At 41.4% G+C, this 72,089-nt stretch overlaps 2 protein-coding genes across 3 annotated transcripts in view; one reads left to right on the plus strand and one right to left on the minus strand.

The window, feature by feature from the left end:
* Positions 1-2,192: 2,192 nt before the first annotated feature.
* Positions 2,193-41,620, plus strand: SAXO1 (stabilizer of axonemal microtubules 1; the record flags this gene model as incomplete). Its single annotated transcript, XM_045841049.1, has 3 exons — positions 2,193-2,413; positions 13,077-13,279; positions 40,617-41,620. Coding segments are annotated over 3 exons (1,428 nt in total), but the record flags the coding sequence as incomplete, so codon positions are not given.
* Positions 41,621-61,737: 20,117 nt separating this feature from the next.
* The window catches only part of ADAMTSL1 (ADAMTS like 1), a 924,426-nt gene continuing 914,074 nt past the window's right edge, over positions 61,738-72,089 (minus strand). For both annotated transcript variants that reach the window (XM_045840784.1, XM_045840785.1), the window contains 3 exons: positions 66,741-66,850; positions 65,751-65,971; positions 61,738-64,233 (listed from right to left, as the gene is read on the minus strand). In XM_045840784.1, the coding sequence (XP_045696740.1) occupies positions 64,127-64,233; positions 65,751-65,971; positions 66,741-66,850 (438 nt within the window). In that variant the 3' untranslated portion in view covers positions 61,738-64,126. The remainder of the gene's footprint in view (positions 64,234-65,750; positions 65,972-66,740; positions 66,851-72,089) is intronic.

The raw sequence follows: 72,089 nt of genomic DNA on the forward strand, positions 1-72,089 counted from the left end.
GGCTCTATTTACCAGCACTGGGACCTTGGATTGTGCAGTCTATTTTGCTCCCCAATTTCCCATGGTTTATCTGTGTGGAAATATGGGACCGCCTGGTCAGCCTTGCATGCAGTGTCTCACTTCACAGTTGCTGCCTCGCTGGGTCTGCCTGTTGCCACCCTGTGCCCAGGGTCTGCCAGCTGCTGCTTGCGCACCCAGGGCCCACCTGCTGCATTCTTGTGTGTCTGGGATGCCTTATATGCCCGGTGTTACCGCTTTATATGCCTCGATCCCTCTCCACCCCGCTGCCTGACTCTGCCCTTCCTACCGGTCTGGATGAATGTGTCTATTTTAACTCCTTGGTTGTCCGGCTTCCATACAATTCAATTTTCTGTCAGTTCTGGTTGTTATTTTGTTTCTAAATTGTTGTTGTCCTTATTTTGATTGTGCAAGGAGGCACAGTGTGTCTACTTATGCCTCCATCTTGGCCGGAAGTCTGAGTTTGTGTTTAAATTTTTTGTTGTCCTTCTTTTGGTTGTGTGAGGAGGCAAAGTGTATCTACCTATACCTTCATCTTGGCCAAAAGTCAACAATGTGCATTTTGAAAAAGAAAAACTAAAATTTTACTGAGTACATTTAATCCTGTGAAATTAAGATATTCATAGTATAGGGACAATATTTGTGGAGGATTTCCTTGTAATTTGGAAAACCTAAAATATTCATCATGAATCAATAACACAATTATATAATAACAAATAAAAAGTAAATGTGACAAGTTTATAACATCTTACAGATTTTCAAAACAGAAATCTACAAATGAGAAGAAAATAGAGATATCTATAAAGGTACTTGTTTATATACAGTTGCATTCATATGAGCAATACAGGTATAGATCACCCTTTAGAACAATACAGGGTTGGAGAGTTGAAGAGAGGTACCTAGAAACAACACTGAGGCAGCAGCATTTATGTAGAGGCTTAAATTTATTAACCAGAGCAGGGTACTAAATACCTTTAGAGAATGATGAATTCTCTGTATATTTGTTTCTCTCCTTCTCTATATACTACCCCAGAATTCTGTGTATTTTAGTTTCTATAATTAAAATCACTTTAGTGTAAAGTTTTACAATAATTCCATGCCATTCCTTGATATAACTAGATTGGAAATCACTAATGGAGTTTTGATGAATTGCTGGTGTCTGATGACTAGAAGCGACCCAGTTGGTTTGTAAGAATTGTATGTGGACACAAATAATTGATGCTCTCCTTAGTTTTTGAGAGCTCCAATAGCTGTCCTTTGTCCAGCAATTAGTAGAGTGATAAGGTTCATTTATTACTAGCATATAAAATGAAAAGCTCACTGTAAATTATAACTGAAATTTATTTATTTATTATCACCTGAATAATGAAGCACAGAGCTTAACATTCATTTACATACTCAGTCATTTATTCAATAAATGTTTACTGAATGCCTACTGTGTGCAAGGCAGGATATAAGGTACTAGGGATAATAGCAGTGAACAAGACAGAGAAGGTCCTGACCTTGATAGATGAGGCAGCCAATAAACAAATTCATCAACACACACTCAATTACCAATAACAATAGTGCTGAGAAAGGCATATAGGTGGTGAGAGAAACAGTGAGGGGGTGGGGGTAGTGGGATATATTTTGGGTATAAAATGATCAGCAGAAGTCTTTTTAAGGAGGCAACAATTGAGGTGAGACCTGAAAGAATACAGGAGCCACATTTTCAATGTGAAAATGGTTTCCCACAGTCACTGGCATTTAGTATACGACTTGTGTGCAGGATAATATTCTGAACTGACCCAGAAACCAATGAGGGAAAATGGTAGCCTCATCCTAGAGCACAGCCATGGAGAACCTGGTTCAGTCAGGTGCTGGGTGATTGGGAAGTCTCAGGGGAGGGCTTGGGGCAGCTGGGTTGGTACTCAGAGGGTTCAGGGGCCACAACCAGTTAACTATTATGGTAGGGAAGTATTTAGACAACCAGTATGCATGTGTAACAGCTGAACACCAGCCATGTTTGTGTGTAATTTTATGATCCAAGGAATTTTGACAACCAACTGCTGTTACAGATCATTTAAAAAATTCTGGCAATATTACTTAGTTCAATAGAGAAAAGGAAGAGTTAAATTTCTGTTTTCAATGACTGCTGTCATGCCTTTATAGTCTGGGATACCAAGTGGATATAACTCCTCAAGAAGGTAACTGACCTAACTTCATGTTTTTATAGGCGGCATCATTGTCCACATCTCCCTACCAAGATTTTTGATAAAACCGAGAAACCATGTCTTCTCTCCGAATACACAGAGAACTACCCTCTCTATCACTCGTACCTGCCCAGAGAGTCCTTCAAGCCCAAGCTGGCGTACCAGAAAGGGTCCATACCAATGGAAGGCCTGACCACATCGAGGTGAGGGCAGAGGTGTGAATATATGTATTAACATAGAACACGAATGGAGTAATGTATGATACTAATGTACAACATTAATGTAATAATGTTTGACAATGCATTAATGTACACTACCAACATATGCTATTAATGACTTAATGTTAATTTCCTATATTTCTGAAAGAAAATCCTGCATGTATTGGGTTGGCCAGAAGGTCTGTATGTTTTTTCTATAAAATAAAAAAACACATTTTTCATTTTCACCAATAACTGTATTGATTTGGATATACTGAGTATGTCAGCTATCTCCCACATGGTATAATGTTGATTGCTCTCAATTAATGTCTCAATTTGATCACTATCAACTTCAATTGGTTTATCTGACCATGGAGCATCATCCAGTGAGAAATCTCCAGCATGAAACTTCACAAACCACTTTTGACATATTCAATCATTCACAGCACCTTCTCCATTCATGATACAAATCTTTTTTTTTAGTTTCAGTTGTGTTTTTACCTTTCTTGAAATAATAAAACATAATATGCTGAAAATGTTGCATATCTTCTCCAATCTTCAATATTAAAATAGCTGCACAAGTATTCACTGATTTTGGTAATTTTTTAAAAATGCATATTGATACAACAGCTGTCATAATACAATCTAACAAAATTGTTTTGGATGAAGTTAAAGACAACTAAGTGTTCCTAGAGCCATCTTACAGAAAAAACCAAACAAACTTTTTGGCGAACCCAATATTAGCCTGTTCAATTTTTTCCCAATCTCTTCTAAAGAAGAAGGATTCTTGTGTGGGGGGAGGGGTTAGGGTGGGGTGGAGAAAAAGTGGAGGGAAAGACTAAATTGATTTATATGAAAAGAATTGGAGTTTAAGCAAAGTAATAAAGGGATAGAAACTGGGGGGCTGCTATTGAAAAAGGAGTTTTGGGCTTTGGCAGTTAAACTCCAGGTCAGCTTGGGTGGTGATAGCGATGTTGGTAGTGGTGAAAGAGAACTTAATGATAGAGCAAGAGTGGGCTTTTTGAAGTTATGCTATCAATTTTGAATTGTGGTCCCCTTGAATGTTCTTCAAGAGTATGAAAAAATAATATTTCTTTTAAAATTACTCATGTTTTATAAACTCTGATTCTTTAGATCCAGTCTGTGCAGAGATTGAACCACTGGGCTCAGTGTATTTGGGTCTCAGAGGTTATCTGTAATGAGGGAGTGGGACAAAGTGATCAATCTCAGGGTTGTTCTGTGAGTTGCAAGGATCTAACAGAACCTGCCATTGACAAACTCAGTTACCTCCAGATGGTAACTTGCAACTGGTGAGTCAGTGGAGTACAATCATCTCTGAGTGCAGCTGTGCAGCCTTTCAGATTGTACAGCTTAGTCCCAAGATGAGACCTGAAAGATGGATGCATTCTTTGCCTGTGCCATTCCTCATTGTCTCAGGATTGCTGTGGGGTGGAGGTGAAATGGTACCAGCACAGTGCCCGCAAATTATAGGTGATCAAAACCTGGTAAATTTCCTCCCTGTGCCTGATAACTTTGTGTTTTTGTAGGGAAGGTCCCAGATGTCCCAGGCTAAGCAGAATAGCTCTGATTCATTCTTCACCCAATTACCCCCAGGGCAGGCCTGGAACCGTCCTCTGTTGAGATTATGGGTCGGAGGCATAGAGTTTCTACAAAAAGCTGCTATCTTTTAGATTCAAAGGAAGAAGTCCATGTCTCAGTTGTGGGGCAGAAAAGACTGACCAGGGGAGGTACAGGGGCAGAAATGAAGTCAAAGGATTCCTGAGCTTGGTGGGGACCACTGGGTGGGAGGGAGTGGAGTGCCGTCTCTGATGCTTGACTTGAATCAGGTCACTTTTAGGCCAAGCAGTTCTCTTAAATGATTTGGATTAAGCACAAAGTTTCCAGGTCCTTTTTGAAAAAAAATTGTCATGTATGCAACCCATTTTTAAACCTCTGACTTATTAAACAATATGAATCTTGAATTTTGGGCTTTATTTTACCAAGAAAAAAAAGCGTTCTTAGTTTCTAAGAGTCTGAAGACCACAAGAAGAGATGTGGACCCTTCCAGAGCATTGCTTTCTCTCTGTTTTTAAAGAAACTTTGGTCAATACTAATGAAAAGTCCTTAGCATATGCATGAGATATTTGATTATTGGTAGTAAAAGATAATATCTATGCTGAAGACTGGCTTGCAAACACCATGGTCAGCCTCTAGATACTGACTGGTCTTCTCATCTATTTCTCTCCAATTCGCAGGAAATGAAGAGCACCTTGTGAATGTAAAGTATAGCACAGCTCCAGAGGTGGTCATATTAGGGATCTACTTCATGTCCTGGAGATAGAGAGAAGGGTGTTTGAGGGTGGGTATTGAGGAATACTTTCTGTTTGGTGCCCACAGGTTTAGGAGAATGAGGGTAAACCCTCTCTGTGGGACAGGAGCCCCCAGGTGGAGCCTTCACAGACCCTTCTGCCTCCCGAAGGTGTTGTGCAAAACAAAAACTTCCCCTCTCACCTGTCCTAAATTATCCTTGCCTCAGGTCACTTATAACAATAAACATATCACCCAGAAATTCCCTCTGTCCTTGCCAGAGCCAGAGTAATAATAATCATTCCTGTCAAGACATGGCCAAAATGGAGGAATGCAGAAGCTGAAAGAATTTCCAAAACAAAAATTGTTACTGATCATAGGGGCCTTAAAAAGAAAAGGGGTAGGATCAAGGTTACCCATGGGAAAGAAAAAAAAGCAGAAATACTTCTCTCCTGTTCTATATTTTCTTCCCGAGAAATAGAACTGAAGAAGCAATAAACAGAGGGCATTTCCACTCTCCTCTGTATTTCCCATCCAAGTACTACCTGGGCCCAACCCTGCTTAGCTTCCGAGATCTGACGAGATCGGGCGTATTCAGGGTGGTATGGCTGTAGACTCCTCTGTATCTCAATTCAATCATTTCTCAGCCCTGGTGCCCTGTTCCATACTGGGCACCAGTGTTCATAGGTCAGGAACAAAACTATGTCCCTATCAAGATGCTTTTCTTTTTGAGTTCCAGTGAGTTTTTATTGAGATAAATTAGCAGAAATGAAGATTCTATAGAATCATCTTTTCCGAATCTTATAAACTCAGAGATTCTGATTCACATATGTGTACGTACAACAGAATTATGTCCTATCAAGAAATGTAGAGACGCTGTTCTCTGAGTACTCCACCAGAGGCTTCTTGGGGAAAGAATGGGTCAGCCCTGTGTGTGAACACTCTGTGTCTGCATGGGTTGTCACTCCCCTACCTTTAGGACCCTTATTACAAGAATGTCCCATGTACTTCCCTAACTGAAGGCTGACCTGGCTTGGTTTCTGAGATTGGACATTGGGCTGCCACCTGCTGCATGATAAAGTCATGTGGCCCAGGGCTTGGCTGGATTATGTGATTAAGCCCAGACACAAAAAACACCTGGTTTCTGGAAAGGTTATCATGCCAGCATGAGGCATGATTACAGCTGCACACAACTCTTACTGACTGTAAATCTTGGGGATTTACAGCAGGTGCCATAAGGAGAATGCTTGTGATTTTCAGCCCTCCTTAGTATGAAGCTCTTTTGCAGCTCTTGGTAATTCTTTCACATAGGGTCTGCTTTTGGTTCAGATAGACCTGAGATCAGTTTATGAATAAGAGGTTTGTACTTCAAGCCTCATTTCCCCTTAGGAATGTCATTCTGCAAAACACTTGGGCCCCATTTTGTGACATTATTTATGTAAGCTAAACCAGATGCTTTAAGATGGGCAAAGTGGATAGCCTCATGGAAAAAGAGGTGAGTCTTCAAGATGGTGCTAGACCCTTATTCTAAAGGACGTGAGACCATGGCTAGGGTAAATTGGAGATGTGCATGTGGGTGGGAAGGCTGAATCAGGTTCAGACTTGATGGGTTTGGCTGAAGGGCAAAGGGGTGGCAAGTTGGCAGCACAGATTTATTCATTTATTGAGAATACTTTTGGGTAAACTGAGGAGAGTAAGGGAGGCAAGAGTTGAAAGAGAAAGGGCATTTAGTAATCTTTTCAAAAGCCAGGAAACAGGCAAGAAAATAGGTAGTGGACTTGAATCTTTCCCTACCCATTGAATTTTACACATTTTCTTTTCAAATACTTGGCTTTCTAGTCAGAGCTATACCCCAGGGGACACACTTACTCTCCTCTGTGTACTGGACCTGAGAATTAATGAAGACATGCAGAAATAGGTCTCAGCACTAGACTTGCCTGAGCAATTTCATTGCCTTTGATGCTGTGTGTCTTTGATTAAAGTTGGGGGCAATTTGCCCATTATTTCTTCAAGTATTTATTTTTTTTCTGTCTCTGTTCATTTCTTTCCCCCAACCTTTTTTCTCTTTGTTCTTCAGAATGGATAGTTTCTATTCATCTATTTTCAAGTGCACTGAATCTTTCCTCCACCTCCATTTTAATATTAAGCCTATCCAGTGAATGTTTTATTTCAGATATTGTATATTTTAGTTTTAGAACATACATTTGGTTCTTTTTATTTCATTACTGTTTGTCTCTGTAGTTGCCTTTTGATTCATTATGACCTTATTTTTCTCTTTGTAATCGAGTGTAGTCAAACGGCTGCTTTAATTCTAACATCTGAGCCTGATTGGGATTGGTCTTCATGATTATCTTTTTCTTTCTTTAGAGTGGGTTACATTTGTATGTATGCCAAGAAATTTTGAATTGATCCTGTATATTGTTAATGTTCTATAATGAAGACTAAATTTTTCTACATTTCTCTGAAGAGTTTTTTTTTTTAAGATTGTTTATTTATTTATTTTTAGAGAGGGGAAGGGAGGGAGAAAAAGAAACATCGATATGAGAGAGAAACATCTATCAGCTACCTCTCATACACACCCCAACCGGGGACTGAACCCACAACCCAGGCATGTGCTCTGACTGGGAATCCAACCGGCAACTTTTCTGTTTGTGGGATAATGCCCAACCAACTGAGCCACACTAGTCAGGGGCTGAAGAGTTCTTTTCTTTTTCTTTTTTTTTCCCCTCCCATCCTTCCTTCCTTTCTAAAGAGCAGATAGGAGGTAACTTGATTGGACTGAAAATGCAAACTCTGTGTTTTGGGTAGCAGCTCAAATCTCAGTTCAGTTTTTTACCTTTAGCATTGCTTCAAGGCTGACATGCATGTGAGATCAGCCAGAGACTGGGGTCCAATAGATAAACTTTCAGATTTCCTGTTTCTGATTCTTTCCTTTCCAGGATTCCTTCTTCACTTTGTGGTACCTGTGGTTACCTCAAAATTTGGTTCTTCAGTTCTTCAGTCAAGAAAGGTGTAAGGTGTAATCACATTTTGTCTGCCTTGCCTAGCACAGTCTGGAGACCTTGAAATGAAGTGGAAACTTACACAGAGGCCATTCCTTTCTTTCACTCATTGGTTCTGCTCCAGAATCTGCCTATCTTGGTTACTCTTTAGTTCTTACAGATAGTTGTTTTTATATTTTATCCAGAGTTTATAGGAAGCAATGACAGTTGTTAGCCTCAGGTCTAGTGGGGGTTGAGGACATGAGAGGTACTATGTAACCTGGATCCTAGGGGCAGGTACTTTGGATTCCTGTCTTTCATAGTGAAAATGAGAAGGGTTCAGTCTGTTCTTATTAGGATCAGAGACATGGATCAAGCCCTTTGAATACATTTCTTACCCCAAGGCACCCCACTAGCCCTAATCCTAATATCAGTAATTACTGAAACAATCAGTCTATTTATTCAGCCAGTAGCTTTGGCTGTACGACTAACCACTAATATTACCACTGGTCTCAGCCTGGGGTCTTTCTCAGTGTGCTGGGATGGGCTCCCCAACCTGCCTGCAATGACATAATGGTTTCCTTAGCAGGTGTCTCAAACTAATTTTCACTGGGGCCACATCAGCCTTAAGGTTGCCTTCAAAGGGCCAAATGCAATTTTAGGACTGTATAAATGTAACTACTCCTTAACAGTTAAGTGAGAGCTCAGTGCTGATGCCAGGTAGAAATCAGGTGCCTGGCCAGATAAAACAAGGTGGAGGGCCGGATTCAGCCCACAGGCCTTGTGTTTGCCACCTATGCCTTAGAGGGTGCCTTTTAACCTTGGGGAATTTGAGAACTATGTGTGGTAGTAATCAAATCAAATCAATTGACAAAGAGCAAAACCCCATAGAGGTGATTGAGAAGATAAATCATGAGGAGTATCTCAAGGGAGAGATATTTTAAAAATATCAAGGGAAAGAGTATTTAAAAAATGAACGAGAGGATGGATAGAATTAGGGTGCAGGAAGATAAAGGCCTGTGGAGCAGGGAGTGGATTCAGAAACAAGGTGGTGCTTTGCAGACCTCATCTAGAGCAAGGAAGGGATAGAATCAGAGTTGATGGGTGGAACAGGAGTGGGAGGTAAGGAAGGCCAGTCTGTACCTGTAGACACCCATTTCTAGAAGAGAAAAGGGGAAGAGAGAGGGCTGGACACTAGTAAGGTTTGTGTTATATTTTAGTTTTTCCTTGAAAGTTCAGAAAGGATGGAGCATGCTTATTTATTTATTTTTATTGTTGTTCAAGTACAGTTGTCTCCATTTTCCCCCCACCATTCCCCCTACCCTTCCCCCCACATCCCATCCTCAATTCTACCCCCCTTTGGCATTGTCCATGTATCCTTTATACAGGTTTCTTGAAAACCCTTCCCCTTCCCCACCTCCCATTATCCCCTCCCACCTCCCCTCTGGTTACTGTCAGTTTGTTCTTAATTTCAATTTCTCTGGTTATATTTTGCTTGCTTGTTTGTTTTGTTGATTAGCATGTTTAAATATGGACAGAAAGAAGCCAGCAAGAGGAAACAGTTAAATCACAGACCAGGTGATGGTCCATTCCACGAGGTTTCCAAGAAAGGAGGAAAGGATTTAGGGTAGGGGTGGAGAGACTGGCTTTGGGTGAGAGGAGGGACACTTCTTCAAATGGATTCCATTTAATGTGATAGATTGCTTGGACACACTAACAAATTCTGAAGTTTTCATAGATCAACATTAATAACAGGTTGGGTTTTTTTTAAAGAAGTATTTTATGGCCCTTTTATTGCTACGAAAATCTTCTTTTCCCTACTTCCAGGCTCCTGGAAGCTAGTTGGCTGTGTTATTTCTTCTTTCCTTTTGTCAAATTTTTGTCAAATACCTTTCTTTAGCTTTGCCTAATGATTGGGAGTCAAGTTGTTACAACTTTCCCAGCAGGGCCCCTTTAACCTTTACTTAACTTAGAGTTTAGCTCCTGGCCTTCCATACTATATAACTTTTATAGCTCTGCATCTAAAAGAAACTTAACATCTTTGACCAATTTTTTCCCCTTGGTTCATAGCCACAATGGGCACAGGGACTAGGAAATGTAACATAGAAAGAGAGGGGACTGCCCTTAAAAAAAAAGCTACTAAATTGGAGCAATTTCTGAGAAGGATAAAACAGACTTTTATGTGAACCTAAAGGCTGTAAGATTATGTGAGATTGGGGACGTGCAGTTGTGTTGTGGTTAATGACAGGTTTCAGTGAATGTTCCCAATGTAAAAATGTAATGAGGAAACATAAATTCTTATTAAATTCACTCTTAAGCTGCAGTCAATATTTTTTGGGTAGGGTATACATGAATTAAGTTTAAAACTTTCCTCTCTTCAGAAATAGTTCATTTTCCCTCTCAGGATTGTTTTTCTTAGTTATAGCTGATTAGTATATTCAATCACAGATGCACTTTCACAAGGAACTTACATTTTGTATAGGAGAAGGAGATTCAATGAACAATTTCTTTCCCTAAACATAGTGAGCAAGGATATTGCCACATCAGCTTTTGTCTTTGAGTAATCAACTTCAGGATAGTCTATGAACTGGTGAGTTTGGCTGTGGGCATTTTTCTGTTTGTTTCCTGTAGAAACAGCAGGAGGCAGGGGTGTAAAGCACCCTGAAAAATCTCAGAGTTTGGAACACTTGAAGAGTTTGGAAATACTGAAATTCTCACAGTATCTCTGAGGAGAAGTCGGATCCTGCACTAGGAGTAACAGCAAGGAGGATGTCATGACCTGTGTGTAGGGTCCCAGCACATGGCAGGCCCGGAACTGGAGAGCACTCCTGACTGTTTTGGGGTTGGGGGGTTAAGAAGGGCACAGCTTGGGTGTTGGGCCTGGTTTCTTACCACTCGCCCTTGGTATCTGCTGATCTTCATCTTTGGAAGAGGGCTGAACCCTTGGATAGCTATGAATGAACTTGAGTCTATGTGGAGAGGTGTAGTCTCAGCTGCCTCTAAACCCCTCTCCACCCCTTTTGGGAATGAGAAGAACTCACCTGCCCTTGGGAGCGCTCCCCTGAGAATACAGACTTCCTGATAAAAGCCACTTTGCAGTTAACCAGTTTTCAGACAAGGTTTTCTAGATATTTCCAATTCTCTCCGCTACCTAGGACCTTCACTTTTAGTATGCTGCTGCAGTTGATTTAGTGCTAAGCAGATGCTGGCATGAGATATACTAAGAAGGGTGCAAGTGTGGAGCCCACCCTTGGGTTCTTGTGTAGCCTGCTCCTTCCATAGCCCCAGTCGATACACAGTCAGCTCCTCTTGCTGTTTGCCAACATGGGGCCCTTGGGAAGGGAATCCAGGCTGAAGACCTGTAACTGCTGCCAAATATGTTTTTAAATCTACCCAGAGGGTGTTACTGGGAGTTCAACTGGAGCATCTCCTATTTCCTCCTTAGAGCCCTAGAGAAACTAATTCTCCTGCTTCCTAACTCCCTCCCCTGATCCCACGAAGCATTTTCAGGCACTGGTTTGGGTTTATTGACAACCAAGTATATAATTCATGCAAGACAGATTACAGTGGAGCGTGTTACCTTTGCTAGTCAAGCGTGGCTCAGTAATGCTGCTCCAGATTTTGGCCGGGAAGTAGGTTTTATTGGTGTTTGGGCTTGATGTTTTCCTGTCCGGAAGCCTCCCCCTCCCTTAGCGAGGCTGTTTTGGCAAGCACCGTCAGGGAAAATCTACCTTCCCCTTGTCCAGTTTAATAAATGGGTTCCAGGCAAAACCAAACTGTTGTGTAAAGGAGAAGCCCTGGGGGAAGTGTTTGCTTAAGAGAGTTTGCATCAAGAATTGGGAATTTCCCTGGTGGGGACTGTCAGCTCAAATTGAGCCCTGGTGTCACCAAGGTGGTTCCCCGTGGTGGTGCAGTTGTTTTCTTGGCCTCTCTGACTGTGAGATGCTTAGGGAAGAGAGTGCTTCCTGTTTAGTGAAGGCCATCGTGCTTTTTCTGTCCCATTTTTTCATACTCTCTGAAATAATGGGGACACTAGTGCCAGAGAGCAGAGAAATAAATGTCTCATGTCTCTACTTACTGTACTGTTCTGCCCTGCTGGGTTTTCTGTGAGGTCGGGTAAAGGAAGGAGATAAATATTAGCAGGAGGAGCTATAGGAGCACAGAGAAGGAAGGGGTAGTACCTGAAAAATAGTAGTTAGCCTTACAGTGAAGGGGTTGATGGGGAAGAAAGTCAGGAAGAGCAGGCACAGAAGAGAGGCTTTCTCAGTGGTCCAGGGTGGTTGGACAGGGATGTGGTAGGGGCGCAGGGGAAGTGGGAGATGCAGTTGAGGAGTAAGGCAGGGGCAGGTCCAGCAAAGCTTATAAACCATGCTACAAAATTGGGCCTTATCTGGAAGAGTTTTAAGCTGGGGAGCAACATGATCTGATTTTCATTTTAGAGGGCTTATTCTGGCCACACTAGGGAGATTGCAGTAGAAGTGCCAGGAATGAAGTAGGAAGCCCAGGTAGTAGGCTGTCACATGATCCAGGTGTGAAGGAGTCAGGGTCTGAACCATGCAGGGGAACTCCACTGGTGAGTGATGGTCTGGAACTGTGAGAGGGTGGATCCAGGATGGTGTCTGGGTGCCTGACTTAGGTGAGAAGGGAATAGTGGTGTCTTTCTCGAAAGTGAGAAACAGAGGAGGAAAAGTAGTTAGGGGGATAGAGTAGAAGACAACAATTTTTTAAATTGTTGTTCAATTACAGTTGTCTTCATTTTTCCCCCATTTCTGTCCCCTACCCTACCCACCCCCACCTTCCACCTTCAATCTCACCCACCACTGCCGTTGTCTTTGTCCATGGGTCCTTTATACATATTCCTTGATTTGACTCTTCCCCTTCTTTCCCGTTATCACCCTCCCTCCTCCCCTCTGTTTGTTCTTATTTTCATGCCTCTGGTTCTATTTTGCTCACTTGCTTGTTTTGTTGATTAGGTTCCACTTATAGGTAAGATCATATGGTATTTGTCTTTCACCACCTGACTTATTTCACTTAGCATAATACTCTTCATTCATGCTGTTGCGAAGGCTGGGAGTTCTTTCATTCTGCTGTGTAGTATTCCATTGTGTAAATGCACCACAGTTTTTTGATCCACTTACTTACTGATGGGCACTTAGGCTGTTTCCAGCACTTAGCTATTGTGAATAACACTGCTATGGACATTGGGGTGCATAGGTTCTTTTGAATTGGTGTTTCATGATTCTTAGGATATAATCCCAGCAATGGAATTGCCAGGTCAAAAGATAACTTCTTAGCAAACATTTGTAAAATTGGGTTGAATGGAAACCATGAACCTCATTCTGAGCCAGTGGCCCCAATGGCAGTGCTTATTTTTGTTACAGGAGAGATTTTGGGCCTCACAAAGTGTTACCAGTGAAGATCCACCAGCCTGACCACTTTGTCCCAAGTAAAGAGAATATGGATCTGCTCACGACGTATAAACAAGACTACAACACCTATCCTCTCTGTCGAGTGGACCCCATCAAACCTCGGGACAGTAAATATCCATGCGGTGACAAGATGGAGTGTTTGCCTACTTATAAAGGTAGGGGAATGCTTGAGGGGCAGCTTGGGGGAGGATAGGCTGAGCTGGCGTGCAGGCCAGGACATGTGTTTCCCATGTACACCTCCTTAGAACAGGGGCCGGGCAACCTGCTTCTTGTGGGTCAAATTGGGCCTGCAGCCATTTTGTACAGCTGGAGAACTAAGAATGGATGATTAAAAAAAAATCAAAGGACTATTTCAGGACATGTGAAAATTATGCAAAATTTGGTGTTCAGTGTTCATTAGTATTGGGTTGGCCAAAAAGTCTGTATGGTTTTTTCTGTAAAATAACAGACACATTTTTCATTTTCACTGATAACTTTATTGATTTGGATATTTTGAGTATTTTGGCTATCTCTCACATAGTATAACAATGATTGATTGTTCTCAATGTCTCAATTCATTCAACTTCAAATGGTCTACCCGACTATGGAGCATCATCCAGAGAGAAATTTTCAGCACAAAACTTTGCAAACCACTTTTGACAGGTTTGATCAATCACAGCACCTTCTCTATACACATCACAAATCCTTTTTTGCATTTCAGTTGCCTTTTTACCTTTCTCGAAATATTAAAGCACAATATGCTGAAAATGTGTATTTTTTCCATCTTCAATATTAAAATGGCTGTACAAAAATTTCCTAATTTTGATAAGTTTTTTTTTTTAAAGAAGCACACTGATATGACAGCTGTCACAATACAGTCTAACACAATTGTTTCAAATGGAGTTAAGGACAACAAAGTACTACTAGAGCCATTGTGTGGAAAAAACTGGACAAACTTTTGGGCCGACCCAATACATGTTGTTGGAACAGAGCCACACTTGTTCATTTACATTGTCTGTGGCTATCTTTGTTTTGTATGGCTTATAAGTCTTAAGACATTTAATATCTTCCCTTTTATAGAAAATATCTGCCAGTGCATACTTTAGCTTGCTCTTGAAATCCTACATTGGGGAAGCATTTCTACTGAATAGCTGATTTACTAATCAATTTAAAAAATTGTGGAAACAGAGATAGAAAAATGTACAAATCATAATTATATATAATTACACATAATTATACATAATTATACTCCCCTCTCCTCTGGGAACCAATTATACAGACCAATGAATTTTTTAAAACTAACAAGTATTTATTTTTGTTTTCTTTGTTATAATTTATTTTTAATTTTGTTTAATTTTATTTTTCAATTACAGTTAACATTCAGTGTTATTTTGTATTAGTTTCAGGTATGCCATATTGGTTAAACAATCATATACTTTACAAAGTGTTCCTGCTGGTGTTTCTAGTTCCCATCTGGCACCATACATAATTATTACAATATTACTGACAATATTTCCTATGCTGTTCTTTACATCCCCATGACTGTTTTGTAGCTACCAATTTGTACTTCTTAGTTCCTTCACCTTTTTCACCCATTCTTCCAACTCCCCTCCCCTCTGGCAATCTTAAGTCTGTTCTCTGTGTCTATGAGTCTGTTTCAGTTTTGTTTGTTTATTTATTTTGTTTTTTAGATTGCACATATAAGTGAAATCATATGGTATTTATATTTTCTCTGAATTATTTCACTTAGTACAATACTCTCTTGGTCCATCCATTCTGTCATAAATAGTAAGATTATTTCTTTTTTATGGCCAAGTAATATTCTTTTGTATATATGTTCCACAACATTTTTATCTACTTGTCCATTGATGTACACTTGGGTTGCTTTCATAGCTTGGCTATTGTAAATAATGCTGCAATGAACATAGGGGTGCTTATGTTCTTTTGAATTAGTGTTTTGGGTTTCTTTGGATATAAACCCTAATATGGAACCCCTGGGTCTTAAGGCAGTTCCATTTTTAATTGTTTGAGAACCCTCCACACTGTTTTCTAGTGGCTGCACATTCTGTATTCCCACCAACAGTACAAAATGATTCCCTTTCCTCCATATCCTTGACAACACTGGTTTGTTGATTTATTGATGATAGCCATTCTGATAGGCATGAAATGATATCTCATTGTGGTTTAAATTTGCATTTCTCTAACAATTAGTGATGTTGAGCACCTTTTCATATGTCTGTCTCTTGGCCAACTGCATGTCCTCTTTGGAGAAGTGTCTATTCAGGTCCTCTGCCCACTTTTTAATTGGATTGTTTTTTTGTTGTTGTTGTTGAGTTTTGTGAGTTCTTGATAGAGTTTGAACATTAACTCTTATTGAATGTATCACTGAAAAATATCTTCTCCCATTCTGTAGGTTGTTCTTTCTGTTTTTTTTTTTATGGGTTTCTTTGCCGCATACAGACAAATTAATTTTTGACTGAACACATCAATGTAAGCAGCACCCAGATCAAGAAATAACACTGATACTCCCTTCCAGTCATCCTCTCTGCCCAGGATATAACCATTATGCTGACTTGTAACACCATAAATAGTTTTGACAGTTTTGAATTTATATAAATGGGATTGATTCATTCTTTATTAAAAATCAACTACATACATCCCAGGCATGGCATTAGGAACTATGAAGGAAGTGTTGTGACCTCCTGTGACTTTTTTGTCTACTAGGAGATGCAGGATATGGAGTCATATGTGTGGTGCAAGCAATGCAGCAGTCACTCAATGGAGCAAAGCCACAGGCTGAGACCCTGGGAATGGAGGACAGGTTTATCAGTAACTTTCCTGCTTATGGTACACCTAGTTTCCCTAGGAATACATTCTGAACCATTCATATAACATGTCTGTGGATCTCTAAATGGCTGTGATAATAGTTGCTTTTATGTCATCAAGCTAAACACTTAGGCAGAGGGAGCTGGGGAGGCTCGGGGGATATAGAACCTTCCTGAAGCCCTCCCCTGAATATAGAGTTCTAAATCTGTATTCAGGAAAACTTCACATGTGGCTGAGCTTCTCTGCTTCTCCTAGGAACTGGGACTCAGTGCCTTTTCAGCATTCTGGTCTCTATTCTTCTACCTTCTTATCATTGCTATTATCCTCTTCCATTCTTCCATAGCTACCTTCTGCCAAGCTATATTCTAGATATTGTCATACCTCCAAATGGTTACACCTTTGTGCACCCCAACATCCAGTTCTTCCTCTTGCTTTCTTGTCTACTCCTGTCCTGACAGCCCTTGGCCTCAGTAGGACCCCCAGTCCACTGCTTCGACCTTTCTTCTTAACACCATCTCCTCCTGTGTCTGTTCTCCAAGTGGCCTATTCCATGTTATATTATTGTGGCCTGTCTTTTTATACCCTCTCTTCTCTCCTTTTGTTAATTCTTTCCAGAAAAGCCCTAATCTAGCCTTCACTGTGTCTACAGCTAGGCATACACCTGAGCCTATCTCCTGTCTTATCAGCTGTTGTTCATTTTCTACAGAAAGGAACCAGGAGGACGTCTTTTAAAAATGGCAATCTGATCTGACCTCTTCTATACTTAAAATGCCTTGAATAACTATTATGGTTCTTAGGATAAAGTCCTAAACCGTTACCAATTTCTTGGATGCCTTGCAGATTCTGGTGCCTCCTGCCAGTGCCCCTCTGCTCTGCCACAGGACCTTCTTTCAGTTCCTTTCCTCCATTTCTTTTCTGTCTCAGAGCATGTTGCACATGCTATCTCCTCTGTATAAAGCCCTCTTCTCTTGCCCAGTCTAGCATTTGTCCTTCAGTGAGCAGCAGAATGTCATACCCTTCACGGCCTTTCCAGACCTCCCCCCACCACCATGCCAGACTAGACACATCCTGTTATATGCTCTGGAGTGTCATGTAATTCATTGCATAATTTATTCTTTCTTTCTTTCTTTTGCTTAACATTTATCTCCTTGGCTGGATTATAAGCTTCAAGAGGTCAAGGATATATCTTTCCCTACCAATTACACCCAACAAGGCAGGAACTGTAGTAGATGCTTTACAAAGGAGTCAGTAGTACCAGGTACATGGTTGTGGCACTGTTGCCTCCAAAAGCTCATTCTCCCTTTTCATCCAGTGTTTATGGGAAGGCAAAACATGGGGCACCACAGACACTGAGCAGGCAGGAGGGAGACACAAAGCTGGCATGAACAGGTATTTCCAGCTACAAACCCTCCTTTCCTCCCCTCCTTTCCTAGGGCCCTCTTGCAATTATAGATAGGCATGGTTAGAGTTTCTTTAGAGCAACTGCATGCCCAGCTTTGTTCTCCTCCCCAACTTTCCCTAGGTGCAAGGAGGGTGTCTGGGAGTGAGAAAGGCTCCTTGCTTATCTTAGGGGCTAGTAAGGATGCCGTGGTCCATTGTTGTTATTTGAAGACAGTCCTCCCTCTTTCTTCCAGCAAAATACTCAAAATAAACACACAGAAGGAAAAAAATGTATATACTTTAATCTATTCCACCTCCAGCCCATCCATATTCCTCACCTTTTCCAAACAGTTACATCTGAAAGTCAGATCATAGTATTCCACTGCTGAAATGGAATTGTGGCTGGCTTTTCTCTGCTGATAAAGTTAAAGTTGAGAAAACTCTATTTTCTTCTCCATTTTTCTTAAAATTCTGGCATCTGTTCACCTGCTTACATGGAATTAATGAACAAATACTAGTCAAGTATTGACAGAACCAGGCATGCTTAGGTAAAGGGAGAGAGTTTGTTCTGGCTACAAATACATTTGGGTTGGATTTCATAGTTCTCCTCTGAAATTCAGATTTAAAAACAAGTCAGTATGTAGCCAAGGAAACATATATGTAGCTAGATTTGATCCATAGGTACCATTTTTCAACCTATGTGTCTTAATAGTTTTTTTTGAAATAATATATATTTGCCATATTCTATTAATTTAAATGGTTTCTTTGTTCCATTCCTCTCCTATGATATAGAATGGCTTCCAAAACTGGGCCATGAATGGCCAAATAAGTAGTCCCAGCCTTTTGCACCGAGGATGATATTACAAAGGCTCTTTACTGAGGAAATGCATGAATGAGTGGTTCTGGACCATTGTTTACAAGGACTCCAGGTGACACAGTTTTGCATTGGACAAACACAAGTCCTCATCAGCCTGTTACTCTGAGGGTCCCCTGGCCAAGAGCCAGAGTGAAGCTTGGGGAAGACCCGTTATGTTTACTTTGTCCTTACATAAGTCCTGTGCAACCTCTTGTACCTATTAAAGGACCACACCTTGCCTTATCTCTTGGAGTATCACCTTTCAATTACTTGCCCCTTGTGGAAATTTGCTGCTTTAGTAAGATTTTTTCATAGCAACCTTATGACCATACGTTGATTCTCCTTCCAAAAGGGTCAGTGAATACAACCAAAGACCAAGTTCATGAAATATGTGTATTTCAGTGGGTGCCATCTATATTATATCTATGTGCTCCACTTACTATGGTTCTACAGGAAAAATATGCAAACTTTTCCCTTTCCACTCCTGTAGCCAGCACCTTTACTAGGGTCCAGAAAACCACCAGTAAAATATGCTGCTGCAGCATTTGGTTGTAATTTTGACATTTTCAAAACACTGTGCAATTGGAAAGATTGAGAGTGTAATTACTTGATGCTCAGCTTTAGGTTTAGCTAAGTTTTTTAAAAAGACACATTATTGAATGGAATCCCTTTTAAAGAGGTTCTTGCCAATTACCCACATGACGCCCTGGCCCTGCAGGGCTTTACTGATGGTTTTCATGCTTATGAATAGTTTGTCATGTGGAATTCTGAGGTTTTCAGGGTCTTGTGGAGGTTTTTTTTTTAATATATGCTGGGTGGAGGAAGCAAGAAGTTTAGATAATAATGTGGTTTTAACTGTATTGTTGGTTACCAGAAATCACATGAGGCAACTTTCAGCTTAGGAATCTGTTTTCTTATCACTTCATCCATCACAGAAGAGGGTCAGGAAAGTCCTATCCTTTCCACCCCCACAAACCTTGAGGCAGTGTGTAGGCTTCTACAGGTAGATAATCCCATTTCAGGGAGGCCTGAAGTCTGACGGGGAAACATGTGGTTTATATTTAGCAAGATGGTTCCCTCTGAGGCCCCCTAATGCTTTCAAGATGCTGATAGAGCCATTAATGGCTCTTGGAGAAAGATTAGATTTTCAATTAAAATGAAGCCAATTTAAAATAAATAGTTGGTAGTATTATTAGTCTAAAATAAACTTAAGAGTGTGCCTGGCAGGGGAGGGGGGCAAGGAACAGGGATGTCAGGACTTCCAGAGTAGTGAAGTGAGAGCTTGGCAAATTCTCTGCCCCAAATGCAACAATACAACTGGATAAAACAGTGAAAGTCAACCATTTTAGGGCTCAGGAAATCAAAGGCATACAGAAAATTGAGAAGCACTATTCAAGAAATACTACCAAATCAGGGTTATGAACAGTGGGAGTTTGTGGTATCTTATCCTGGGGCTTCCATCATGCCCCTCCCTTGCCTATTCCATCTGGCCAGGTGAGGCTGTGGAAACCAGCAGCTCTGCTGCCTGTGGGTGCTGACTTGATCTGGGTTAAAGTGAATATTCAGGGGCTTCAATAAAATCAATGGCAATCTCAATGGTAAAATATCAGGAAAGACAACTTCTGCAGCTAGTCTGAGGTTGCAGACCAGCCAGAAATTTAAGCTTATGCATATTCCTGCTGGTCTGGAAGACAGCACATGTGGACCAGGTGCAGTGTACAGTCTGAGGAGAGATCAAACACAGGACCTAGTTATCTACTCATCTTCCCTGGTTGAATATGGTACTTAGTGCAGGTGCAAAGGCAACATGAGAAAGCCCAGGAAAAAATAAAAGCCAGGACAGATTTGTAAAGTGCCTGATCTATGACTGTGTTCCCCAATCCATGCACAGATCCATTGGCAAAAGGTGAAAGCCTTATAGGTTTAAGGTGCTTAAGCATAACTTCTGATCAATTAAACTGTGCTGATACAGGGTAACTCTCAGGAATTTAGGATTAATAATAAAAATTAAAAGAAAGAAACCATACTGAGCAAAAATATCAGTCATCACACACTGTATGAGAGATAAAACTCTATAGAATTAGTGCAGGAAAGTCACTAAATTCACAGCAAAAACAACTACCAGTGGGGGACCAGAATCCAGAGTTGCTGAAGCTAATTATCTAAAATGTGAGTTTTTAACAAAAAGTTATAAGGCATGAAAAAAATAGGGAAGCATAATCTGTGAATAGGCAAAAAGGCAGCTGACAGAAACTATCTCTGAAAGGACCAAGGTGTTAAACCTAGCAGACAAACATTTCAAAGTAATTATTACAAATATGTTCAAAGGAAAATAGGAAGCCATCTTTAAAGAAATAAAGGAAAATGAGGCAGTTGCCCATCAAATAGAGAATACTACTGAAGGGAAATCATTAAAAAATCAAAAACCCTAGAGTTAAAAGGACAACAACCTAAACAAGAAGTTCATTAGAGGGGCTTAACACTAGATTTAAGCTGGCAGAAGAAAGAATCAGTGAAAATGGAGATTGATCAATAGATATTATTATCCAATCTGAACAGAAAAACATTAAAATGAGTAGCAACTCAGAGACTTGTGGGATACCATCACTGTACCAATGTACTCAGAAATCCCAGGAGGAATAAGGGGTAGAAAAAGATTTAATTGCTGAAATTTCTCAAATTTCATGAAAAATATTAATCTATACATCCAAGAGGCACAATAGAAATAGAATGAATACAAAGAGGTCTACATATAATCACTTAATAGTTTAGCTGTTGAAAGCCAAAGATTTAGAATGAAGCAAAAGAGAAACAACTCATTATATACAAGGAAACAACAATAACAACTAAGTTCTCATCAGAAACGATGAAGAACCTAAGGCAGTGGGATGACATTCAAAGTAATGAGAGAAAAAAAAACTGTCAACCAAGAATTCTATAACTAATAAAACATTATGCTTCAATAATTATGGGGAATAAAAACATTCCCAGATAGCCCTGGCTGGTGTAGCTCAGTGGATTGAGCATGGGCTGTGAACCAAAGGGTTGCTGGTTCGATTCCTAGTCAAGGCACCTGCCTGGGTTGTAGGCCTGGTCCCTAGTGGAGGACACGTGAGAGGCAACCACACATTGATGTTTCTCTCCCTCTCTTTCTTCTTCCCTTCCCTTGTCTCTAAAAATAAATAAAATCTTAAAAAAAATTCCCAGATAAAGATTGCAAGTATTTCTAGCTAGCTGATTTGCCTTACAAGAAATAGTAAAGGAAGTCTTTCAGGCTGAAAGAAAATAATATAGAATGGTAACACAAATCCACAGAAAGATATAAAGAGCACTGATAAAGGTACTAATGTAGGAAAATGTATATTTTCCCTTTAATTAACTTATAAGATAATTAAGGAACCAATAATTATAAAACTGGGGTTTATATAAAGAATGCAAGGTTGGTTTAACATCAGAAAGTCAATGTGATGTGCCACATTAATAAGGTAAAAGACAAAACTGCATGACTGATAGACACAGAGAAAGCGTTTGACAAGATCTGTACGCATAAAAGCTCTTAACAAACTAGGAATAGGAAGAAGTTTTCTTAGCCTGATAAGAGTCACCCCCCAAAAAATCTCCCTATAGCTGATATCATACTTACTGTGGGAGGACTAAATGCATTTCCTCTGAGATTGGGAGTAAGAGTAGTATGTCCACTGTTACTACTTCTATTCAGTATTATACTGGAAGTTCCAGCTAGTGCAATGATGTAAGAAAAACAAACATATGTATCTAGATTAGAAAGGAAGAAGTAAAATTGACTTGGTTCTCAGACAACATACTGTTTTTTCCCATGTATAATGAACTCTCATGTATAATGTACACTCATGTTTTGTGGGCATTATACATGGGATTATTATACCCACTATTATACTCATAGTATGTAATCATTATGCCCATGTATAATGTGTATCCTTATTTTTCCCTAAAAAATTTGGCCAAAAAAGTGCACATTATATATTGCAAAATATGGTAATCCTGTATGCAAATAAAACTAAGGAATCCACAAAAATACTTCTAGAGCTATAATACATGAATTATGCAAAGTGTCAATATTGAAATGTGTAAAAAACATTGTATTTCTATATGCTACCATTGACAATCAAAATGAAGTTAAGAAAACAGATCTCTTCACAGTAACTTCAAAATGAGCAAAATACTTGGGATAGTATTATTTTTTTAAAAGTATAAGACTTTTATACTGAAAACTACAAAACAGTGCTGAGAGAAATTAGTATCTAAGCAAATGGTAAGACAGTTCATGTTCATGGATTGGAAGTCAATACAGTTGAGAGTTTCTTCAAATTTTTCTATAGATTCAGTGGTATTCTTATTAAAATCTCATCAGCTTTTTTTTGCATAAATTGGCAAGGTGACCCTACATTTTGTATATTAAATTCAAATAAACCAGAATAGATACAAATTTGTCTTTTTGACACATGGTGCTGGGACAATTGGCTATCCACATGTAAAAAAAATAAACTTAGACTTTTACTCCACACCATACTAAAAATTAACTCAAAAAGGATGCGACCTAAATTTAAGAGCTAAAACTATAAACCTTTGTGATGGAAAGGAAAAACATTGGACTTTAGAAAAATTCAAAATCTTGAGGCACTTCAAAAGACACCAGCAAGAAAATGAGAAGATAAATGATAGACTGAGGGGTGGGGGGAAGCACATATCTGGTACAGGTGTTGTATCCAGAATATGCAAATAACTATTATAACTCAATAACAACAGGCTGACAGTGACCAGAGGGGAAGGAATTTCAGGAGAAAAGGGGAAGGGTTTACAGGAACAAATATAAAGGACACATGGACAAAAACTAGAGGGGGTGGAAATGGGAGGGAGGTGGGGAGGAATGGGTGGGTGGGGTGGGATGGGAGTAAAAGACAGAAAACTGTACTTGAACAATGATTAAAATACAATTTAAAAAATACAATCAATTTAATTAAAAAATGGGCAAATGATTTGAATATTTTACCAAAAAAAAAAAAAAGAAATGTGAATGGCTAATAAGCACATGCAGAGATATTATTAGTCATTAGGAAAGTGTAAATTAAGCTACAATGAGATAGACCATTACTCACTAGAAGGTCTTTAATTAAAAAAACTGATAATAAGTGTTGGTGAGGATGTTGAGAAATAAGTACCTTCATACGTTGCTGGTGGGAATGTAAAATGCCATATCCACTTTGGAAGTTATGGTATCTTAAAGTTAAACATAGCTTTACCATATAATCTAGCAATTCTACTTCTCAGTCTTTATCCAAGAGAAATGAAGACATATATCCACACAAAGACTTGTCCACAAATGGAAAATTTCATGGCAGCCAAAAATGGAAATAACCCAAATGTCCATCAGTTGATAAATGGATAAACAAAATTTGTTATATCCATATAATGTAGTACTGTTGTACAATAGGGTTGAACCTCAAATATGTTATGGTAAGTGAAAGAAGCCAAATGCAAAATACTACATATTGTTCAATTGTATTTACATAAAATATCCAGAAAAGGCACATTTATGGGGACCAAGAGAAAATTAATGGTTGGCTGGAAATGGGAATGTAGAATGACTGCAGATGAGCTACACTGATATTTTTGGGGTGATGGAAATGTTCTATAACTGGATTGTGGTTATGGCTGTACAACTCTGTAAAAGTTAATAAATTGTATATTTGTTTATATTATAAATATAATATCTCAAAAACTGTTAAAAAAGTATGTCTATGGATTCACTGGTGTTAGCTATATGCACTCAAGGGAAGCTGCTTTTCTTCTAACCCTTTAGGAGATGTAGTAAGCTAGAGAATTCCCTGTGGATTCTGAGGGTCTATGAGAATTCCATATTGGCTACTTTATTCTTTCTTTTAAAATTTATTCTGATATTTTTATCCTTCATCTTGTTTATGTGGTATATTACATTAATTGATTTACAAACATAGAATCAACCTTACACCCCAGGAATAAATTCCACTTGATCATAGTGTATGATGTTTTTAATGCATTGTTGAATTCAATTTGCTATTATTTGGTGAGGACTTTTGCGTGTATGTTCATCAGTAATATTGGCATTTTTTTTCTGTAATGTCTTTGGTTTTGGTATCATGGTAATGCTGACCTCATAAAATGAGTTAGGTAGTGTATCCTTCTCTTCAATTATCTGAAATAGCTTGAGAAGAGTATGTATCTTCTTTTCATACTTAGTAAAATTCACCTGTGAAGTCATCTGGTCCAAGGAGGTTTTTGTTGGGAGGTTTTTGACTACTACTTCAGTTTTGTTAGTAATTATCAGCCTGTTCAGATTTTGTTTCTCCCTGATTCTGGGTTGAAAGGTTATATATTTCTGGGAGTTTATCCATTTCTTCCAGGTTGTCTAATTGCCATAAAATTGTTTGTAGTATTTTCTTATAATCCTTTGTATTTTTATGGTGTCAGTTGTCACTTTTCCTCTTTCATTTCAGATTTTATTTATTTGGTCCCTCTTTTGTTTTTTTTTGAATCTAGTTAAGGGTTTATCAATTTATTTTTTACTTATTCAAAGAATGAGCTTTTGATTGCACTGCTCTCATCATCTGTTGTTTTTATAGACTCTATTTCATTTATTTCCACTCTGATCTTTATTATTTACTTCGGGCTTGGTTTGTTTTTCATTGTCTAGTTCTTTATGTATAAGGTTAGAGTGTTTATTTGAGATTTTTCTTGTTTCTTGAGGTAGGCTTGTATTGTTATGAATTTTCCTCCTAGAAATGCTTTGTATTTTCATTTTCATTTTCATTTGTCTCAGGGTATCTTTTGATTTCTCCCTTGATTTCATTGTAAACCCAGCATGTTATTTAGCCTCTACATGTTTGTATGATTTTTCAGTTATCTTCTTTTTTAATTTTTTAAATTTTTAAAATTTAATTAAAAATTTTTTTAAATTAATTTTTTTAAATTTGTTGCAGTACAATTTTCTATCTTTTACTCCCATCCCAACCCATCCACCCAGCCCACCCCTCCTCCCTCCCATTTCTACCCACCCCTAGTTTTTATCCATGTGTCCTTTATACTTGTTCCTGTAAACCCTTCCCCTTTTCCCCTGAAATTCCTCTGAAATTCCCTCTCCTCTCCCCTCTGAACACTGTCAGACTGTTCTCTGTTTCAGTGTCTTTGGTTAAATTTTGCTTGTTTGTTTTGTTGTTTTGGTTTCTGTTAAAGGTGAGATCATATGGTCTTTCACCACCTGGCTTATTTCACTTAGCATAATACTTTCCAGTTCCATCCATGCTGTTGCAAAGGGTAGGAGCTCCTTCTTTCTTTCTGCTGCATAGAATTCCATTGTGTAAATGTACCATAGTTTTTTGATCCATTCATTTACTGATGGGCACCTAGGTTGCTTCCAACACTTGGCTATTAAAAATTGTGCTGCTATGAACATTGGGGTGCATAGATTCTTTTGGACTGGTGTTTCAGGGTTCTTAGGATATAATCCTAGGAGTGGAATTGCTGGGTCAAAAGGCAGATCCATTTTTAGTTTTCTGAGAAAATTCCATACTGTTTTCCATAGTGGTTGTACCAGTCTGCAATCCCACCAATAGTGCACTAGGGTTCCCTTTTTTCCACAACCTCTCCAACACTTGTTGTTTGTTGCTTTGTTTATGATGGCCATCCTGACCAGTGTGAAGTGGTATCTCATTGTGGTTTTAATTTGCATCTCTCTGATAACTAGCAATATTGAGCATCTTTTCATGTGTCTCTGGATCCTCTGTATGTCCTCCTTGGAGAAGTGTCTGCTCAAGTCCTTTGCCCATTTTTTAATTGGGTTGCTTGTCTTCTTAGAGTGGAGTCATGTATGTTCTTTATATATTTTGGAGACGAAACCCTTGTCTGAGGTACCATTGGCAAATATGTTTTCCCATACAGTTGGTTCTCTTTTTATTTTAATACTGTTTTCTTTCCCTGTGCAGAAGCTTTTTATTTTGATGAGATCCCATTTGTTTATTCTTTCCTTTATGTCCCTTGCTCTGGGGGATGTATCAGTGAAAATGTTGCTCCATGAAATATCTGAGATTTTCCTGCCTATGTTTCCTCTAGGACTTTAATGGTGACATGGCTTATATTTAAGTCTTTTATCCCACTTGAATTTATTTTTGTGTATGGTGTAAGTTGGTGCTCGAGTTTCATTGTTTTGCATGTAGCTGTCCAGTTCTCCCAACACCATTTGTTGAAGAGACTGTTTTTATTCCATTTTATGTTGCTGCCCACTTTGTCAAATATTAATTGGCCGTAGAGACTTGGGCTTATTTCTGGGCTCTCTGTTCTGTTTTATTGGTCCATGTGCCTGTTTTTATGCCAGTACCAGGCTGTTTTGATTACAGTGGCCTTGTAATACAGTTTAGTATCAGGCATTGTGATCCCTCCTACTTTACTCTTCTTTCTCAAAATTGCAGCAGCTATTTGGGGTCATTTATGGTTCCATATAAATTTTTGAAATGTTTTTCTATGTCTGTGAAATATGCCATTGGTACTTTAATAGATATTGCATTGAATGTGTAAATTGCTTTGGGTAGTATGGACATTTTGATGATGTTAATTCTTCCAATCCATGAACACCATATATGTTTGCATTTGTTTGTGTCTTCCTTAATTTCTTTGTTCAGTGTTGTGTAGTTTTCTGTATACAGGTCTTTTACTTCCTTGGTTACATTTATTCCTAGGTATTTTATTCTTGTTGCTATATCAAATGGGATATTTTTCTTGATCTCTGCTTCTGCTGTTTCATTATTGCTATACAAAAATGCCTTTGATTTCTGGATATTGACTTTGTATCCCGCTGTTTTGCCAGATTCGTTTATTAGGTCAGGCAGTTTTTTTGGCAGAGTCTATAGGATTTTCTATGTACACTATCATGTTGTCTGCAAACAGTGACAGTTTTGTTTCCTCCTTTCTCATTTGGATGCCGTTTATTTCCTTTTCTTGTCTGATCTCTGTGGCTAAAACTTCCAATACTATATTGAATAAAAGTAGTGAAAGGGGACAACTTTGTCTTGTTCTTGATCTTAGTGGAAAAGATTTTAGTTTTTTCCCATTGAGTATGATGTTGGCTGTAGGTCTCTCATATATGGCCTTTATTATGTTGAGGAATGCTCCCTCTATTCCCACTTTGCCAAGTGTTTTTATCATGAATGGGTGCTGTACCTTATCAAATGTTTTTTCTGCATCTATTGCTATGATCATGTGATTTTTGTCTTTGCTTTGGTTTATGTGATGTATTATGTTTATTGATTTGCAAATGTTGTACCATCCTTGCATCCCTGGGATGAATCCCACTTGGTCATGGTGTATGATCTTTTTAATGTATTGTTGGATGGGGTTTACCAATATTTTGTTGAGGATTTTAGTGTCTATGTTCATCAGCGATATTGGCCTGAAGTTTTCTTTCTTTGTTGTGTTTTTGTCTGGTTTTGGGATTAGGATGATGCTGGCTTTATAAAAAGAGTTTGGGAATCTTCCATCATTCTGGATTTTTTGGAATAATTTGTGGAGCATAGAGGTTAACTCTTCCTTAAATGCTTTGTAGAATTCTCCTGTGAAACCATCCAGACCTGGGCTTTTGTGTGTTGGGAGTTTTTTGATTACTGCTTCAATTTCATCTGCTGTTATTGGTCTGTTCAGGCTTTCTGCTTTTTTATTGAGTTTTGGAAGATTATATTTTTCTAGAAATTTGTCCATATCACCTAGGTTTTCAAATTTCTTGGCATACAGTTCTTCATAGTAATTTCTTACAATCCTTTGTATTCCTGTGGTGTCAGTTGTAATCTCTCCTCTTTCATTTCTGATTGTGTTTATTTGGATCCTTTCTCTTTTTTTCTTGATGAGACTACTTAAAGGCTTGTTGATTTTGTTTATCTTTTCAAAGAACCAGCTCCTGGATTCATTGATCCTTAGAATTGTGCTTTTAGCCTCTATGCCATTTAATTCTGCTCTGATCTTGGTTATTTCCTTCCTTCTGCTTGCTCTGGGCTGTCTTTGTTGTTGTTCCTCAAGTTCTTGTAGACGTAGGGTTAGGTTTTTTGTTTGAAATGTTTCCATCTTTTTTAGGTAGGCCTGTATTGCTATGAACTTCCCTCTCAGGACTGCCTTGGCTGTGTCCCATAAGTTTTAGGTTGTTGTGAGTTCATATTCGTTTGTTTACAGAAACTTTTTGATTTCCTTTATTTCATTCTTGACCCATTTATTATTTAATAGCATGCTATTCAATGTCCATGATTTTGAGTGTTTCAGGTTTCTTCCCTTGGGCTTGGTTTCTAGTTTCAGTCCTTTGTGGTCAGAAAAAATGCTTGGTATAAATTCAATTTTCTTGAATTTGTTGAGGCTTGCTTTGTGGCCTATTGTGTGGTCTATCTTTGAAAATGTTCCATGTGCGCTTGAAAAGAATGTGTATTTTGCTTCTTTGGGATGAAGGGCTATATATATATCAGTTAAGTCCATTTCATCTAGGGCATTGCTCAATGCCACAATATCTTTGTTAATATTTTGTTTGGAAGATCTGTCCATTTTTGACCGTGGGGTGTTAAAATCCCCTACTATAATTGTATTGCTGTCAATATCTTTCTTGAAGTCCTCTAAAATTTTCTTTATGTGTTTGGGTGCTCCTATTTTGGGAGTATATATATTTACAATGTTTAAGTCTTCTTGGTGGATTCTTCCCTTGAGTATTATGGAGTGACCTTCTGGGTTTCTCTTTATGGCTTATGGCTTTTTTTTTAAGTCTATTTTGTCTGATATGAGTATTGCCATCTCAGCTTTTTTTCCCCCTGTCCATTTGCTTGGAAAATTTGTTTCCAGCCCTTCACTTTTAGTTTGTGTATATCTTTTGTCCTGAGGTGGGTCTCTTGTAGGCAACATATGTGTGGGTCATGCTTTCTTATCCATTCAGCTATTCTATGTCTTTTGATTGGAGCATTTAATCCATTTACATTTAAGGTTATTATTGATAGGTACTTATTCATTGCCATTTTCGTACCTGTGTTCCTCTCTCTCTCTCTCTCTCTCTTTCTGTCCCTCTCTTCCTTCTTTTCCTTAAAGCAGGCCCTTTAGCATCTCTTGCAGAGCTGGTTTGGTGGAGAGCTGGCCCTTTAGCATCTCTTGCAGAGCTGGTTTTAGACTTCTTTTGTCTGGGAAGCTTCTTATTTGGCCTTCTATCTTGATTGAGAGCCTTGCTGGTTAAAGTAGCCTTGGTTGCAGGCCTCTGATTCTCATTACTTGGAATATTTCTTGCCATTCTCTTCTGGCTTGGAGCATTTCCATTGAGAAGTCAGCTGCTAACCTTATTGGGGCTCTCTTGTATGTTACTTCCTGTTTTTTTTCCTTTGCTGTTTTTAAGATTCTCTCTTTGTCTTGGTATTTTGCCATTTTAATTATGATGTGCCTTGGGGTGGGTCTCTTTGGGTTCCTCTTGATTGGCACTCTCTGTGTTTCCTGGATTTGTGTGACTTTTTTCTCTCATCAATTAGGGAAGTTTTCCATCATTACTTTTTCAAATAGGTTTTCTATTTCTTGCTCTTCTCCTTCTGGTATCCGTATTATATGGATATTATTACATTTCATATTGTCTTGCATTTCTCTTAATCCCTCTTCATTCTTTCTGAGCCTCTTTTCTTTTTCTTGCTCCTTCTGGTTTTTTTTTTCTACTTTATTCTCTAGCTTGCTGATCCGATCTTCTGCTTCATCGATCCTGCTTTTCATTCCATCTGCTGTGTTCTTCAATTCAGAAATTGTATTCTTCATTTCCTCTTGGCCCTTGTTGATAGTTTCTATTTCCTTTTTCATTATGATATAGTTTGCAGTGAGCTCATTGTAGCTTCCCTGTAGTTTCTTGTAGCTCATTGTGAGCTCATTGAGCTTCCTAACAATCATTGCTTTGAACTCAATATCTGATAGTTGAGTTGCCTCTATTTCATTTAGCATTCTTTCTGAGGCTTCCTCCTTTCCTTTCATTTGGGGATTGTTTCTTTGTCTTCCCCTTGTTTGTGAGACTCTTCTTGTTAGCCTCAGCTTCTTAAATTGATCTGTTCTAGCTCCCTTGGTTTGTGGTGTGAACTTCTGTGGTAGAATACCAGTGAATTTCAGTGGTGCAGTTTCCTTGGTCTCCCGAACTGGTCTTGGGCTGTCATTTAAGTTGGCTGTGTTTGTCTTTGGGTTTTGATTGTTGTTGGGTTTTTGTTTGGTGGTTGCTTCCCACCAGCTGGTTAACTGAGGGTCACTCTGTCCACCACCTCTTGTGTTTTGTTGTGCTGGTGAGGGCAGGTTTTGTTGAAGCTGGTTCTTCCGTATGTATAAGGTTTTGAGGGTTCTCTCTTTCTCTTGTTCAGTTGTTGGTACTGGGTACTGTCTGTACTGTTTAGTTGTATTTCCAGATAGGTCCTGGATTGAGGTTTGTGTGGTTTCTACTCCCTCCTTCACCTTCTTCTGTTGTTATCTGTTAGTGGTTCCTTTGTTGTTGGGTTTCCTCTTCCAGTGGGTATCCTGGTGTTCACCGCTTCCACCTACTCTTTTTTGTGATCAGTTGGAGGCAGAAGGCAAAATGGTTTAAGACAGTAAGAGAGTATTCTATGATATTTACAGTATTAGCCAGAAGAGAAGAGATAGGAGATCCTTTGGCTATGTATAGTGTTAACTGTGATCTTCCACTGAGCTAGCTGATTTTTAGAAAGGATAGAAAGAACATAAGACTCTTGTTGTGGAAGGAAGGATTGTGAGTTGGATCTAGAAAGCAGTGAAGTTGTGGGAGGTCAGATTCTGAGGTAAGGTGAGAGTAAAGGATAGTAAATAGGTGTAGTGTGTGAGAGAATAGAGTTAACCACTACAGTAATAGAGTTCAGGAAACTTTGACGTGGGCTAAGATCTGGGAGGGGTGTTGTGAAGTATTTACAATTGCATGGAACAGCAATTATGTACAATAATATTAGAGCAACAATCATATGACAGAATCTATGAGATCTAGATAACAAGAATAGGGAGCAGAGAACTTTGAGCAGTGTGCTAATGGGACACAGGTGAGGTGAAGGACATGCCATTAGCAATACACTATGTAAGAGATATCAGTGGAAACCTGTCAGGTGATACAATATAATCAGCCTAGCAAAGCAGATTATACAGAAAAAAGAGGAATACAAAAATACTATTAAAAAAGATGTAAGAATAATGGAAAAATAATAATAATACAATTATGCAATAACTTGCAGGTTCTCTGTAATAGCAGAGTGAAATTTGTCTCACTGTCACAGCTGTTGTGATGCCCCTTCTTTGGGTTCAACTCTGGTCTTTTCACAGATCCAGGTTTTTGTCTCACTTGTAGGTATTTAAAAAAAATTAAAAAGGCAGACGAAGGAAGGTAGAAGGAATAAAATTGGAGGAAAGAAAGGAAGAAGGAATAAAACAAGAAACAGCAGGGTGAAAGTAGGAGGGAGAGGAAAAAGAAATGAAAGAGAATAAAAATAATAAAAATTTTAAAATTAAGAATTGTTAAAAAAATAGAATAAAATTAAAAAGTCTCTTCGTTTTAAAGTGGCCTAACCAGTTTTTCTGGTCTTGCTGGCTGCGGCAGGCTGAGGGGTCACTGGTATGGCTTTTCTTCTTCCTTCGGGATCTGCACTCGGTCAGCAGCGTGCACTGTCTGGGGAGCTATCGTGGCTCCCGTGCCCTGTGCCCTGGGTGTGGGAATCAGGTCTTTCCCCAGGGTTACTTGGGGTGCAGTGATGCACTCCTGCATGCGCACACACTCCCTTGGCCAGACTGCCTCACGCTTCCCAGTGCTTTGGGGGTGCGCAGGGTCCTCCACACAACCACAACCTTGTGTGCAAACTCGGGATCGCTGCCTGGCTGGGTGGCAGGGAGGCTGGGGATTGCTGTAGGAGAATTCTCCAAACAGTGTCTGTCTTTTCACTCCTTCCTCTTGAGAAATTCCTCCTATTCAAGCCTGCCACTCCATACAGCGGCCTGGCTTCTCCCCAGCCCAACTCTCCAGCCAGACTGGTGACCATGGGGGTCAGGGCCCATTGTGCAACCCAACCCCACCAGTGTCCACAGACTCTGAGGGTGCTCACAGCCCTTGTGTGTTTGCTAGCAACTGGGTTCCTCCCAGTGCCACTCAGACCCTTTTTGGCTGGGGAGGGAGAAGTTGTCCTGGCTCTCTCCCAAGGACTCTGGCAAACCCGGCAGCGGGTGCTGGGCCTGGGGCTGCAGCCCCCTGACCCTGCACTAGTCCCTGGGACCCTACCGTGTTGCAGCACTCCTCTCACCAACTGGTTTTTCAGTTCTGCCATAATCCTTGGTCCCCTATTTTCACATATGCTGAAGTATGTTGGTTGCTTGCTCCTCCACTCCATAGATCGGCCAGGATTTTCTTCCATGTGCAGGGAAAAGCCAAATCTGCTCCCTCCTACTCCGACACCATCTTCCTTCTCAGTTTTCTTCTTGTAACTGATTTCAGTTTTGTTCCACTGTGATCAGAGAATATGGTTGATATGATTTAAATCTTAAACTTATTGAAACTTGTTTCATGGCCCAACATGTAGTCTATTCTGGAAAATGTTCCATGTGCACTTGAAAAGAATGTATATTCTGCTTTTGAGTGAAATGCCCTAAATGTATCAATTAATAGCACCTGGTCTGATGTGTCACTGAAGGCCACTCTCTCTTTTGTTTTTTGCATTTCATTGTTTATTATATCATATCTCTATATTAAATGCCTATATGTAAATTTTTAAATATATTTTATTATGCTATTACAGTTGTCCCATTTCCCCCCCTTCATTCCCTTCCACCCTGCACACCATCTCCCACACACATGCCCCCCCTTTAGTTCATGTCCATGTGTCATAAGTTCTTTACCTTCTACATTTTCCATACTATTTTTGCCCTCCCTCTGTCTATTTTCTCCCTACCATTTATGCTACTTATTCTCTATACTTTTTGCCCCTCTCCTCCTCCCACTCCTCTGTGGCTAACCCTCCATGTGATCTCCGTTTCTGTAGTTCTGTTCCTGTTCTAGTTGTTAGCTTAGTTTCTTTTTGTTTTTTGTTTTAGGTGTGGTTGTTAATTATTGTGAGTTTGCTGTCCTTTTACTGTACATGTTTTTTATCTTCTTTTTCTTAGACAAGTCCCTTTAACATTTCATATAATAAGGGCTTGGTGATGATGAACTCCTTTAACCTGACCTTATCTGAGAAGCACTTTATGTGCCCTTCCATTCTAAATGAAAGCTTTTCTGGATAGAGCAATCTTGGATATTGGTCCTTGCCTTTCATGACTTGGAATACTTCTTTCCAGCCCCTTCTTGCCTGTAAGGTCTCTTTTAAGAAATCAGGTGACAGTCTGATGGGAACTCCTTTGTAGGTAACTGTCTCCTTATGTCTTGCTGCTTTTAAGATTCTCTCCTTGGGTAATGTAATGATGATGTGCCTTGGTGTGTTCCTTTTTGGGTACAATTTCTTTGGGACTCTCTGAACTTCCTGGACATCCTGGAGGTGTATTTCCTTTGCCACATTGGGAAAACTCTCTTTTATTATTTGTTCAAGAAACTTTTCCATTTATTGCTCTTCCTCTTCCCCTTCTGGTACCCCTATCATTTGGATGTTGGAATGTTTAAAGATGTCCTGGAGGTTCCTAAGCCTCTTCTAATTTTTTTGAATTCTTGTTTCTTCATTCTTTTCTGTTTGATTGTTTCTCTATTCCTTCTGATCCACTCCATTGATTTGAATCCCAGTTTTCTTTCCATCATTATTGGTTCTCTGTGCATTTTCCTTTATTTCACTTAATGTAGCCTTCATTTTTTCATCTAATTTGTGACCAAATTCAACCAGTTCTGTGTGCATCCTGATCACCAGTGATTTGAACTGTGCATCTGATAGGTTGGCTATCTCTTCATTGGTTAGTTGTTTTTGCTGTGGAGCTTTGATCTGTTCTTCTGTTTGGGCCTTTTTTTTTTTTTTTTTTGGTCTTGTGGTGCTTGTTAGGTAGCAAGGGCCAGAGCCTTAGGTGTTCACCAGGGCACGGCAACCCAGTTGCTGGGTTGTGATGCTTTATGTGGGGGCGGGGTCTGAGAGGGAACAATGGCTCTTGCTCCATTCTCTGTTGGATTTCAATCCCTTCTGCCACTTCTCCTAGGCAAACTGGGCCTTTCTGGTGCTGATTCCCATGTGGGTGGGCTTGTGCATGTTCTAGGATCCTGTGGGTCTCTCCAACAAACTCTCCTGTGAGGCTGGGAGTCTCTCCCTGTGCCTCAACCCCCATAGGTATCTCCAATCGGTGACTTGTGGCTTTATTTCCTGGCCCTGGGACCCTGGGTTGCTTAGTCTCTCACTCCCCAGCCTCATCTGGTTTCTCTGCATGTGAATGTGGGATTGCCAGGTCAGCCAGCCACCTTGCACACTGTGCCTTGCTTCACAATCGCCTCCTTACTGGGTCTGTCTGTAGCCACCCCATGCCCGGGGTCTGCCAGCCACTGCCTGTGCTCCCAGGATCTGCCCGCTTCCGTCTTGTGTGCCCGGTGCCATGGCTTTTTGTGCTGCAACTCCTCTTTGCCTGGCCGCCCTACTCTGCTCTGCCTACCAGTGTGGATGAATGTGTCTAAAATAGAGTTAAAATTACTCTTTGGTTGTCAGATTTCCATACAGATCAATTTTCTGTCATTCTGGTTGTTGTTTTGTTTTTAAATTGCTGTTGTCCTTATTTTGGTTGTGTGAGGAGGCACAGTGTGTCTACGTATGCCTCCATCTTGGCCAGAAGTCAAGGCCACTCTTTCTTTGTTAATCTTCTGTCTGAATGATGTATCCATTGATGTTAATGGGGTGTTAAATTCCCCTACTATAATTGTCTTACTGTTAATCTCTCCCTTTATGTTCATCAGTATTTGCTTTATAGATGCTCCTGCCTAGGGTGCATCAGTTTATGAGTTATAACCTCTTATTGGATTGATCCTTTACCACTATGAAATGGTTTTAGCTCTTTACAGCCTTTGTTTTAAAATGTTTTTCTCCTATATGTATCACTACCACTGCTCTTTTTCATTTCCATTTTCGTGAAATATCTTTTTCCATTCCTTATCTTTCAGTCTGTGTGTATCTTTTGATCTAACGTGCATCTCTGATAGGTAATATTTGTATGGGTCTTGTGTTTTTATCCAGTCAGTCACCATGTGTGTTTTGATTGGCATATTTAGTCCTTTTACATATAAAGTAATTATTTCTAGTTTTGAAGTTATTGCCGTTGTATTAATTCTTTTCTGGTAGTGTTTTTTGTAGTTCTAAACTGATTCTTATTTTCTTGCTCTTCTCTTATACATGTTGGTAATTTTCTGTAGTATTGTGTTTTGATTTCTTTCACTTTATTTCTTGTATATCTCTTGGTTTTTGGTTTCTGGTTACTATGTGCTTCCTATGTACCAAGCTATATTTATGGCAGTCTATTTTAAGTTTATATTCAAATACATTCTAAAAGCACTATGATTTTTACTTATCCCCTCCACATTTGTTTTTGTCATCATGTTTTACTTTTTTGTGTGTGTTTGTGTATACCCCTTATTTTAATTGTTGTAATTACACATGATCTTTCTACTTTTGCATTTTAATCTTTGGTCCAGCTTTATAGTTTGTTGAACCACTGCTTTTACTAAGTGATTATTTTTGTCAATGAGATTTTTTTTTCTTTCCTATATTTCCTTAAACGTATTTTGATTTTTTCTTAAAGGGGCTCCTTTAATAATTCTTGTAATATTGGTTTAGTGGTGATTAACTCCTTAACTTTATCTTGTCTGAGAAACTCACCCTCCTTCAATTCTAACAATAGACTTGCTGGATAGAGTTATTTTGGTTGTAGGTCTATGTTTTTCATAACTTTGGACATCTTTGCAATTCCTTCTGGCCTGCAAAGTTTCTTTTTATGGGACCTCCCATATGTGTGAGTAACTTTTAAGATTCTCTATTTGTCTTTACCTTTTGCCATGTTAATTATAATGTGTCTTGGTGTGGGCCTCTTTGGGTTCATCTTATTTGGGATTCTCTGCACTTCCTGGGTTTGTATGTCTATTTTATTTCCCAGGTTAGGGAAGTTTTCTATCATTTCTTCAAATAGGTTTTCAATCCCTTGCTCTATCTCCTTCTATTAACACTATAATACTAATGTCGGTGTACTTGATATTGTCTCAGATGTCCCTTACACTATTCTCATTTTTTCATTCCTTTTTCTTTTTTAATTGAATTTATTGGGGATGACATTTGTTCACAAAACTATGCAGGTTTTAAGTGTACAGCTCAATAAAACATCATCTGTACACTGTATTGTGTGCCCACGGCCCCAAGCAAAGTCTTTTACCATCCACATTCCCCCCACCTTTTGCCCTCCTTCACCTACTCCTCACACCCTTTTGTCTGTGTCTATGTGTTATATAAATATTTTTTCTTAATCATTTCACCTTCTTTCATCCAGTCTTCCACTCCAACCCTGACAGCTCTCAGTTTGTATGTATCCATGACTCTGTTTCTATTTTCTTTGTCAGTTTATTTTGTTCATCAAATTCCACATATAAGTGAGATCATATAGTGCATGTCTTTCTATGATGATTCTTTTTTCTTAGTGCTGTTCCAGTTTGGTGTTTTTCACTACCTTGTCTTTCAGATCACTGATTTGGTCCTTTGCTATAATCTGGTGTTGATTCCCTCTAGTGTACTTTTCATTTCAGTTTTTGTATTCTTCATTTCTGACTAGTTCTTTTTTTATGGCTTCCCTCTGTTGAATTTCTCACTAAGTTAATATTATATATTCTTCCCTTAAGTTGATTGAACATTTTTATAACCAGTATTTTTGAACTCTGTATCTGGTAGATTATTTGTCTCCAGTTCATTTAGTTCTTTTTTTGGTGGAGTTTTACTATTCTTTCACTTGGAATATGTTTCTTTGTCTCCTCATTTGGTTGAATCCCTCTGTTTAGTTGTTCCCATATGATGGCTCAGTAGTGCTTAGTTGTCTTTAAATTAATTTGAAACAATTTTGTTAGATTGTAATGTGACAGCTCTCATATCAGTATGCATTTAAATAAACATTAAAATTGGTGAGTTTTTGTGTAGCCATTTTAATATTGAAGAAGGAAGAAGATATGCAACATTTTCAGCATATTATGCTTTATTATTTCAAGAAAGGTAAAAATGTAACTGAAATACACACAGAAATAGATTTGTACAGTGTGTGGAGAAAGTGCTGTGACTGATTGAATGTGTCAGAAGTGGTATGTGAAGTTTCTTGGTACTATTGACATTTTGGACAGATAATTCTTTGCTGTGGGGCGTTCTTATGCATTGGAAGATGTTTAGCAGCACCCCTGGCCTCTACCCACTAGAAGCCAATAGCAGGAAATAGCCAACATACTCAAAATATCAAAATGAGTAAAGTTATTGTTGAAAATAAAAAAATAGGTGCTTTATTTTATAGAAAAAAAACTAAACAGACTTTTTGTCCAACACGGTATTAGGCAGAGCTGCTACATCTCCTGGAGTTGACAGAGTGGCCTTGACAGATATAGTTGGTGTCCTATTGGCTCAGTGGTGCAGTCTCCCTGTTTGCCTGAGTCTGATGCTCCAGGACGTTTTCCATGTGGGTTGTGTATACCCTCCTGGTGTGGTTGAGCCTTGATTGCTTTTGGCACATCAGTGGGTGGGATTGTTCTCAGGCTGAATGGCTGTGAGGGCTGACCATGAATATAGCAGATGAGCTGTTGTACAGAGGCTGATCTCATAGAGTGGGTGTCACTTCATCAGGGCTTTGGTGCCAGGCTAGTCTGCCCTTCAAGTGTGTCATTTGTGGAGCTTACTGGGTGGTGTTCTGATTTGGTCTGAGCCTGGTCACTGGGTGTGTTGGTTCTATAGCCTCTTGGGAGGGACTCTGGGGTATGTCAACTATAGCTGCTGCTTGTGCTGCCTAGTGGGAACTACAAAGTGGTCTGTGGTTGGTTGCTGCTTTTTATGGGCTTATAGGCACTTGTGAGAAGCTATGCTGTGAACTGAGGCCTGCTGCCATTATTGTTGGGCTCGGGACCCTTGGTGGGTATCATGATATGAGCTGAGGTCAGCTGCTACTTGTGCTGGACTTTTGGCCCCTTACTTGATGCTGTGTTCCAAGCCAACACCAGCCTCACCATATGCCAGGCTTGGGACCACCTGATGGAAGTTACAATGCAAGTTGAGACTGGCTACTGCTTATGCTGGGTTTGGACCATTTTGTAAGTGGTACAGGGCATGCTGAGGCCAGCTGCTGCTTGTTTTGGGTTTGTGGGTCTTCGAGAAATTTTAGAAAAGTTCAAAACAAGAGCTGATCCAGGCCACTTATGTGAAGCAGCCACTTCAAAAGGTCTAATTGGGCACGCAAGTTGGGTGGGGCAGGGTTTCAGGGAATCACTAGGGTGGGGTGAATGTTGATAGCCCAGTTATGGACAGCTCAGATTTGGTGTCCTCCTGCACCAGCTGGCTAGATGGGAGGAGTAACCAACAAAGGAACACTGGTACCTTCACACTTCTGTCCCCAGAGACAGCTGTCCTGTCTCTTGCTCCTCCCTTTCTCACTCTGAAGTTAGGCAATTCAGTTCCTCTTCATATGTCCCTGGCATAATTTTAGCTGCTTATCCTGTGCTGGAGACCAGAGTGTATGAATTTGTAAGCTGTGAATCTGTGCTCAGCCCTAAAGAGGAATAGCTGGGACTCCTGCAACCTATGTCTCACTTGGATACAATCCCTGCTGATTTTTAAAGCCAGATGTTATAGGGACTCCTCTCTCTGGCACTGGATCCCTGGGTTGGGGAGCCCAGCATGGGGTTAAGATCCCTCACTCCTCAGGGGAAGACCTGTGAAGCTGAGATATTTCTGCCCTTTCTTAATTGCCACACTGTGGCTATGGAACCTGTCTGTTCTGTGTCTTTGCCCCTCCTACCAGTCTTATCATGTCTTCTTCTTTATATTCTGAGTTATAGAACATCTGTTCAGCTAGTCTTCAGGTGGATCTCAATGATGGGTGTTCTATGATTTAGTTGTAATTTTGATTGGTTGTGGGAGGACGCAAACACAGTGTTTACGTATGTCACCATCTTGACCAGAAATCTAGTATTGGCTACTTTAGATCTGGAAATTGACATTGATGGGCTCAATGGAGACAATGTAGAACTTGGATTTGAACCAAGTATTATGGAAACAATGACAGCAGTCCCACAGCAGAAATTCCTTTTAGACAAACATCCCCTAAATACAGCTGGCCAATCCTTTTCATTTTTTAAACATTTTGACATTCTTCTTGTCCTGAAAATCTCTGATTATTCATTAGCAGTCTTTATTTTTCTTTCCTTAAACCTCACTCTATTTAGAAATGTAATGGTGCTAACTGTGGCACAGGCTGTCAGAAAAGCATGGCTTTTCAATCAACTATATGATTTAAACTCCAACTTTTAACTCACCAGCCATGTGACCTGTGGTCAAGTATCTTAGTCTCTTTGAGCCTTGCTTTTTGTAATCTGTGCAATGGAGACAGTCATACCCATTATAAAGGGTTATTGTAAAGATGAAACAAAACTGTGTTTGAAAATCCCTGAGTATATTTGTTTGGCACATAGTATTCCTTACCTGTTTACTTCTAGCCATGTGACCTTACATAAGTTCCCTACTCTTTCTGTGCCTCTTTTTCTGTAAAATGGGCATATTGATGGTACCCACATCCTTAGGGCTGTCTGAAGGTTAAAAGAATTACCACTGAAAGCATTTAGAATACTGCCTATCACATAATAAAGTCAATACAAAAGGCAACTGCTATTATTCTGTCACCAGCCAATAAAATGCCCTTATTCCCCTGGAGCAGTCTATTTGATTTATGTGGATTAGATGTGTGGGTTATACGGACACAATAGCAGTCTTCCCAGGGACATCAGGGTTGGTCTGGCTGGCAGCCCATTAGTGGTGGATTGTGAATCCCCTCTCTCACTGTAGCACAGGCATCTTCCAGTCACTCTGTGTTGATTCAGAGGGCACCTTCCCCACAGAGGAATGGAACTGTTCTTGGATAAGGCTAAGTCAGTGGTGGGACAACCCTACTGGAACTGGGTCCCTGGATCTTACCATGGCTGTGGACCCTCTTAAATCCCATGTGCAGCATTGTAGGGTGTGATAAGATTCCTATAAATTTTTCTCTTTTGCGCAGTAACTCACAGGTACCATAAAGCTGAAACACCAAGACCTTATTAAAGTGATGGCAGGGATCCACTCTGTTTTTCCTTTGTCCAAGGAACATCTCACTGGAGACTGGCTTAGGTCTTTGAAGGTTCCTTGGAATACATGCAGGTTCAGTAAATTGATTTGGGAGTAAATACCACTTCTGTTTGTTTTCAGCTGATTATTTACCCTGGAACCAACCAAGACGAGAGCTACTTCGTCCAGAACACAACTACTGGCCAGAATCAACTAGGTTTGATAGTAGAACCACACACCAGGATGATTACTCTGTGAAGGGCCTTGTGAGCACCATGAGCTGTAAGCCTCCAGTCATGCCCAAGGTCTGTAACATCCCCCTGGAGGATCTGACTAACTACAAAATGAACTACGTGGCCCACCCTATGGAGAAGCGCTTTGTGCACGAGGCGGAGAAGTTTAGAGCCTGTGAAATACCCTTTGAGAGCCTCACCACTCACAAACAGTCCTACTGGGGCCTGAAGGGGGAGCCAGCCAAGAGCTTGAAACCTCCAGCCAGGTCCTGTGGGCTAGACACACCTTTCTCTAACACCACGGAGTTTCAAGATAAGTTCCAAGCTTGGCCGACGCCCCAGGTGTTCTGCAAACCTCCCACCCACTATGCCCCTCCTGAAGAAAAGATGGACCTTCTAACAACAGTGCAGTCCCATTACACGTACCCTAAGGGTGCTCCAGCTCAGTCCTGCCGACCAGTGCTTTGTGTCAAGAAGGGTGGTCGCTTCGAAAGCTCCACCACCACCAAGGATGATTACAAGCAGTGGGCCAGCATGCGCACAGAGCCAGTCAAGCCCGTTCCCCAGCTGAACCGTCCCACTGAGCCCTTGGACTGCCTGACCACCACTAGGGCCCACTATGTACCCCACCCACCCATTAATACCAAAAGCTATAAGCCCTCCTGGTCTGGTCCCAGAGGAAGTATCCCTATGGAGGGCCAGACGACATACACCATCAGCTTTACTCCCAAGGAAATGGGAAGGTGCCTGGCTTCATACCCTGAGCCTCCTGGCTACATCTTTGAAGAAACAGATGCTTCGGGGCATAGGATATACAGGCCGATTTCCCAGACATGCTCTCGGCGGAACAGCCCTCTTTCTGCAGGTGATTCGGAAAACCCCAGACAGCAGGAGTTGGCAGTGTCGGCCTGATTTTTGAAAAAATTATTTAGAAATTGCACAATACTTTAAAAAGCAGATGATTGAAAATTACTCATTAGACAGAAAAGAATTCCCCAAATAGGGAAAAAATAACTTCATCATCATTCCCAGGACACTTAAATAAAATGAGAATCACTTGACTCAAGGAAAATGACATTTAGTCACTGGCTAATTACTCCTTATCCTGCCCTCTGCTCTCTTCCCCTTTTGGGTCCCTTACCTTGTGCTCATGGAATCAAAGCTGGTCTCTATGAGGTTTTCTCTGAACCAGATGTATGTTATTTGTTTAATCATTGTATGAATTCACATTATTATTAACCCTTGCCAAAGATGAAGCACCAAAAAATAAAATTTATTTTGGGAGGGAGTGAATGTGCGGGTCTATGCACTCACTCCCCATGCGCTGTCTGTGCATAGAGCAGGCTGTGTTCCCTGGGACCTTTGGAGAGATTTCAGGTTCAAGCCCCCCGCCCCCCGCTGCCCACCCCAGTCCCATTGTGTTCCAGTCCTGGTGGCAGTGCCCTGTGTCCAGTCTGGAGTCTTGTTTCAGGTTCTTTCTTTCTCAGGCAGCTGCACAGGGTGTCTTTCAACTTCTTCACATTGTGACCTACTAGCAGGAATAGTGCTGTCTGATGGTGCCTGGGTCCCTCTGATTACGGGAGATAGCAGTCCCACAGGTGCATGGACCTGCCAGACCACTCCCACCTCTACACCAGTGTAGGTTGTGATTCCAGGGGAAACAGGGGGACAAAGGGACCCTGACAACCACGTATTCAACAGCCAGCCCCTGGGCTTTGAGTTCTAAACACTCGGAGCCTGGGAAGAATGGCCCCATGCTGGGCTAGTTCCTGGGAAGGCTGGACCTTCTTGTCCTAAAATGGTAACTCTGGCCAGACCTGTGACAAAGCTTGAGTTAGTGGTCAGCTGGACCCTGCCCTGGAGAAAGGATGGGAGATTTCTCTTTTGGGTCTAAGGTTTTGCCAAATTTGATTCCAAAGCTAAGCAATTTGGAGATTATTTTAAGTTGAGAAAAATTGAAGAGGGACTTTGTTCAAGAGGACCCAATGCCTGGGTCATGATCTGGGTAAGTCTCTCACAGGTGGATGCAGACTGGCATACTACCTCTCGAGTCCATAGAACTTAAAATATGTTCCATGTTCTCAGAGAACTTGGAAGCACAATGCAGTGAAAAGAAAATTTCAGCTCAAGTCCAGAGATTTGAGCTTAGGTTCAATGCCTCATTCATGGGTGAGAAACCTGCATCCCTTAGCCAGGCCTCAGGCTTCCCAGCTCTTCCCATGTGGCCCAGACTGCTTAGGTCCCTACCCCTTTTAGTCTCACCATGAGGTTAGTTTGCATCATTGGGTTGGGATTTATATCACTTAATCCTCTTTTTGGTTAGACAGGGTCTGGATACCTGCCCTTATGGGGTAGAGAGGCTCAGGGAGATTACACTTAATGGTCAAGGCCACAGAGTTTGGAACAACAAGGCCAAGATAGGAACCTAGGTCTTCTGATTCAAGATCCAGTGCCTTTCCCACAACAGCGGACACCTTTGTCTGCTGTGTCTCAGAGACCAGGTGACACAAGCCACATCAAACCACATTCCCTTTGTCTGAATCCCTTCCTGGAGTCTGTTAAGCTAACAGAGATCACCAAGGAGGGTAGGTTTTGTTTCATCATTTTTTACAAATCAAAGAAATATTTGCACTTGAAAAGCCAAATGTGCCAAAATACTTAAAAAAAAATTCAGCAATCTCTTATGCCCCAGGCCCTTGGCCACCCCCATTATCACTTCCCCAGAGATCAATTTTAATTTGTTCTGTTTCTGCTAATGTTTCCTTTCATATTCCCAAATAATGTACCTGTACTGCTGTGTGTTGACTCATTGATTTTAGTCACAGTCTATTTTGGTTCTGTTACACTTCCCATACTCTCTCCCTTCTTTTCAAAATGTTTATATGATAATACTTAAAAAGTTTTTTTGTTGTTGACAATACTTGTTTATATCAAGACTAGTAAGCTTTTCTAATGTTTCTGATGAGCAGAAAGGGAAGAAGAAGAAGAAAGATGGAGAACCTTCCTGATTAAGGAGCACTGAGCCCTCTCAGGGTGAGGAGTATCCTGTGAGCCCTTCCTTTGTGACATGTAAGGTCACCTCCATGGCAACCCCAGGCTAGATGAGCTCTCCAGGGCATCCCTGCCCTTCCCACTCTCAGGCTTCAGGAGCCAGCTCTCCCCCCACTATCTGTACTGTTTTGGTCTCAAATTAAAATATCTTTATTATAATAAAAGTGATTAACACAAGTAAAAAATGAAGAAAATATATAAAAAAAGGACACAAGTAGCTATTATGGGGACTAGTGGAACACAGTGTCTGAGAGCAAATAGGGAGACTGTCCGGCAGACGTGGGCTTGTATCTCAGCCTTTGCTAAGAGACCTTGGTCAAATTCTTTAGCATACGGACACTAGCAATACTGGCTACATGATTTTGTTGTTGGGATTGAATGATAGAATATATGTCAATCACTTACCACTGGCTCATAGTTAACTCTCATTAAATGTAGGATGATGGTGGTGATGATGATGAAGATGGCTGCTAAGTTCTGCCTTGTTGAATCTACGTATGATTTTATTGGTAAGTATTTACAAGCATATAAGTAAGGATAGCTGCTTGTATTTTATATTTTATGTATTTTACAAAGTAACATATTTACCATTTTTTCACACAGTTAAGTTTTTAGTTCTGAGTTGGGGCTGATAACTGCCCAGCCTGGAAATGGCATTTTAGGAGGTACTTAGGTTAAGGGAAGGTGTGTGTCGGGGGGCTCTGCCCACCATTCATGAGAATAAGTCTACCAAGGCATGATCCGCTTGGGGAGGAAAGGTGACTGATCTCTCAAAGGAGAAGGGCCAAGAGCCTTTTCCTCGATGGGCTTTTATTGGGTTCGTTTGCACAGGAATACAGGTAAAGCTCATTAATCATTGTCAGGCAGTAAGGATCAAACAATAGACAACAAAGAACTCTGAGGGCCTATTTTGAGTCAGGGTCAGATAGCTAAAGAGCTGTAAAACTTTGAGGAACAAACTTACTTCTTGCTTGGACCCTTATCATTTAATTGAGAGCATTCTAAACAAATCATATTTCACAGGATTTTACATATTCTTTCTTAGGCCTGATTGTGGGGAACCCGCCCTTTCCAGCACAGGGCTATACCACTCTCTGTCATTGTTTCAAGCTTAAGGCATTGTCTTAGGCTTAAGATAGGCAGGGGAAGTAAAGCAGCTAAGAGATTAGGAGACTTCTCGCAGACAGAATGAGGACTCAGGCTTTGTCAAAGCCGAGGGGCAAGGGTCCATCACCCCCTTTTGCTGTAGCCCCCCAAATCCTTCCCTGGGGGCCTCCCACGTGATCATGCTTGTCTTAGATGGTTCCCCCCTAGGGGAATCTTACCCGTCATTGGCTAACTGACCAAGCATTGGGGGCCAGTTATGCATGAAATAAAAGGAGCAGAAGCAGTGCTCCTGCCAGGGAGATAAGCTTTTTTCTCTTTAGTGTCTTACGGTCCAAGGTCGCTCCCTCAGCCTTAGCCTTGGTGGGGTTACAGCTTCTGAAACCAGGCAGGGCGGTTCCCAACAGGGAGGGAAAGAAAAGATGGGCAGAGGAGATGGGGCTTTGGTTCCCTTCCCCTGTTCTGTCATAGCAGCAGCTTGCTAATCAATTCTGTGTATTGAGCTTCCACATAACAGTTGGTTGGAAAAGGGGTCTGCTCTGTTAAAATGCTCTAACACCTGATATGATCCTGTTCCATAAGCTGTGATGACAAAAGGCTTTAAACAAACTCTCTTTTTTTGAAAATGTGCACATATTATTTATGTCATATTTTTTATTTGTGAGAATGAAGTGGGGGCTTAGTCACCTACCACAGCCCAAGTTTCTCAAGACTTTAGGCATGTTATAAAGGAAAATTATTAGAGATAAAAAACAGGACACAAAGGGAAAAGTCTTGTGTCTAATCAGGGAACCTGTTCTAGTTCAGAATCCATATGCTCTGTGGATGAGGTTCTTGGAGAAGAAAACAGATAAGGGGTTTGAAAGCCCCAAAGTGACAGACTGCCCTGTCAGAGGGAAGCAGAGTTTCCAAGTGAGGCTGATGGGCTGGAGATAGTGGGATTAGTTGGCACAGAAGCTCTGGGCTGGTGGGACATGGTCTGCTGGTTTGGGACATGGTGCCAGGGGGTGGCATCTGGGATGAGGTCCCACTCCCTGCGATGGTGTCTCCCTGCCTGTGCTGTGCACAGGGCAGCCCCCATGTTAGGATTGGTGGCCAGGCTGGGTCTCATTCTTTGGTTTCCTTACAGTGGGGCCACCTGTGTGGGTGAAGACCCTGGCACATCACTCTTGTTTTGGTGATCAGGAAGCCATCTTTAGTTTGTCCTCCAATTGAGGTATAATTATAGCATCAAGAAAAGCTTAAAGGACTTTTCATTCTACTACTAGGTGTGTTTTCACAAGGGTCAGTGTCTTTAAGGATGAGTCCCCCTTTTCTGGCTTGGCTCTAAGACCTTCTGCTAGATAATGGCTGGAGTGTGGGGAAGGTGGGGTCCACTGTTGGTGATTCTTTTAGCAATCCCCAGTTTTTGCACCATTTGTCACTCTGCTTTCTGTGGTACCTATATTTTAGATCCAGAACCTCTGCTGGGTTCTGCCTGGCAGAGCTGTTCCTGACCAGCTCTAGCATCCTTGCTGTATTTTTGTTCTAGGCCGTGGCTTCCCCTCTACACTTGTCCATCATTGTTCCACCATCTGCTGCATTTCTTCTTCAAAATTCTTGAAAACCCTTGTCCACTGATGATCCTCCTTCTAGTTTACTGTGGAATTTTGTCATTAGTGATTTATTAGAGCTTAATGACATATGTGAGGGAGTAGGAAGGGGATAAGCACAAGGAGGCGGCCCCACCACTTGACTTGGGATGCAGCCAGCTGCAGGTGAAGAAGCACTAATGGGATTTCATTAGCATCTTCTCAAGTGGAATGTCCACTTGGAGGGTGACTTTTTCCTCTGACTGGAAAGAAAGGCAAACCTAGATAGTGCAGAATAAGTACAAGGCCAACCAGTGTATGCAGGTGAAGGGAGGCTGAACCCCAGGCTGTGTAGACAGCACCAGCCAGGGTTCTCCACCTCTATCCTTGGGCCCACCCATCCTTCTTCCTACCCTGCTCAGACAGCACCCACAATTTCATGGAGGAAGGTCTAGCAGTTCAGAGAGCCCTCAACTGAGCAGAGAACACAGTCCAGTTGTGACATCAGAGCAGCCGTCCTGGTCAGGGCCTGTGTTGGGGTGGCCAGGGGCACAAGCATTCCCTGCTGCATGTCATGGCATTGTTTTCATGTGGTGTCCTCCAAATACCTTTTAATTATAGTCTCATTGCTCTAAACATGTTTGCAGTAATGTACATAGTTGGGATATCTGTCCTCCTCACCCCAGGCTTCTGTCTCTAAAACAGGAGTGAAGCAAACAGCTCAAGGCAATGGGATTGGCACAACAAAATCTTTCCAAAATGATGCACCTTTTTGGGATCTTGTGATTCAGGGCATGAAGATAAATTCTGAGGGATCCATTTCCTCTAAAAGTGCTTTTTAGCTGTGCAGTTGTCAAGAGGAAGTAGGTGGGGCAGTTGGGGGTGTGCACAGGTCCCAACTGCGGATTAAATGCCCCCCTAGCTTCTCAGGCTTGCCCCTGCCGTCACCCAGGCCCACATCTGGTCAGCAGGCCTCTGCTAGGTTCTGCCTGGCAGAGCTGTTCCTGACCAGCTCCAGCATCCTTGCTGTATTTTTGTTCTAGGCCGTGGCTTCCCCTCTACACTTGTCCATCATTGTTCCACCATCTGCTGCATTTCTTCTTCAAAATTCTTGAAAACCCTTGTCCATTGATGATCCTCCTTCTAGTTTACTATGGCATTTTGTCATTAGTGATTTATTAGTGCTTAATGGCATATGTGAGGGAGTAGGAAGGGGATAAGCACAAGGAGGCGGCCCACCAATTGACCTGGGATGCAGCCAGCTGCAGGTGAAGAAGCACTAATGGGATTTCATTAGCATGAAAGTGCTGGGGGTGGAGGTCAGGCAGGGGTGTTTTCTTTGGCAGAGCAGGCTCAGAATTTCCACATGGCTGGCTGAGCAGGTGCTTGGCTCCTCCCCACTTTTGGGGTGCAATGGGAGCCTGGGAGCTTGTGACCCTTCCAGAACATGTGGTCTGGATTCTGGAAAAGACATCATGGCAATGCTATCCTGGGCTCCTCTTTAAGCCATCCTTCTGGGCCCCAGCTGCCTCGGTCCCTGTTTTTGGATCCTTGGACACCAACATAGGGAGTCCTGATGGCTTGTGAGTGTGGCAACAAATCCAGCCTGATGCTAACCAAAAGGGTTCAGGAACTTGTCACTCCTGTGATTGAACCTAATATTGATTTTTCTTGGGCTTTTACTGCCCAGACCAGTCAGCCAGGCTGCCTGCCTGCCTACTTCACCCTGCCTGTCTACTCAGGGCCACAAAGATGTTGCTTCAATGATAAGGGGGAAGCTTGATTACTTCACCATTGTCCCAAATCCCTCTCCATTTCATGTTATAGGATCATTAGACAGGGGAGTGTACAAATACCCGTTAAACAGGCAAGCAGCTACTTGAGGGTTACGGCAGACAAAATGCATGAAAAATGACTGCGATTTGATATCTATGCCAGTGAATGACTTATAAAGTAAGAAATTGAATTTTTTGAACTGTAGGTTCTCCTGGGTTTTTTTTAAAAAAACCCCAGTGCTTTTTATTTTAAAGTTTTTAAGCAAAGCTCAGTGCTTACTATCAACTTGGAGTAGCTCTTTTCTTGGCTAGGTCTTGTAACACCTCCCATATTTGAAGGTCAGTTATTTGGAAACTTCAGCTGTCCAAAACCAAGGCAAGAACCTGGAAATAAACAGCCTTTAAGTTGCCAAAATCATTGACATGCATCTCATGTATAGAAACTTAGGTGCTTTACTCTGTGCTCACCCCCTACCCTGGCTCTGTCTCTGAGCATATTGGCCCCTCTTCACCACATTTTTCTTTTTAAAAAACACACAGTTCCAGTGAATGTCTATTATCTGGTTTACTAGCCCACAGAAGAGTAGGAGGGGCTGCTGTTAGAAGCAGACATATTTAAAACAAAAAGGAGTGACAGCTAACAGCTTGGCAATGGGATAGAGGCCCCCCAAATTAAAACAAATACAGAACTTAAAAGTATGGCAGCTCAGAAATTATGATCCTGATGTAATAAAAAAGTAAGAACACATACACACGTGAGTGTGCATGCACATGTATACATTTTTTATTAAGATTGAAAAATATACCATGGCTTGTGCTCATGATCTCAATTTACTAAAAAGAATAAAACTTATATACAATTTTTAAAGTCTGGACAAATACATCAACAGTGTTGGATAAATGAATTCCCACTTGTCTCATTTATCTGTAATAATAAGAGAGTGGGGATTTGGAGCATTTTAATATGAAGTTAACCTATAGGTAATATGTGTCAACCTTTCCCAAGGTGTTTTCTGTGTTATACCAGCCCGGTGAAACAGTCTTCAAAAAAGTTCATTGGACACATCAGTTTGGGAAAGGCTGCATGCCATATCCTCCCATTGGAGATTCATGATACATGTTAACATTCTGAGGGCTCTGTGAAGCCCTATAGGAAAGGAACTTGGTATAACCCACTGTATGACTGCATTCTTGCAATTACAACTGCTCAAGCAAAAAAAGGAATTTGTTTAGGCAATTGAAGAGCCTAAAGTTTGTGGGCTTTAGGCATAGCTGGATCCAGGGGCTTGAATGCTGTGATGGGAAATTAATCTTTGATTTTTGGCTTTATTTTCTTCTTCATTGCCTTCTTAGGCAGACCTTTTCCATATGGTAGTTTTTGGCAATTATGAACTTAAAATATCCTATTAACTGAAAGGCTTCTCCTTTCTAGTGGTTCCAGCAAAAATCCCTGAATTGGGTCTCTTTTGTCAGATTGGGTCTTGTGCTCATCCCTGACCTGATCACCATGGCCAGGGAGATAGAAAATGTGCATTGTCAGGCCTCAATGGAGCTCCACCCCTGGCTAGAGCATTGTGTATGTTGCGGTCAATCCCATGTGAACTACATGAACTGTAGGAGGGCTGGGAGTGGGTGGATCTCTACAGGAAAACTGAGGTGTAGTTACTGGGCAGGGAGGGATGAATGCGGAGTAGGCAGAAACAACAGTTTCCAACTCTGACAATAAAGCCCTTTTATTGTGTAAAACCTATTGGAACACATTTGGAGAAATACTGCCAAGTGCTCATCATACATTTTTTCAAATAAGTTTAGAATACAATAAAAGACATGCATGCAAACATGTGGTTGAACTTTCCTTTCTTGGTTTAGAAACCTCAGTTCATCCTGCAGTCCCTCAGGGTGACTCTGTTGAAACATCCTGGTCACTGATGGTTGAGATTGTTTGACTTATTGATAAATGAGAGGCTGGGGGACAGCCAGAGTGCAGGGCACAGGGAGCCTGGGAAAGTTCATTGACTGGACAGTAGACAAAAGTGTATAGTGTAGTGTTCTGTCAAGTTTTGACCTCACTAGCATGTGTCACTTCACTTTATCCATTGACAACCCTCTCTGGGTTGTTATCTTTCCATCTGGGTAGGGAATTGAAGCTCAGAGAGGTTAAGCAACTTGGAAAATTCTTCACAGGCTTGCTCAGGACTTACCTTGAGTGTCTTCATTCCAATGTGGGGGGCCTGTGCAGGTGAAGACATTCAACTCAGGAGCAAATGGTCCATGGACCACGTCTGCTCTATGCCCTGGCACTGTGACATGTTGAACACCAGCAATGGGACAGAGCTACCTGGATGACTGAAAAACTTCATCTTTCTTCAGATGACCTCATCCAAGTCATTTCCTGGTCCTTTCATTGTTACTTAAAAAATGATGGTGAATTGGGAGAAGCAAACCAAGCCCATGACACACTTCATCACACACTCCTTGCCTTAATCATTAAACATTTCCTAGAGTTGCTTACCTGGTAACTAAGTGTTGGTAGTGTGTCCACTATCTTTCAAGGGATTTGTAACAAGGTCAACCCTGGCCATCAGAAAGACCTGCAGGAGGGCTGTTTATGTCATCTTAAAGGAGGTAAGTTTCCCAGGCATACTTCCTGGTCTAAATCATGACTGTTCAATCTCTCAGGTATTCCTAAGCATTCTGTTTAAACAAACATTATTTATGTTTGGCAGGAGGACCATTCCCCACTGTCTGCTTTCTCTTCACTTACCGAAAACTCCACATTTAATTTCTGTTTACACATATATAAACCATGTTTTTAGGAGCAACCTGGGAAATCCTCGGTTGGAGATGGATTTTGCCTTTGGAAAACACAGAGGTGAGTGACATCTGTATATTGTGTTATCAGAAGCATGACATGTGGTTGATTGGAACCAGGTGCTTCACAGACTCCATCTGAGTGAAGTTGTAAACCTCTAGTTGACAGGCAAGGTGACAGCCCAGTTCTTGTTAGGAAAGGCTCGATTAGCAATATCTATTTTCCCCTTTAGGGATGGTAAAAAACAGTTGAAAACCTTGGGGTGCTATGACTACAAAGCTGAGGTTTGTCCAAAGATAACACTCTCTGATCAACTCATATATATTTGATCTGTAAAACAGCTGAAGTGGACAGGATGGGTATATGGGAACAGACAAAAATTTTAGGTTAAACTTAGGAGAGTGATAAAATTCATTAGGGACTTCTGGTTAAGATGGTGGCATAGGTAGACACGCTTCACCTCCTGGCTTATAACCATAAGAAGGATCACAACTACTTCCAGCCAAGAAGGAGGAGTAGGTAGACACACTGTGGCTCCCCCCACAGCCAAAAGGACAATAGCAAATTTAAAGACAAAAAACAATCAGAACTGACAAAAAACTGAACTATATGGAAGTCCCACAACCAAGGAGTTAAAGAAGAAACACCTAGACCAGTAGGAGGTGCGGAGATGGGCAGCCGAGTAGAGAGGGCTCTCGGGGAGGCAGTGGCTGGAGAACTGGGGGTCCCACATCTGCGAGTGAATAAACCAGGAGGAACAACTGGGGAGCAAGACAGACTGTGCAACCTAGGGTCCTAGCGGTGATATACAGCCTCAAACTTCTGACTGAAAACACCTGTGGGGGTTGAGGTGGCAGCAGGAGAAACCCCCAGCCTCATAGGTAGGTTCATTGGAGAGACCCACAGGTCCTAGAACATACAAAAACCCACCCACCTGGGAATCAGCACCAGAAGGGCCCACTTTACTTGTGGGGGAAGTGACTGATAACTGGCAGAGAGTGGAGCAAGCAGCACTATTCCCTCTTGGACCCCTCCCCCACATACAGTGTCACAACTCAGTGATGTGGGTTGTCTGTCCCTGGTGAACATCTAAGCCTCTGCTCCTTACTATGTAACAGGTACACAAAGACACACACACACAAATGGTCCAAATGAACAGTCCAAAGCTCCAGACAAAATACAACTAAGCAGTGAAGAAATAGCCAACCTATCAGATTACAGTTCAAAACACTGGTTGTCAGGATGCTCCAGGAACTCTCTGGGTACTTCAACAGCATAAAAAAGACCCAGGCAGCAATGAAGGTTGCATTATGTGAAATAAAGAAAAGTCTACAGGGAACCAACAGTGATGGGAAGGAACCCAAGACTCAAATCAAGGGTTTGGAGCAGAAGGAACAAATAAACATTCAAGCAGAACAGAATAAAGAAACAAGAATTTAAAAAAATGAGAGGCTTGGGAACCTCCAGGACATCTTTAAATGTTCCAACATCCGAATCATAGGGGTGCCAGAAGGAGAAGAGAAAGAGCAACAAGTGGAAAATTTATTTGAACAAATAATAAAGGAGAGCTTTCCCAATCTGGCAAAGGAAACAGAATTCCAGGAAGCCCAGGAAGCTCAGAGAGTGCGAAAGAAGTTGGACACAAGGAAACACACACCAAGGCACATCATAATTACATTACCCAAGATGAAAGAGAAGGAGAGAATCTTAAAAGCAGCAAGAGAATAGGAGACAGTTACCTACAAAGGAGTTCCTATTAGACTATCAGCTGATTTCTCAAAGAAACCTTGCAGGCAAGAAGGGCCTGGAAAGAAGTATTCCAAGTCATGAAAGGCAAGGACTTACATCCAAGATTGCTGTATACAGCAAAGCTTTCATTTAGAATGGAAAGGCAGATAAAGTGCTTCTCAGATAAGGTCAAGATAAAGGAGTTCATCATCATCAAGCCCTTATTACATGAAGTGTTAAAGTGACTTATCTAAGAAAAAGAAGATAAAAAAACATGTATAGTAAAATGATAGCAAACTCACAATCATTAACAACCACACCTAAAACAAAAACAAAAACTAAGCAAACAATTAGAACAGGAACAGAACCACAGAAATGGAGATCACATGGAGGGTTATCAGTGAGGGAATGGGAGGGGGAAAGAGGGAGAAAAGGTGAAGAGAATAAGTAGCATAAATGGTAGTAGAAAATAGACAGGGGGAAATTACGAATAGTATGGGAAATGTAGAAGCCAAAGAGCTTATATATATGACCCATGGACATGAACTAAAGGGGGGTGGGATGCAGGTGGGAGAGGGTGTGCAGGGTGGATGGGAATAAAGGGAAATAGGACAACTGTAATAGCATAATAAAATATATTGAAAAAAAGGATCACAACTAACCTCAAAACAAAAAACACTAAGAATTGCCAGAAAATTGTACTGTATGGAAGTCTGACAACCAAGGATTTAAAGAATCCATATTCAGCCAGATGGGTAGGAGAGGTGGAGCTGGGGAGCCAGGGTGGAAAGGACACAGTGTGGCAGTGGCGAGATGCTGGTGGTGAGGTGGTGGCAGTGGCAGATGACAGAATGAGAGTCCCACATTCATGTGTGATGGATAGAAATTGGGAAGGACACCTGAGGAGTGAGTGATCTGAGCCCCAGGGTTCCAGCACCAGTAAAATAAAGCCTCAAAACTTTTGACTATAAAAACCAGTGGGGTTTAGGGTGCTGGAAGAACCTGCCGGTCTCTCAGGAGAGTCTGTTTAAAGGGCCCACACAGTCCTAGAACATACACAAACCTACCTGCTCTGGGAATCAACACCAGGGAAATAGCTATGAGGGCACCAATTGCATATGGGAAGTGGGTAAAGTGACTGGAAGTGGGGTGAGTGCTAAGCAAGCCTCCAGCAGCCAGGAAGTCGCATTTTCTGCTCTATGATCCCTCCCCCACATACAGAGCCACAAAGCAGTGAAGCAGGTTGCCCTACCCTGGTGAATACCTAAGGCTCTGCTCCATACAACTTAACAGGTGAGCTAAGACCCCTAGGGAGTCAAAGTGGCTCTACCTAATACACAGAAACAAACACAGGGAGGCTTCCAAATCAAGGAAACAAATATGGCCCAAATAAAAGAACAGAACAAAACCCCAGAAAAAGAAATAAATGAAATGGAGATAGCCAACCCAGCAGATGCAGGGTTCAAAACACTGGTGATAAGGATGCTCAGAGAACTCATTGAGTATGGCAAAAGCATAAGGGAAAAAAAATGAAGCCTACATTAAGTGAAATAAAAAAGAATCCACAGGGAAACAACAGTGAAGGGAAGGAGGTCAGGGTTCAAATCAACAATCTGAAACATAAGGAAGAAATAAACAGTCAAAATGAAGAAACAAGAATTCAAAAAAAACCAAAACAACAAAACAAAAACAACTGAAGAGAATATATGAAGATTCTAGGACATCTCCAAAAGTGCCAACACCTGAACCATAGGGATGACAGAAGGAGGAGAAGAGCAAGAAATTGAAAGCATTTGAAAAAATAATGAAAGAAAACTTCCCTAATTTGGCAAAGGAAATAGACATACAAGTCCAGGAAGCACAGAGAGTCCCAAAGAAGTTGGACTCAAAGAGAACTACACCAAGGCACATCATAATTAAAATGCCAAAGATTGAAGGCAAAGAATCTTAAAAGCAGCAAGAGAAAAGCAGAGACTTGCCTACAAAGGAGTTCCCATAAGACTATTAGCTGATTTCTCAAAAGAAATCTTGTAGGCAAAAAGGGGCTGGAAAGAAGTATTCAAAGTGATGAAAAGCAAGGACATACAACCAAGATTACTCTGTCCAGCAAAACTATCATTTAGAATGGAAGGGCAGATAAAGTGCTTCCCAGATAAGGTAAAGCTAAAGGAGTTCACCATCACCAAGCCCTTATTATATGAAATGTTTTTTTAAATATATTTTATTGATTATGCTATTACAGTTGTCCCATTCTCCCCCTTCACTCCCCTCCCCCCGCCCACCCCCTCCCACCAACATTCCCCCCCTTTAGTTCATGTTCATGTGTCATAAGTTCTTTCACTTCTACATTTCCCACTCCATTCCTGCCCTCCTCCTATTTTCTACCTATTTTCTATGCTACTTATTCTCTATATCTTTTTCTCCTTTCTCCTCCTCCCACTTCCCTGTTGCTAACCCTCCATGTGATCTCCATTTCTGTGGTTCCACTCCTGTTCTCTTTGTTTGCTTAGTTTGCTTTTGTTTTAGGTGTGCTTGTTACTAACTGTGAGTTTGATGTCTTTTTTTACTGTTCATATCTTTATCTTATTTTTCTTAGATAAGCCCCTTTAACATTTCATATAATAAGGGCTTGGTGATGATGAACTCCTTTAACTTGACCTTATCTGGGAAGCACTTTATCTGCCTTTCCATTCTAAATGAAAGCTTTGCTGGATAGAGTATTCTTGGATGTAGGTCCTTGCCTTTCATGACTTGGAATACTTCTTTCCAGCCCCTTCTTGCCTGCAAGGTCTCTTTTGAGAAATTAGCTGACAGTCTGATGGGAACTCCTTTGTAGGTAACTGTCCCCTTATCTCTTTCTGCTTCTAGAATTCTCTCCTTCATTTTTATTTTGGGTAATGTAATTATGATGTGCCTTAGTGTGTGTTTCCTTGGGTCCAACTTCTTTCAGACTCTCTGAGCTTCCTGGACTTCCTGGAAGTCTATTTCCCTTGCCAGATTGGGGAAGTTCTCCTTTATTATTTGTTCAAATAACTTTTCCACTTGTTGCTCTTCCTCTTCCCCTTCTGGTAGCCCTATAGTTTGGATATTGGAATGTTTAAAGGTGTCCTGGAGGTCCCTAAGCCTCTCCTCATTTTTTTGAATTCTTATTTCTTCATTCTTTTCTGTTTGGTTGTTCCTTTCCTCCTTTTGGTCCCTTCCATTGATTTGAAACCCAATTTTCTTTCCATCACTATTGGTTCCGTGTGCATTTTTCTTCATTTCACTTATTGTAATCTTCATTTTTTCATCTAATTTATGACCAAAGTCCCCCAGTTCTGTGAGCATCCTGATCACCAGTGCTTTGAACTGTGCATCTGATAGGTTGGCTATTTCTCGGTAGCTTAAAAAAATTTGGCTCTGGGGCTTTTAAACTCTGTTTGAGCCATATTTTTAATTTATTTTTTTTCCTTTGGTCTGGTTGCGCCTGTTACATATGAGGGGTGGAGCCTTAGGTGTTCACCAGGGCAGGGCACCTCAGTCGCTGGGTTGTGATGTTGTATGTGGGGGCGGGGTCCAAGAGGGAACAATGGCACCTGCTCCGCTCTCACCAGGACTCCAGTCCCCCTTGCCGCTTCCCACAAGCAAATTGGTCCCCTCTGGTGCTGGCTCCCGGGCGGGTGGGCTTGTGCACTCTCTCAGACTCTGTGGGTTTCTCCAAGTGTTACAGAACAAACAAGGGGGGCCTGGGACGATATACTATTACTGAAAGAAGCCCCCAGGTCCGTTATGTCCGCCGCCAGAGGAAAGACGTCTCTCAATGCCAGAGATTTATGAAAAGGAAAGGAAATGTTTATTTAATGCTATACAAACTTAAAGTAGTGACCTAATGTCTTTATCAAAAAATCCTAAAGTCCCTTAAACACCCACAAACAGACACAGTCCTTCCTTCCTTCCCCCTTTGCCTAGTCCAGAGTACCATATCTCAGGAAAGGAAATAGAAGTCCATGGCTCAGGCAGTCCTCTGGTTATTCCCAGTTAGTACTCCATCTCGACTGGGAGACCTCCCTGGGTTCCGGCACCCTCAGCTGTGTCGCTGGGATCTCTGCTAAAACCAGGTGGTGGTTCCCCCTTCTAAAGCTGCGGGGGTCCCCACTCTGGCAAAGGCATGTGGTCCTCTCTCCCAGGGTCACGGGAGTCCCCACTCAGCCAAAACCGTGTGCTTCTCCCCCTGCACAATGGCTGCAAAGTGCGGGGGGAGGGTTGCCACACTGCCAAAGCTGAGTGGCGGTTCTCTGCTAAAGCCGCATGGTGATTCTCTCTTGCAGGGCTGCAGGAGTCTTCACTCTGCTAAAGCTGCATGGTTCTCCCTCCAATGGCTGTGATACTCTCAGCACTTCCACAGCTGCATGGTTCTCCCCCTCAGGGCTGCCGCCTCTGGGTTTAAATCCCCGCGCCAGTCTTCCTCTGCAGCCCTATTTCTGACTCCTCCTACACTTGGGCACACTTGCCCTCAATCTGCTGTCTTCTCCAGCTTTTCTGGTCACCATTGTGGGTCTGGGCAGGTGTGACCCCATGTCATGGAGCCAATCTTCTCCGAGCTCCCATGCAGGCGCTGTTAACTTGGGGGACCTGCCCCCCAGTCACGTCTTGGTGGGGTAGTTACTTCTGTTCCCCTGGCTCAGAGCATGGCCACAGCTATTTAACATATCTAAGCGACCAGCCAAAGGCTATAGATATATTAAATGACCACACCAGAGGTTAGCTACAAGGCTGTTGCTATGCGAAACAGCTCTCAAAGGCCCTGCTCCATTTGTCCCTTCCCCCAACCCACACCTGGGGAGTGGGAGTGAGGACATCTAAAAATCTCCTGGACACCTTAAGTTCTGGACCCCATTTCAAATGCCTATTTGGGGTCTCCACCTCTTGGTTGCACCTTATAACACAAGGAGCCTCCTGTGAGGCTGAGAGAATCTCCCAGCCTCAACTTCCACAGGTGTTTTCAATCCGTGCCTTCAGGCTTTGTTTCCCAGTGCTGGGTCCCTGGGATGCTCGGTCTGTGTTGTGCTGCCCGTTTTCACTAAGTTCTGTTCGTGAAAGTGCGGCTGCAGACAGCCAGCTGCCTTGCGCACCTCACTGGGTCTGCTGGTTGCCTCCTGCACCCAGGGTTTGCCACTGGTCCATCAGCTGCAGTCTGTGGTCTGCGCCCTGTGTATGCGCATCTGCCAGCCACCGATTTGTCCTGCTGGTACCCTTCGACCCCTCTCTGTAGGCCTCCAATTCTGCCCCTCCTTACCAGACTGGATGTATGGTATTCAGACTTCCGTTCGGTTCATTTCTCTCTGTTCTGGTGGTTTTTTGTTTGTAAATTCTTGTTGTCCTTAGTTTTGGTTGCACGAGGAGGTACAGTGTGACCACCTATGCCTCCATCTTGGATCTTCTCATTATATGAAATGTTAAAGGGACTTATTTAAAGAAAAAGAAGATAATCAAAAATACAAACAGTAAAATGACAACAAACACAACTATCAACAACTGAACCTAAAAAAACAAAAACTAAGCAAACAACTAGAACATGAACAGAATCATAGAGATGGAGATCACTTGGAGGGTTATCAGTGGGGAGGGTGAAGGGGGATAATGGAGAAAATGTACATGGATTAAGAAGCATAATTGGTAGGTACAAAGTAGACTGAGGGATGTTAAGAATAGTATGGGAAATGGAGACGACAAGGAACTTATATGCATGATCCATGAACAAGAACTAAGGAGGGGGAATGATGGTGGGGGGTACTGGGTGGAAGGGGGAGATAGAAATTGGGACAACTGGAATAGCATGATCAATAAAATATCCTTTAAAAAATTAATTGGGTATTTATTGGGTTGGCCAAAAAGGCCTATGTAGTTTTTTTCTGTAAAATAAAAGACAATTTTCATTTTCACCAGTTACTTTATTGATTTGGCTATTTTGAGTAATCTCCCTTGTGTTGGCAATCTCCCTTGTGTTGTACATTTATTGTTCTCATTTAGTGTCTCAATTTGATTGTCATCAACTTCAACTGGTCTACCTGACCGTGGAACATTGTCCACTGAGAAATTTCCAGCACAAAACTTCACAAACCAGTTTTGACACATTTGCTTAGTCACAGCACCTTCTCAATACATTGCAGAAATCTTTTTTTGGGTTTCAGTTACATTTTTGCCTTTCTTGAAATAATAAAGCATAATAGGCCAAAAATGTTGCTTATTTTCTTCCATCTTCAGTATGGCCACATGAACTTCTCCAATTTGGTTTAAGTTTTTAAAAAATACATGCTGATATGACAGCTGTTGCAATATAATCTACCAAAATTGTTTTGAATGAAGTTAAAGACAGCTAAGTGTTGCTAAAGCTATCATGTGGGGAAAAATTTTTGGCCAACCCAATAGTTCTTTACTGTTTATTTCAAGGTTTGCATTAACACCAATATTTTCCTAATTGGTGGTATGTGACTTGGGTCAGTAACCTTCCCTGATTTAACTCACGTTCAATGCATTCCGAACCTGAATCCTGAAGTCTTTAAACCGTAACTGGCTCATTGAATAAAATAAGGGACAGAGAGACAAAAGCAAGGAGATGGCACCTTATTTTGTTTCCTAATTTATCCTTCTGTGGTTTAATTCACCAAAGAGTTTTCACCAGGTTGTTCTCCAAGAGTTTCATCCTTCTCTCTCATCCATCCTACCCAAGCTTTCCATTTTCCTTTGTGGGTGAATTTGCCTATTTTGGAGAGCCCTACAGATGGATTAGTGAGATCTAAGTTGTCTAATTTTAGCTAATAAAATTGGATTATTTCTTTTGAGTTTATTTGCAGGATAATACCTGAGGTTAGTGGATAATAGCATTCTGTTTATGAGAAAATATATCACCTGGTAAGTTAAATAACCTTATTTTTAGCTTTCAATTCACTTGTATATTTGTTCATGAATGAGTATTTCTCCATTTTTTTAAAGTAAATTAAAGGAAATAGCACTTATGTGTACATTTGGGTATTTTGTATTGAGACTAGGCTGTACATTTGGATCATAAGGTAACATCTGTCTTTGGAGGCATTTCTGGAAGTTTGCCAGTATTTTGCTGAGTCTTTGACTTGGCTACATGGACTGATCTGTTTTCTTCGAAAATAATGGAGCTTGGTTCCCTAATGTCTCTATTGTTTACACTATTGTCATAGTAATGAACTTTCAAGGCATGACTGTTGTCCTTCTCAATCAAAAACATGGGGGAATCTTTCAATGTTGACAGTAGGAAGTAATGTGATATTTCTGCCAGCTCTGTCCTTCATCTCCTCATCTCTCTAAGGTTACTTGGATGATGATAATAGCAATTAGCATTCAGTGAGTGCTTCAGTGACACACCAGGCACCCTTATATTTCCTTGACATGGAATAACTAATAGTTTGTTCACAGCAGCCCTGACCTATGAGGTATCCTCTTTTAAAGGTGAAGAAGCTGAGGCATAAATGACTTTTGGGATTGTTGACCATTCTAGTCTTAGAGGACTCACAGATTTCTTGGGTTCATCTTGCCAGTGTCCTGGAAACATCTGAGGCCAAGCAGAGGACTCTAGTGTGGGCAGTTATGAGCCTAGGAGTGGCCTGTGGTTAACATCCCAAACTTTCATGCTGTGGTTGGTGGCACCTGGGTAGGACTCTTTCACTCCTTGCTCTGCTGTCATTTTGGCTGGAAAATTTTCCATATGATCTGCTTGAGGCATTCCCACCATTTAGCCTTCTTGGAATTTGGGTCTGGAATCTGACTCATTCCCCTCCACTGGAGTTTCTGTAGCACTTTGGTTGCTGGTATGTATTTATAGTTCTAGCATTGGATTTTTCTTTAAAGCAAAACCTAAAATGCCTTAGGAAATAATTGGAATTTCAAGAGTTTTCTGGAATATTTTTATACTGCCCAACAGGGTGTGATGTGCTGAGGTCAGTTGCTGGGAAACAAGCCAGAGGGTGGCATTCAGGCTGGGGTCCGCGGGCACATCTCCCACAGTGGTCCACGCATGGCTATCACCTGGGCCTGGAGACGTGCTGCCCTTTTACCAGAGCCTGTTTATGAAGAATCCTGTAATATGCTGCTTAAAAAACAAAACACTTTCTGCAGTGGCTTTATTTAAAAATAAGGAACCCAAGAGCCCAAGAATGCCATAATTGATTTTAGGGGATGAGAAAATGACCACTCCAGTAAAATGTACTATTGTCATCTCTACCAACCTCCAAGCAGTAGGGAAGCATAGGGGCACATGCTAAGGTGGCCACACGTGGTCGGCTGTTGCTCAGAGGAGCTGGAGATAGCATAGTGAGTAAAAGCAAGGCTCTGACTAAAAAGCCAGACTACTCCAGTTTGAATCTGGTCCACCAGCTGGGTGACTTTGGTCTTCTCTGGACTTATCTCCATTTATGTATCTATCCATATGTAAATGGACAATCATGGGGTTGATGTGAGGATTAAATGTAGCAGTGATTTACAAATGTCAGTCCCTGCCAATAGTGAACATCTACAACTCCAGCATGCAGTTACTTTACAGTGCTCACTTTCAGGCATGCATTCCAAACCCAAATCCTGAAGTCTTTAAATCCAGGAAGCCTGGAGTGAGACTCCTCCTGCACCCAAATCTGCATCTACCTAGATGTGCCTGTGCTTGCTTTTCTTCCTAAAGGTACTGTGGCTCCCATCTTCCCACTACATAGGGTCATACATAAGACAACTGTCAAAGGGCAGCACTAAGTCGGAATATGTGCACACCTACAACTGTAGCTCCTCTGGGTCCTTTTATAGAGCTGGCCCCTCCAGGTGTGGGCCCTTTGCCCCCATGTGAAGCTGAAAACTGCAATTCTTCCTCTTTAGCCAAACATACATAAGTGGCCAGGCACCGCCCTTTCCCCCTGCACAAAACAGGATGGGACGGCTGAGCTTAAGAGAGAGTCAGACAACACGATTTAAATAAATAAGCTGTATTATCTGTACAAAAAATATAAATACAGTTTTGTGTTTTAGAGGAGAAGGTGCCTCCTTCCATATTATTCAGCAGCCCTAATAATCTTGGGATGCTGCTGAGTCACAATTCACAGAACAAACAGTAAATGAACATTCATCTCATGCAAGGAGCATGCGGCTTCCTACCCCAAACCCACGTCCTCCAAGCTTGCTCTGAAACCCACTTTCAAAGGGTCCAACCAGGCACATGGCAGAGATGGAGGACACCTGCTTTGTAGGAAATGTGAATATTGGCCACTGGTTTTTAATAGCTATCGAACTAGAAATAATCAACCACATTAGTAGTAGAATAGAATTTGTCTTCCTTCATTCTGTGTGTAACTACTGTGTCACAAATAAATTCCCACTTATTGCCCCATCATCCCATGTTAGTTTGTACAATGTATTCTGTACACAGTGAATGGATCCAGAATTAAACATCAGGTTCTATTAAAAACAGGAACAATACAATAATCACCACTGAGTTTACAGGAACACAACTGCAGAAAGTTACTAAAATGTCCCCCAAATACTATGTTTTCTGGATGACAATGTACAATTATTAATATTGCACTTTTTATACAAGAAATCCTAATAAATATTCACAAAAGATATACAGACATAGAAAACATCCTCTTTTATTTTAAATAAACATTACACTGATTTTTTTAGTAACATGATTCCTTAGAGCCCATTTTTGTGCTGAGGAAGAAAGAAGCTCACCTCATGGTCCACAGCTCACCTGGGGAGGGTGCAGCGCAATGTCTCTCCCCCTCAGCTCTTCCCTCCAGGCTGGCTGGAAATGTGTCATGGTGTCAGTGGCGCCCCGGAGGGAGTGGTGCTTCACCTGAAGGGTGAGTGGCTCTGGCCACCCTGCCCTGCCGTGACTATTAAACTGTGGCCACTCAGGGAGAGGTGGCCAAAATCACTTGTCCAAAGCCACTTGCTGAGTGAGTGTCATTTGCCAAATCATCCAGTCTGGTATATGTTGATGTCTAGTAGTTAATTGTGTGTGTGTGTGTGGGGGATGGGTTGAAAAGCCTTTGAGGACGGTCCTGGAAATGTTATCCTTTGGCTTTGCCACCACACCCCATCACCCTGTCCGGTCGTCCTGCCCCAGCCTGCTTGAGATAGGAGGGCAACTCTTGCTGTGAAGGCCTGCTGTCCACGCCCTGGCCAGCTCTGGAATGGAGTGGTTGCTATGACCTGATGGCTGCTCTCTGGCTAGCTGATTAAATTGGTTTTTGAAGACTGACTGTAGTCCCTGGCTCCTTAAGTGGGGCAGCATAGGCCATCCAAGCAGAAAACCCAACCTGTTCATGTTCAGAATGCCCCGGCTCACATTAGCAGTGAGGTCCAGGATGGGGGACTCTAGACCTAGATAAAGAAATGCCAGGGGTGGTTCTGCCATGGGTGTGGAGGCAGAAAGTTCACTGAAACAGCATGGGGAGCAGGGACTCCTCTCCACCCCACGGAGGGTCTTTCACTAAAGCCTGAGCCTCTGTGAGGGCAGCAGAGCTCTGAGCATCCCCTCCCGAGCCTACAGAGTCCCATGAGCACAGGCAGGGTTCAGAGCCCTTCTGCGAGCCTCCTGACTGCTCCTTCCTCCCCCGTCTCACTCCACTGCCCCACTGAGGATCATGCACAGGCTTCTTTTTGCTCCTGTCCCCTCTGCCCTCGCTACTTCATTCTCTGCACTGTGCGCTTTAGGCTTACTCGGATTGTCTCCTCCTCTACTCCTACATGTCCAAGTTTTGAGTTCTCGTTGCTCTGTGTCCCCCACCCCCCACCAGCAGAGCTGAGTTCTAAGCTGGGTTCTGCCTCAGCATTGTGTCCTCCCTCTCTGCTTGCCCTTCCCAAGGCTGAGGGGCAAAAGCAGAGGAGGAGACAGGGACAGCATATTCCTCCTGCGTTAACAGTGTACCACCGGGAAAGGCACAGTTGCTTGTCCAACGTCTGGACCAATGCTTTGCAAACCATCTGGGACCCTGTCGTCATGCCTGCTGGGAGTTCTGGCTCCCTGCTGTCTCCAGGAGCTGTGTCTGCCTTTTCCTAGGTCTCTTCAAGACCCATGTTTGGGAGGAAGCCAGCTTTGCAGGGAAGCCCCTGCTGTCTGGCCTGGTCAGCTCTGCAACCTCCTTTAGACATCTGTCCTTGTCCTTTCCCAACATCCTGTCCTCCATCCAACTGAAAGAGAAGACATGCTGAGGTCCTCATGTCTGGGGGTGTGCTGGGGGAAGGGGTTGGATGAGAGTGTGTGGTTGGGGGCAGGGAGGGGGAAATAAATAAATAAAATGAAGAAAGCTTAAGTTCTGTTCAAGGTGGTTGCGTGAGTCCTTTGTGCGGCCAGGGTGGAGTTTTTCCCTGTGCCCTGTCTTCACGCTTTGCCACAGGTTCCACAGCAGCGAGACTTGAACTGGCTGAGTTGGCAGAGTTTGAGCTGTTTCACCTTCTCGCAGTACCTGGTGGTATCCCTGCACTCCACTGGGAAAGAAGGGCAGGGTGGGGGAAGGGGACAGAAAGGTAACATGAAACAGAGGCTGTGGGTACCCGGTCTGCCCTGGACACCAGATTCCTGTCCTGGAGGGGCCACTGCTGCCCAGCTCCCTGGGCTGACCTTGCTCCAGCGGGTCTCAGTCACTTGCCCCAGGCTGCCAACAAGCTGCAGCTGCTGCTGAATGGCAATGGGGAATGCTGGGGCGTTGCCCTAAGGCTGCTCTGCTGTTTTTCTGATAGCTCCCTCCCTTCCTGAGAGTGCCTGTCATTTCCCTCTGTAGGACCACCTCACGTCCTAGGCAGTCTCGCCTTCTCACATGGTATTTTAGTTAAGTGACTTTCCTCCTTGAGATGGTTCCCAGAAAGACTAGAATTTGTTGTACTTCGAGGCAGCATGTTAGTGAGGCCCTAGTTGATGGCCACATCCCCAGAGTGAGAACTTTCCTTCCCTGGGGAAGCTTCATTTTCTTGTATTCTCCACCTAAGCCTCTCTACACCTTCCCCTCACTAGGCCTTGCCAAAAGACCATGGCACTCTAGTTCAGTATTGGCAAGGGCTGGATCGCTCCTCACTACCAGTGCTAATCTGGGTTGTGGACACCTCTGACTGACATAATGAGTCTGCTACTTTCATTGAACATTGGTACTGAATGTGGTGAACTTCTACCACAAAGATGGGTCAGCACCACACAGGAGGACAAAGACCACCCCTCCCAGTGCAGAGAAAGCAACTGGAACTGTGAGCCTCCCGGGCATCTGCCTCAGCCCTGGGACTCTGATGCTTAGCGAGGCCCTGTTGGGAGAAAAGAGTGCTGCAACGAGTAAAAATTTCCTGTTGTTTGCCTCATGTTTTGCCTTCCCTGTGGGGAAGCACCCTCAATTTGTTTTGGGTCCAGAGGAAGAAAAAAGTAGATCCCTACCCAACAGGGATATAAATGCTGGTGTTAGGCTGAGGAGGATCAGACCTTAAGGAGGAGGGCGTGAAGGAGTGTCAGTCTTGAGGGCAGGGATCAGTCTGGTCGGTGCTATGGGGCAAGGGAGGTCATCAGCAGGTCCTTATTCTGTGAGAAGCACAGCTGTGATGGGTGCAGGGCCTGTTAAGCGGAAAGCACTCTGTGTGCTGCTTTACTAGGAACAGTGCTTTCTCTGTAGCAGCCTGCCCCTCAAAGAGTCGCTGCTTAGTTGTTACCTGTGGACACCAGCCAAGCAACTGCCGGCGAGCTGGAGGCTGATTTCATCTGGCACTTGGCCAACAGCACCTGGCTCTCTCTCAGCGCCAGGAGGGAGCCTTTAGGGCACACCCAGCCATCTTTTGTGGCCTAAATATGTGTACACACATCTTTGCACACACCCATGCACCATGAAAATACCTAACTCTAGCCCCAGCTCACAATTCATGGGAAGCCTGATCCAATGCCCTCTGCTCGGGCTTGGGCCCAGGGACTATTCTCTGCACCTGATGCCCTGTGGGGAATCTGCAGAAAGTTTTTTGGGATTGGGACATACTGTTTTCACATGGGGTGATGTTGCAGCGCTGCCAGTTGGCAGGTCGGGGCCCCCAGGAGCACAGGTGCTCGGGCACTGCCTTGTTGGTGCGAGCATGCACACACTCCACACGCCGGGATTGGAAGCCATAGTTGCCGCAGGTCGCCGTGCACAGGGTCCATAGGCTGACTCTCCAGTGTACGCTGCAGGCTTCTGACCAGCAGTTCTGGGTGCTCACAGGCCTGTAGGAGGAGGGTGGCAGGGTTAGAGCTTGCCTCTGTGGGGGCTGAAGCCAGACAGGGTGGGGGGCAGATGTGAAAACAATGCTGCAAAACCAATAATTATGGGTAACTCAAGACCTTCCCTCCAGTGCTGCAAGACCTGGGTACTCAAAGGCTGCAATATCTCAGAAGGCCACTTCCTCCAACTGGGACTCTGCTTATCTCTACAAGGTCTGCCTCACTGCAAGACCTGAGAATGAGCTCTACCCAGAATGTGGATTGGCAGAGGCAGAGCCTGGAGCTAGTCTCAGGGGCTGGGGCCTTTCATGAGGTGGTGGGCCCTCACCCCAAGGGAATACCTGCAAGGAGATATGACAGGAAATGGAGGCTAGATAGGGACAATAGGTAGAGACAGAGGGACAAAGGCCCTCATGGCAACATAACTTCTAGAGGGGGGTCAACAAGAGTGAGGGGTTGTTGGAGCCCTTAAGGTCTGTTGGTCACTTTGTGGACCTGACCTTTTGCTCACCCTGGGGCTAGTTCAGGTCTTGTGGTATCAGGCTTCCTTCAGAGGAATCTGTGTACTGTTCATCTCCAAGAAAGGAAAGCCCAGCCTGTCCCATTTGGCAAGTGCAGGGAGGCCAGTGGCCTAGGGAGAACTGAGGTGAAAGGAAGGGTATGTGAACTCTGGGGCTGTGGGAGATTGGAGGACAAACATTTATTCTTTCTATCACCTTTCCATGCTATTGACTCAGGGTCTGGGGAAAGGAGGCCCATGGTTTTCTCTTACCTTGGAAGGGCACTGCACTGCTCTGATGGCAAGGTGATGCCATCCAGTGTCTGGCAGAAGACTTGTCTGTGTTGCACAGCTAGGCGAGGCCCGATGCAAGGCCCATTGCACTGGGAAAGAGAAAAATGTGACATATGCACCTGTAGTGTTAGCCAAGTCAAGGGGGAGGCTGCAGTCCTCAGGCTACATGGGACACAAGTTCAGGGTCTTATGTGAGGCTTTCAGATCATTCATCATGCCTATTTTGAGCCCAACTAAAAATGTTCACTTGCATGTTTTCTTCATGCCACAGTGGAATGGTCAGCTTTCCTGTGGTCTGTGAGCATTCTGCTGGAAAATGGTAGACAGTAATGTCAAGCCAGTCAGAGAATGTCAGCCCCTCTCAGCTGAAACATTTGAAGGATTTCTTGGCATAATGTGCCAGGAATGTGTTGGTAACTTTTAGAGATAAAGGTCTCTAAAGAAGCCTCTCAGTCTTTTTAGTCCAAAGAGTATTTGGTTTATTGTTTTCTTGCTAAATTCCTTCCAGTAACCAGGTCCATTACTTCTTTCCTTCCTTTGGTTTCATTTTCTCAAGGTTAAATCCAGGAGGGTTGAACAAAAGCAGACTTGAGTATGTATAGTTAATCCCTGCTGATAGTCTCTTGATATGTGCTCGTAGAGATTGTTAAGCTTTTCCTGGAGTTGGCAGGGCCAGGGTCCATCATAATAATACCCCTAACAACATTGTCTGTAAAACAGAAAAGCAGCTGACCCTTAGCTGACATCTGCTATTTGAGTAAGAGGATAGACATCCCTTGGAGGTCACTTTCGAATAAAAGGTCCTTAACTTGGGGGTCTTTGGATTTCCTAGGGGACCACAGGGAAGCTGTAAACCCTTAAAATTATAAGCAGAAGTCTTGAGTTTATTGACGTTTTTCTAGCAAGAGGCTCTAGCTTTTATCAGATGTTCAAAGGATTTCAAAGGTTAAGGACCACTGAAGGAAAGGATTTTAGGTAAAGGTTGTCTCTTAGATCAGGCAACTATGGCCAAAGCCAGTTACTGCTCCTTCTGCTATAGCTGAGCATACCAGAGTCTTGTCTGTTTGTCTGATCAAGTGATGCTAGAAGGTGTGAACTCAGACCATAAAGAAATGGGCTCTAAAGGGCCCAGTGTCATATTGTTCACAAAGACACAGGAAGGTTAGGGGAAATATAAAAATGCCCCCTGACACCAACAACTGGGAGTTTTTAAAAAATGTGATAAAATAGATAATTTGTTAAAATTTATAATTTGAACTTTTTATGTGTACAATTCAATGGCATTAAGTACATTCATATTGTTGTACACCATTAAATTTATTCATCCCTAGAACTTTTTCATCATCCCTATCTAAACTTTGTACTGGTTAAACATTAATTCTCCATTACCCTTCTCCAAGTTCCTGGTAACCTCTCTTCTACTTTTGGTTTCTATGACTTTGACTACTCTAGGTACCTCATTTAAGTGGAATCATACAGTATTTGTCCTTTTGTGTCTGGCTTTCTTCACTTTAATGTTTTCAAGGTTCATCCATGTTTTAGCATACATTGAATTTCTTTTTTTTAAGGCTGGATAATATACTATTGTAAGTACATACCACATTTTGTTTATCCAGCCATCTCTTCATGGACATGTGGGTCGTTTTCACTTTTTGGATATTGTGAATATACTACTATAAATATTAGTGTACAAATATCTTTTCAAATTTCTGCTTTCAGTTCTGCATGTATACTAGAAGTAGAATTGCTGGATTTTAAGGTAATTCTATGTTTGATTTTTTGAGGAACCTCCATACTATTTTCCACAGTAGTTGTTCCATTTCATAATCTCACCCACAGTGCATAAGGGTTCCAATTTCTGCACATCTTGGTCAACACTTGCTGTTTTCTGTTTCTTTGATAATAACAGTTCTAAAGGATGATAAGTGGTTTTTGTTTCCCTAATTACTAGTGGTGTTCAACATCTTTTCATTTGTATAGTGACCATTTGTATATCTTGTTTACAGAAATGTCTATTCAAGGCTTTGTGTTTTCTTGTTGAGTTGTGGTTTGCTTTAAGAGAAAGTGATATTAATCCTTTATCAGCTTTATGACTTACAAATATAGTTGACCCTGGAACAACACAAGTTTGAACTGTGCTGGTCTATTTATATGCAGATTTTTTCCAATAAATACTTGCACTGTTTTTGATCTGTGGTTGAGAGTCCATGGATGTGAAGGGTCAACTGTATGCATTGAGCTACACCAGTTGTTATAGGGCACTTGAGCATCTGCAGATTTTGGTGTCTGTGGGAAGAGGGGAGTGGAGGGGCTGTCCTGGAACCAATACCCTGTATATACTGAGGAACAACTTAAGTTTTGGGGGAGACAAAAGTTTTAGATTTTTGACTGTGTGGGGAGTGGGCACTCCTAATCCTGGCATTATTCAAGGGTCAACTGAATTTTCTCCCATTCTGTGTGTTGCCTTTTAAAAAATTCTGTTGATAGTACCCTTTGATGAAGAAAAGCTTTTAAATTTGATAATATCCACTTTATATAATTTTTCTTTTGTTGCCTTTGCTTTTGGTGTCAGATCCAAGAAGTCACTGCCAAATCCATTATTATGAAACTTCTTTCCTCCCTGTATTCTTCTAAGAGTTTTATACTTTTGACTCCTATGTTTAAGTCTTTGATTCATTTTGTATATGGTATAAGGTATGGATCCAAGTTGATTCCCTTGCATCTAGATATACAATTTTCCCAGTACCATTTGTTGAAAAGACTGTCCTTTTTCCATTGAATGATCTTGGCACACTTCTGATCATATATGAAGAGTTTGTTTCTGGGCTCTCTATTCTATTCCATTGCTTTGGTCTGTATGTCTGTCTCTATGCCAGTAGTATACTGTTTACTTTTCAGATTTTATTTATCTAATAAAGAGGGAAAAGAAGGGAGAGAAACAGGGAGAGAAACATCCATTGGTTGCTTTTTACATGCATCCTGACCAGGGACCAAACCCATAACTGAGGCATGTTCCCTGACTGGGAATCAAATTGGCAACCTTTTGCTTTGTGGGACCATGCCCAACCAACTGAGCCACATGGGTCAGGGCAGCACTATACTATTTTAATTACTAGTAACTTTGAAATCAGGAGGTATGAGACCTTCAACTTTGTTCTGCTTTCCAAGATTGTTTTGGCCATTTAGGATCCTTTAAGATTTCACATGAATTACAGGATGGATTTTTCTGTTTCTGCAAATAAAGTCATTGGAATTTTGATAGAAATTGAATCGAATCTGTTGATTAATTTGAGCAGTGATGACAGCTTCACATTAAGTTTTCTAACCCATGAATACAAGATGTCTTTTCATGTGCTTGTGTCTTGAGTTTCTTTTATCAATGTTTTATAATTTTTAGTGTAGAAGTCTTTTGCATCCTTAGTTAAGTCTATTCCTTAATATTTATTATTTTTGGTGCTATTATAAATTGCTTAAATTTTCTTTTTGGATTGCTCATAATTTGTTTATAAAAATGCAACTGATTTTTATGTATTGATTTCGTATCCTGCAACTTTGTTGAATTTATTCATTAATTCTAAGACTCTTTTTTGTTACTAGGATTTTGGGGCTTTTATATATGAGATCACATCATCTAAGAACAGAGATAATTTTACTTCTTCCTGTCCGACTTGCATGGTCTGACTTTTCTTTTTCTTGCTTAATGCTCTGAACTTTCAATACTGTGTTGAATGGCAGTAGCGGACATTGTGTTCCTGTCTTGTTCTTCATCTTAGGGGAAAAGTTTTCTGTCTTCACCATTGAGTATGTTGTTAGATGTAGGTTTTCATAAATGGTTTTTGTTATTTTGAAGTGGTTTCTTTCTATTTTTAGTTTATTTTTTTTTATCATGAGAGGGTGTTGAATTTTGTCAAACGATTTTCCTGTATAAATTGAGATGACCATGAATTTTCTCTTTATTCTGCTAATGTGTAATATCACAGTGATTGATATTCATACATTGAACCATCCTTACATTCCAAGAATAAATTCTATTTGTTCATGATGTATAATACTTTTTGTATGCTTCTAAATTTGGTCTGATTGTATTTTGTTGAGGATTTCTGAATCAATATGTAGAAGGGACTATTAGTCTTTAGTTTTCTTGTATTTCCTTTGTCTGGTTTTAGTATCAGGGTAATGCTGACCTCATAGAATGAGTTAGTAAGTATTAGGGTTCCCTCCCCTTCAATTTTGAGGAAGAGTTTTTGAAGAATTGGTGTAAATTCTTTAAGTATTGTCTGGAATTCATCAGTGAGGCCATCTTACCCAGGGCTTTTCTGTGTTGAGAGATCTTTGATTACTGGTTCATTCTGTTTACTAGTTATAGGTATATTTATATTTTTATTTTTTCATGATTCAGTCTTGGTGGGTTATGTGATTCTAGGAATTTTTCAAGTACATCTAGGTTAATCCAATTTATTAGTGTATAATTGCTCATAGTACTCTCATAGAATCATTTTTATTTCTGTAAAATGAATAATGTTGTCAATTTCATTTCAGATTTAAACAATTTGAGTCTCCTCTTTTTTCCTTAGTCAATGTAGCTAAAATTTGCTCTATTTTAGATCTTTTGCAAGAACCAACTTTTGGTTTCATTGCTTTTTCTCTACTGCTGCTCTATTTTTTATTTTACTTATCTCTACTCTATTTTTTATTTCCCTCTGCTTTAGATCATAAATTTAGGTTGTTGATGCGAGATCTTTCTTTTTTAGTGTAGTTATTTACAAGTATACATTTTCTTTTTAGCACTGTCTTACCTGCACCCCATGTTTCACTTGTCTTAAGGCTATTTCTAATTTCCCTTGTGATTTCTTCTAAGTGAAAGTGCAAATAGAACATAATAAAACTTACTGGATATGGCAAAAGAAATTCTAAGAGGCAAGTTCATAGCAATAAATGCCTACATTAAGAACCAAGAAAAATCTCAAACAATCTAGCTTACATCCTAATGAACTATAAAAATAACAAATGAAACCCAGAGTTAGTAGAATGAAGGAAATAAAGATCAGAGCAGAAATGTATGAAATTGAGACTAAAAAGACAATAGAAAAGATCAATGAAACTAAGGGCTAGTTCTTTGAAAAGAGAAACAAAATGGACAAATCCTTAGCTAGACTCACAAAGAAAAAAAGAGAACTCAACTAAAATCAGATATGAAAGAAGAGATGTTACAACTGATACCAAAGCAATACAAAGGAGCATAAGAGACTACTGTGAACAATTATATTCCAACAAATAGGATAACTTAGAAGAAATGAATAAATTCCTAGAAACATACAACATACCAAG

This window comes from Phyllostomus hastatus, unplaced genomic scaffold, assembly GCF_019186645.2.
Source record: "Phyllostomus hastatus isolate PE091 unplaced genomic scaffold, TTU_PhHast_1.1 phas_contig_34, whole genome shotgun sequence".
Taxonomy (NCBI): Eukaryota; Metazoa; Chordata; class Mammalia; order Chiroptera; family Phyllostomidae; genus Phyllostomus; species Phyllostomus hastatus.